General features: G+C 37.1%; 3 protein-coding genes across 7 annotated transcripts; 2 read left to right on the top strand and 1 right to left on the bottom strand.

The window, feature by feature from the left end:
* The first annotated feature begins 6,569 nt into the window (after positions 1–6,569).
* Positions 6,570–16,394, top strand: LOC105036743 (CASP-like protein 5A1). Its single transcript, XM_073246881.1, has 3 exons — positions 6,570–7,311; positions 15,484–15,616; positions 15,982–16,394. Exons 1-3 carry the CDS (start codon positions 7,100–7,102, stop codon positions 16,171–16,173), a joined length of 537 nt encoding a protein of 178 aa, XP_073102982.1. The 5' UTR covers positions 6,570–7,099; the 3' UTR covers positions 16,174–16,394.
* Positions 16,395–21,418: 5,024 nt separating this feature from the next.
* LOC105053486 (uncharacterized) lies at positions 21,419–26,996 on the bottom strand. 3 transcript variants are annotated; one of them, XM_073246969.1, is made up of 4 exons: positions 26,647–26,996; positions 24,242–24,353; positions 22,014–22,064; positions 21,419–21,928 (listed from the first exon to the last, which is right to left on the bottom strand). In XM_073246969.1, exons 1-4 carry the CDS (start codon positions 26,772–26,774, stop codon positions 21,824–21,826), a joined length of 396 nt encoding a protein of 131 aa, XP_073103070.1. In that variant the 5' UTR covers positions 26,775–26,996; the 3' UTR covers positions 21,419–21,823. The 3 variants fall into 3 exon arrangements, with proteins under 3 accessions (XP_073103070.1, XP_073103071.1, XP_010932982.1); XM_073246970.1 differs by lacking the exon at positions 22,014–22,064 and having other exon boundaries at positions 26,647–26,986; XM_010934680.4 differs by lacking the exon at positions 21,419–21,928 and having other exon boundaries at positions 22,013–23,979; positions 26,647–26,994.
* An 888-nt stretch (positions 26,997–27,884) lies between these two features.
* Positions 27,885–35,749, top strand: LOC105053485 (mRNA-decapping enzyme subunit 2). 3 transcript variants are annotated; one of them, XM_010934679.4, is made up of 8 exons: positions 27,885–28,278; positions 28,547–28,698; positions 30,261–30,388; positions 31,632–31,730; positions 33,901–34,053; positions 34,245–34,348; positions 34,466–34,533; positions 35,380–35,749. In XM_010934679.4, the coding sequence occupies exons 1-8, from the start codon at positions 28,199–28,201 to the stop codon at positions 35,559–35,561; spliced, it is 966 nt and encodes a 321-aa protein (XP_010932981.1). In that variant the 5' UTR covers positions 27,885–28,198; the 3' UTR covers positions 35,562–35,749. The 3 variants fall into 3 exon arrangements, with proteins under 3 accessions (XP_010932981.1, XP_019708588.1, XP_019708587.1); XM_019853029.3 differs by lacking the exon at positions 33,901–34,053 and having other exon boundaries at positions 27,919–28,278; XM_019853028.3 differs by lacking the exon at positions 30,261–30,388 and having other exon boundaries at positions 27,919–28,278; positions 28,547–28,742.
* The last annotated feature ends 36,340 nt before the right edge of the window (positions 35,750–72,089 follow it).

The raw sequence follows: 72,089 nt of genomic DNA, 5'->3' as shown, positions 1-72,089 counted from the left end.
TGAGGGCTCGACGTCTGAAGGAACGTCGACCGCAGGGGCCGCCTGGGCAGGCACGGTTGAGCTCGTCTCCTCCATTCTAGCCTTCTTTGCTGATCCGGAGGTCGCGGCACCTTTTCTTTTGTGGGCCTTGAGGCCCCTGACGAGCATCCGTACTGCTTCGGCGTCCATTCCTAAAAAAGAAAAAAAAAGAGGGAGAAAAAGAAGATCAGTGATGGGGTGAAAAAGGAAGAAGCGACACGCAAAAAAAAAAAAAGAAAAAGAAAGAAAGAAGAAAGAGAAAGAAAAAGAGAAAGAAGAAAAAAAGAAACAGAAGAGAGAAGAAGAAGAAGAGCAGGAGAAAAGAAGAGCAAAGAAAAGGTGGGATACTCGCAGGATCCTGGGGACTTAAGCCGATGTTGAACAAAAACTGCTCCTTCAGAAGGTTGGGAAGAGAAGGAGCCGAATAACCAAGAAGCTTTCGGACGGTCTGAAGGTCGTCCTCCCCCAGGCTAGGAGCCCGATGGACAGAGTCCCTCAGAGAGCCCCAAGGGGGCAATCCCAGCCTCAAAGTCGGGCAGTGTATGAAGAGGTACTTCTCCTTCCAGTTGTGGATTGAAGAGGGAGCACCTTTCAGCAACCCCTTCTTGCCAAACTGGAGGGAGAAATATCACCAGTCCTTCACCGAGGGGTGGCGCTTGAAGGTGTAAAAATACCTAAACAAAGAAAGAGATGGCTGGACTTCGACTACGTGGCAAAGGGAGAGGAACCCTATCAAAAACCTAAAGAAATTCGGTGCAACCGAAGCTAAAGAAATATCTAAGAAACGGAAAAGGGCGACGACGAAGGACGGAAGCGGAAGTCAGAGTCCGGCACGGAAAGCCTCCTGATACAGGCAGAAACGATCGGGTGGGGGGTGCTAGCCCGGTCGGAGGGACCAGAAAGCTCCAGATTATACTCTGGAGGAACTCCATACTGAACCATTATCAGTAGAAGTTCGTTTGGAGTTAGAGAGCAGAGAATGGCACCTGGTGCAAAAATTGGACGAGGACCAGCCCCAGATGTGGGTTCGTCTACAGTGTGGGGATTTTAGGGGGCTGAGGCGGACGAACTCCCGAAACCACTAGAGGCGAAGGTGCCGGAAGACATTTCAAATAAGGACCCTAAAAATTCTGGAGAAATCAAACGGAACAAGAGGTAAAAGGTTTGCGGAGAACCAAACCAAAGGAATGCGACAGAAGAAAAATGGAGGAAAAAAGGGCACCCAAATGGCAAGAAAGGGAACGAAAGTTTCGAGACTAACCTAAGTCGCTCCGAAGGATGCAGAAGGTGCGAAGACAGGGATGACTCGAAGGACGCTTAGGGCCAAGGTAGACGCCAAGGAGGGTTAGAGCTCTCGAAGAGAAGACAGACACCGACAGAACTTTCAGGCGGAATGAGGCTTCTAAAGGCAGAAAGGCGGGTTTAAATAGACCCTGGGATCCGGCGCTATAATGATCGCGGATTTCCCCAGGCCGACCCACGCTCGCCACGTGTCTCACTCGCCACGGCAGGCGGCTAAAAGTTGTTGACAGCTGACAGAACCATTACTGTGCCGTACCTGGGCCAGCGTACCAATGAAAATTTCGAAAGGTCCCTTCGGATCGTCCCGATTTGAAAAGACTCCAGCACGCACGCATTTAATGCCAGAATATCTGAAGGCGATTGTGCACAGGATTCAAAGGGACAGCTTCGGCTGCGAAAACTTCCCTGTACTTCCTTCATCCGAAACTCGAACTCGAAAGTAGGGGGACTGGTGTTGGGTATAAAATACCTCCCAGCCGAAGTTCGTGACAGGAGTGACCCTCCGGGGATCCTATCGACTTCCGACCTTCGACGACATCTCTCCGAGCCTCTCTGGCGGCCGAGCCTCCGCAACGCTCCCAAGTTTTGCCGACGGATAAGCCCCCGCCAGCGTTGACCGGATTCTTCGCGACGTCCGGACTCCTACGAGAGCCAGACTTCGTCCTCAACTCCAGCTGCAGGAAGACTCCGCCTGGACTCCTACGGGAGCCGGACTCCACCCACGACTTCATTTGCAGGCAGACTTCGCCCGGACTCCTACGGAAGCCGGACTCCGCCCACGACTTCACTTGTAGGCAGACTTCGTCCGGACTCCTACGGGAGCCGGACTTTGCCCCCGACTTCAATTCCAGGTAGATTCTGTCCGGACTCCTATGAGAGCCGAACTTCACCCCCAGCTTCAATTGCAGGTAGACTTCGTCCGGACTCCTACGGGAGCCGGATCTCGTCCCCGACTCCGGCTGTAGGGAGACTTTGCCCGGACTCCTACGGGAGCCGGACTTCGCCCCGACTTCAATTACAGGTAGACTTCGTTCGGACTCCTACGGGAGCCGGATCTCATCCCCGACTCCGACTGCAGGAAGACTTCGTCCGGACTCCTACGGGAGCCGGACTCCGAGCTCCTACCGCAAGTGACCCACTCCGAGTTTTCGCTGCAAACGATCTACTTCAAATTTCTACCACGAGCGGCCCGTACCGGATTCCCACCGTAAGCCTTCACCTAAGCTTCCATTATGGACGAATTCCGTTCGGATGTCCGTTGTAGACAGGCCTTGGCCGAGACTCCTCAACAAATGATCCCCATCCGGGCTTCTATGGAGATCGGACTCCGACCGAACTTCGACCGACAGGCCTGGACCCCCTAGCAGGCCACAGTAACGGCCACGACTCTGCTTCACTTCCTGCAACAGATTCTGTGCGGCTCCATCACTCCCTGGTAGGCCGCAGTAACGGCCACGACTCTGCTCCACTTCCTGCGACGGATTCCGTGCGGCTCCATCACTCCCTAGCAGACCATAATAATGGCCACGATCCTGCTCCACTTCCTGCGACGGATACCGCACGGTTCCTCCACCCTCTGGCAAGTCGTGACAACGGACGTCGCTCCACTCCCCGCAACAGACTCCACGTGGCATGTCCCGGTGATGCCCACGATTCCACTCCACTACTCTGTGCCACAAACTCCTCCTGACCCTGGACAGCCCACTGCCAGACGGTTATAAATATCGCTATCAGTCTGTTGCCCCCTCTGTCTATAAAAGGGGACCCCAGATATGTTATTCTCTAAGCTCTAATTTCTATCCCAAAACTCTGTTAAAATTTTCGTTCGAGCACTCCATTCTTGTTGAGGCAGAGAACTGACTTGAGCGTCGGAGGATCTTGCCGGAGCAACCCCAACTCTGGTTTAGACTTCTTTTGCAGGTCCCGACGGCGACCGTGACTCTCTCGACTCCAGCTTCTTCGATGCAGGCGGATTTTTGCACCAACAGCTAGTTTTCAGCTTATTTTTGATATATTTAATGCCTATTAAATACTCTCCGACGGCTCTAAACTGATACTAAGATATTCTCATGAGTAAATGGTAATTATAAATGCTTTCTTGAAGTGAAAAATCATAAGTTTGCAAGCATTCAAAGCTCACATCCGAGAAAAGTTCAAAAAGTCCTAAAAGAGAGGAAAAGAAGCATTCAATTACCTCACCAACCACTCTCCAGCTGCAATCAAGTGTGTAATTCATTGAGGGTGTTCAACAAAAATTTCTTCTCCTTAAGTATTATATTTCTATTATATTTATTTTATTCATTTAAGAAGATTTTGTGCTGAAATTTTTGTATCATATTTTTCTCATATTGTATTTGAATTTTTGAGTTTTGAAGAATTTTAAAACTCAGATAGATTGATCCGAACCTGAAATCAGAGTGTTGAGAGTTAGTTTATATCCGAAAAATAAGTGTTCTTGCTTGGATAGTAAGGATCGGAGTTGTCCGACGTATTGTAACTTTGAAATCCTTTTAGTAGATTGAATTCCCAAGTAGAGACTTGGTGAATGGATGTAGGTGTAAGATTGGCACCGAACCACTATAAATTCTTTGTGTTTGTTGTACTTGCATCTTTTTACTTGTTCTTTGTGCTTTATACTTGCATACTTATCATTTGTGTTTGAATTTATTTTCATTGCAAATCAACTTACTCCACTCAATACTTTGACACATTACTTAAGTGCATTAATTTTAAAAATTTTTAAAAGATCTAATTCATCTCCCCTCTTGGGCTCCATATCTGGGCAACAAAGTCTCTTATAAATCTCCTTGATAGTTATTATGGGGTGCCATTTTGATTTAATCAATTTGGATGTGTCTATTAATTAGAGGATCTTTGATTTTCATATGAGGTGTCTCTTGGGTGCAAAAGAAGATGTCTAATTGGATACAAGAGCTCCAATAGTTAGCACCTAATGGGCTTCCTAATGTAAGTTGGATAACTTAAGTTAATAGGAATCCTAATGCAAGTAGGACTTATATTATGAGATTGAATAAGATTCAATTCTTATGCCTATTTAAAGGGACCTCCCCTAAGATCCCTAGAGTATTAAAACCAGCAGCTCCTCACACCTAAAGGCTCTCCCCATGCCCTCTCTTTCTCTCCCTTTCTCTTCTCTTGGGTGTTCTATACACTCCTTCCTTGGGACACGCATCTTAAGGAGTTTCATGCCCAAAAGAGTTTGGGTGCCTCTTTCTTGCTGGTTTCTAACATCTGGTAGCAACACATAGTAAGAAAAAACTCTAGAGAAGAGGAGAAGAAGAAGATCAAAGAGAAAGATCAAGTGTTGATCGCGATCCAGACTTCATTCAGATTCAGCAGGCTGAATTTTGAAGAATCAAAATTCAGATTATAGAAGGTTGTTCTAGACTAATCTCGAGTAGATACTCATAGAGGTCGGATACTTGTGTGGCTAACAGAGAACTTCGTCTCTTTCAGATTCAGTTTTGAAGAAAGAGATTATGAAACAGATATGTGATTTGATCACTATCTGAATTTCAGTATATATCAATTTCAGCATATGAAATAGATCTATGTAGTTTTATATTTTTATGCATGCAAAATTTTAATTAAAAATATTTTAATCTTATTCTCCACTGCGGTGTTTAGAAAATAAAAGTTTTAAAATACATATGTATGCACGAAGCCCCAAATTCTAACACTTAGAGGAGAAAGAAGATGATGAAGAGAAATAGGTGAGGAGAAAGAGGGGCTATCCCTAAGGAAAGGTGGAGGTGGAGGAGGAGAGGATGGGAAAGGAGAGATGGGTGGCTTAGAGGAGGAGGAGAAGTGAGAGAGGAGGAAGGGAATGAGTGGAAAGGAGAGTTCACTAACAAAGTGGGTGGAGGTAGAGAGAACCACCATGGAGGGAGAGAGCTCATAGATAGGCTTGAAGGATGAGGAGGAGGAGGAGATGGAGGAAGAGGAGGCAGAGGAGAAGTAAATGAGGAGAAAGAGGAGAGAGGAGGGGCCATGGGTGAGTTTAGAAGAGGAGAATGAGAAAAAAAATGGATAAGGAGGAAGAGGAGAAGGGGAAGAGATCGGATAAGGAAAGGATGGAGATGGTTGGAGCCATTGTAGAAATGGACATGGACGAATTTGGAGGAGGAGGAGAAGTAGGAGAGGTGAAGGGGGAGGGGGGAAGGGCTCGAAGGAGGAGAAGGAGGATGATAAGGAAAAAAAGGGGATGAGAAGGATGGGAAAGGAAGGAGGAGAGACGTTGATATCGAAAGTGAAGATGGAGAGTAATCGGAGAGGAAGGAGGAGGAAGATATGGATAATGATAGTTCGGTTATTTTATAAAATAACAATATCATGGAGATAGACGGTAGGATCATATTGAAACATCTCTAAAATTTAAAAGATTAGTTTGATATATTTTAAAAATAAGAAGATATAAGTATAATTGGACTAAAATTAAATAAAGAACTAGAGATAAATCTTTAGCTCTACTTTCTACTTAAAAATATCTCTCTACATGAGTTTTATATAAAAGTACTTGCCCATTCAAACTTAAGTTAAAAGCAACTACTCGTTTTGGCTGAAATTATCCTTATACTCTTATATCCTTTAAAATATTATAGCATTACATTATCATAGTGCAGTATTTCTTTACAATAAGGTAGTATTACATTATATTAGTATAGTATTCCTTTATAATAATGCGATGTTATTTTATTATATAATATTAATATAGCATTCCTTTATAATAAGATAGTATTACATTATATTAGTGTAGTATTTCTTTATAATAATATAGTATTACTTTATTTTATTATATTAGTATAGTATTCCTTTACAATAAGGTATTATTATATTATCATAGTGTAGTATTTTTTTATTATAATATTATTTTACAATAACGTAGTATTATTTTATCATAGTATAGTATAATTTTATAATAATATAGTATTATTTTATAATACTGTAGTTTTACTTTTGTTATAGTATAATATTATTTTATAATAATAGTATTACTTTATAATAATGTAATATTATTTTATAATTATAAAAATAATTAGATTATTTCATCTTATTTGAATAGTTTATTTTAAATTATATTTAAAATGAAAAGAGGATGTTATTTTTAAATTTAAATATAATTAAATATTTTTTTATTAATTTTTTCAAAGCTGAATAGATGTTTGTATAATTTTTTTAAATAAAAGGAAAGAAAAAAAAAAAAAAAATCGAAGAAGAAAGATAGGAGGAAGACAGCGCTGCTCGAGTGCGCGGTGCTGGCACGCTATCATAATTCATGCGCGCCCGAAGCACGCCCGAATAAATGCGCTCTCACCTTTTTAGGTTTTTTCTTCGTCCTTCCTCTCGCTCTCCTTTCCACTTTCCTTGCTCGCTCTCCCCGTCAAATTGATCTGAGCCCTCTTTGAATTCATTCACTATTCTTTCTTCCCCTCCATCGTTTTCATCGGAGCTAGGGCTTCGGCGGTCTCTTCCCTTGTTTTCTTCTCTCACGGTTCCTGAATCCAGCAAGTCAAACAAGAAAAAGCGAAAGAGGGAAAAAAAGAATAATAATAACAACCATAATAATAATTGGGGCTTGGAGCCGGCTGTTTTGAATCGCCCTCCGGTTCGGGCCTTTTCCACCACCGAATCGATCTCCATTCGTCCACGCATCAGACTTCCTCTCCGATCGGGGCAGGAGGTGGCGGGTATTTGTTGGCCGTGACAGGTCGTCATCATCTATGATCTGGAGGTTGGCCTAATAGTAGTAGTAGGAGAGATGTTCGTGAGTCGGCCGGCGGTGCATCCGGTGGAGGCTCCCCCTCTCACGGATGTCGCCGAGAATCCACCGAGGGTGATGATGAAGGACATCCAGGGCATGCCCGGGACGCCCGGAGGCCTCGCCCTGCGCCTCTGCCAATTCTTATTCGCGGCCGCCGCTCTGTCCGTCATGGCCTCCACCAGCGATTTCACCTCCGTCACCTCCTTCTGGTAAAAATAATTTCGTAAACATTACATCGGAACCATTTTTCCACTGTTCATTTTGCTATTTAATCTGCAAAAGTAGATGCTTTTTTTGTTTTTTTATTTTTTTTTTAAATTTCTCTGTGTTTGTGCGCGCATGTGCTGGGAATCGTTTCTTAACATGCCCTCCACAAGGCCACCATGATATGTCATCTTGCATGCATGTTCTTGCTGACCGAACATCATTTCCTCTGTTTCTCTTAATAGCTTATAATTACCAGGGCTGCAGTGGCTTTTATGAGCCTCGATAGTCCATACATGAGAGGGGGAAGAAGGGGGTAGGGGGGTGGTGTGGGGGCGAGATAGATAGAGAGAGAGAGAGTCTCCTAACCAATATAAGATCAACCAATTGTATGGCGCCATTGTTAGTTGTTGGTGCAGTTTTGCCCAGTTTTCATCTATTTTTTTATATTACAGTCATATACCCTAGAGGTTGTGGAGCCAGTTGCCAAATCCTTTTTGACCTACCAATTCTATATATGCTTTCAGGATTTCAGCAACTGCTTCTAAAATAATTTAATCTGGGGTCAGTTATGATATCTTTTCGAACTTTCAAGTCCAAAATGAGAATAAAGGGTTTGTAAATCCTGATATCTTCATCATTAAGAAGCAAGATTATGATATCAGTAACAAATACGAAGCAAATGGGGGTTCGTACAGAGCTATGTTCTGCAAATGCTGCACTACTGGGACTTTAACAGCGATGCATACAGAACATTTAGTGTGTTAAATTGCCTTTTTCATGTGCAGAGAGTGGTGCATCAGAAGGCAGAATTTTAAGACCAAAGAGCAATGTGACTTTTGTTTGTTAATGTAGTTTGAGGGCAACCAAATTAGATGTAGAAAAATCATAAACAAGGACATCTGCATCCAGTCATTTGGATAGCCAGAGTATAAAAGGCAAGGCTTTAGAACTGACAAATTTCACATTCAATTCATTAAGGATCATGGGTAAAAAGAAAAATCAATTGATTTGGTAAAGTAGCTTATTCAGTGAGGTTTTGAAAGAAGGAAATGAGAAATGGCTAAATTTTATTGGCATCATGGTGCCCTTTAGTAAAATCAGAGGAAGTTTGAGATCGTGCCGGCTATCATCTATCATGTCATTGAACTTACAAGCCACACCATTAAGTTACATAAGAGAGGATACTGTGAAATAGATAGAGAACACAGGTACAATAGTTGAAGAGCTTTATGCTAAGATGGTCAATCACTATGGTCCTTGTCACCTAGGAAATTACAGAGAGATTTATACAAAATATAAAGTATCTAAAATGTAAAAACAATCTTTCATTTAATAGAAGAATCCATATGATAAAATTATGATAAAATGTAATGAATCATAAGTGAATGTTGAGGAACTGTATACTTAAGCAGCATATTTTGATTCTGGAAGACATACACAGAGGAACAATGATGTGTGTTATAAGTGGTTGTTCTAAGATTAGTGAGTTTCCAGTTAGAGGGTGTTAAGGAAGGGGATACTGAAGTTGCGTGTGGAGTATTAGTGGCATTCGTAAAGAAATTGTGACATGGTATTGCCATGTTTAAGCCAAAAGCTTGTATATCTTTAGAAATGCCTTAATCGAGCTGATTGATTACACTTGAGAAGTGCCATGGTTTATGTTATTAATATGTAATACAATGTTAATTAATGGATGGCAGGCCTTGGTGCAAGGGTAAGCTTGCTCCATTACAACTTGGGTGTCATGGGATTGAAATGCAGAAATGGTCTCTTTGCATGCCAGGATAAAGCTGCATACATCTACCTTCTCTAAATGGTAGGAGCCTTGTGCACTTGGATGCTCTTTTTACAATGTTAATTGGTGGAACTTTATTTGGATTATAATTAAGAGTTGCAAAGAGGATAGTCGATGATTACTCAAATTTGAGTTGCTGCTCTTGGAATTTAAAAGAAGGTAGTGATACACCTCAGATTCGACCTGCATGTTAACACCAGCTCATTAGCCTGAGCTAGATCGATCCTCGGTAGCGATAGGTGGTTTTATGAAAAATGCTGGAGCTTTGAGGGATGGGCTATGAGACATTCAAGAGGAGGAAACAAGCATAAGAACATGAAGACATGGTGAAGTTTGTTGTTTTTCTATTTCTAAATGAGTCAGTACTTTGAATGCTTACACTGTGGGTGTGATATGCAAATTTGGAGTATCAATTAGGTGGATGGCTTAGGAAAATTCATCTTATAGACGATGGGAACTTCATCTTGCCTGATGCCTCTAATTGCTGTGTTCGATCATATTCTATATCTCTTGAACAAAGTTCAGGGCCTTATTTGTACACTTTGGTTCTTTTCATGTCTATGTTCATGCAACTCACATCGAATTGGATATTCTTTGCACCAGAGACATGTAAGAGAGTATATGTCTCTGCTTCTCTAGGCTTTAACATTTGAAAAGAATGTTATTTTTCTCTTTGAAGAACCTGCACTGTGTTTTGACTTAAATCTCCTACTCCGACAAGTTTGCATTTTTAGGCTGTGTTTGGATGATGGTTAAAGGGTGGATAACATAAAGTTATCTTATTAACTAACCAAACAACATCCAGAAAGTGGTGGATAAACTTATTTGTTAAAGGCCCAAAAAGGTGCTTAACTTAGGTAAGTTTGTTTCGAGGAGGCGGGCAAAATCTTTAGCCTTAAAAGGTTCTCTCCCCCTCTCTGCTTCACTTTTTCCATGACTTTATCCCGCTAATCATGGGAGCACCAACCAAATAAAGTAATTCATTGGTTAACTGGCTTGGGGGTGAATACCAGTGGTTATTATATTAAAGAGTTGGTCACTTATTCATATGGTTTGTTATACCAGACTACCGGTCGGTACTGGTGTGTACTAACAATCCTGTATTATATCGGTATCAAATCGTTATGCGGTATGGGAGACGTACTGAGTGTCGGTACATTGAATTGGCTCCTATATTGAGTGTACCGATGCAATAATAAATGGTACTGGTACGGGTCCGGTGTTGAGATGGCAAACCTGAGTTATTTGGCATTCAAACACAGACTTAGTCATCTCGGACTATCATGATTGCAGAATTTAAAGCAACACAGGTCATCTTACGCCACAATGACAGTGAAACTTAAAGTAGTAGTATTACCGTGTTGGAGTAGCATTGAGAAAACTTGCGATTGTCCTTCACCCCCCTCCCAAATGAAAATGAATTGCAGCCATGACATGGGTGAGCGTGCAATCAGATTGCAGCTATTACACTAGCGTTAATGATGACGGCATAATGCTAAACTAAGTATGTGTGGCTTATGGCTCGAAACTTTATGCAATTGACTCAAAATAGAGATCCAAGATGTTAAAGCAACTTGAGGGAGAAAACTCTTTCAAAACTTGATTTTATCTTCTTAGTATTCAATAGCAGAAGGCATCTCACATCAAATGGCAAGCATATCATCAGGTAACAGTAGATGCAGCAGCAAAAGCTGCAGTTTTGTCCTTCGATGGTGGCAACCGATGGCTGTACCTTAACACAAGTTTTCACCTTCTTTTCTTTCAAGTCCAAACACCACTATTTTGATTGACTTTCACATTCTCATTCTGAAAATCAGAGCATAAATTCAGATATCCTTGCATAATTATGCAAATTCACAATTAAATTAAGGCATACATCTTTAATGTTTTATGTTGAAGGATAAAATAAATTATTATTGGAAAGACATATTTAAGTAACATAATAAGCATCATACAAAGAAACTTACAGTTTTTTCCCAAGATGATGTACATAAGATAACCTGCAAGAGACTAAATGGCTAGGAGAAAAAGCAAAAGAAGTTGGTAAGAAGGGTTGTAAACTTGGGTATACCTCGAAAGGTAGGATTAAAAATGGGGTAGGAATTATTATAGATCAGAGTTTAAAAGATAAGGCTGTGAATATAAGAAAGGGAGAAGATAATCTTGATAAATTATTGTTAGGAGGGGAATCTGATGACATCTTTACTGCTTATGCTCTTCAAGTGGAATTGGATAATGCTACAAACGTTTTTGGGAGGACATAGATGGACTAATTCAAGGTATACCTATTGGAGAAATTTTTTTTTATTGGAGGAGATTTGAATAGGCATGTGGGGATATATAATGTAGGTTTTGAAAGGGTGGGTGGAGAATATAGTTTCGAAGATAGAAACGAGGAAGAAAATGTTATTTTAGAGTTCATGATGGCATATGATCTAGTAGTATTTGATAACTTTTAAAAGTAGGTATAATATTAGTCAGATATATTTCTTCCTTACTAAAGATTGTACTGTTATATTGGATGAGAGACTAATCAGCCAACATAGATTGGTCGGTAGATATGCATATTAAAAAATAGAAGTGAAGGATCAAAGAAAGTATAACCCGAGGACTAGGTGGTTGAATTTGAGAGGAGAAAAACAAATGGGTTTAGGGAATGAATATTGAAGGAAGAAAAATAAGGTCTAGATAGGCAAATCAGCTAGTCGAAGATCCGCGCAACGAAAATAATTTTTCTTCTAAATTTGATCAGATTGAAAAAAAAATTTATATATAAATAATGAAATAATATTCATTCAAATTCTTAGGATCACTTCATATTTTCAACTACCTATATAAATAGGCTTTAATTATAAGAATATAATAATACTATACATTAATAACATAATTTAATGTGAAGAGGTGTTAGGCTTTAATTGTAAGAATGTAACAATACCATACATTAATAACATAATTTAATATGAAGAGGTATTCTTTCCAGATGGCACAACAAAACTTATTTGAGAAGCTGAGTTGGCAACACTCCAATATTCCTTCACATAGTATTGTTATATATATATATATATATATATATATATATATATATATATATGTATGTATGTATGTATGATACTATATGAGAAGATTATTGACAATATTAAGAAAATGGCTATAGAGATATTAGAAAAATCAAAGAAAAAGGAGCTATCCGTAAGAAAACTTGGTGGTGGAATGAGAAAGTTCAATCAATAGTTATGGCTAAAAGAGAGTGCTTTAACGGACTATCTAAATATAGGAATAAAGAAGCGTATGAAACTCGGCTAAGAAGGAAGTTAAGAAGAAAATATGAGGGGCTAGATTCAAAGCGTATAAAGAGTTATATTGCAAGTTAGAAATTAGGGATGGAAAAAAATATCTATAAGATTGTAAGACTTAGAGAAAAGAAAACTAGAGACTTAGGCTAGATACATCGTATGAAATTAAAAATTGGTTAAGGAGGATGAGATCAAAGAAAGATGGAGAAGTTATTTTGATAAACTATTTGATGCAAATCATTTAAATGGTTTGGGGTACCTTACTAGTTCCATTGAAGATTTATGTTTAATATATATGTAGAATTAGAGCATTTGAGGTAAAGAAGGTTACGAAAAGGATGAATAGGAAAAATAGTTGGACTTAATGGAATTTCTATTAAGGTTCGGAAGTGTTTAGGTGACTTGAGGGGAACCGGATGACTAATTTATTTAATAAGATTGTAAAAAGACCTAGAAAATGCTTGATGAATGGAGGAAGAGCACTATGGTATCAATTTATAAAAATAAAGATGATATTCAAAATTGTTCTAACCATGTTGATATTAAGCTCATGAGCCATATAATGAAACTTTGACAGAGGATGATTGAGTATGGATGGAGATGTGATAAAAAAATATCAAAGAACATATTTGGTTTTATGCCAGGAAGGTCGATTATGAAAGTTATTTTTCTCCTTCAGAGGTTAATGGATAAATATGGAGAAAAGAAACAAAATCTTTATATGGTCCTTATTAGTTTAGAAAAAATATATAATAGAGTCTTTGGAGAAATCCTATGGTGAGTGTTAAAAAGGAAAGGAATTTTGTCAGTTATATTAATGTGATTAAGAACATTTATAATGGAGTAGTTACTAATGTGAGGACTATGGTGATGATACTAGTGAGTTTTGAATCACAGTAGGTTTACACCAATGATCTGCTTTAAGCTCTTACTTTTTTATGCTAGTTGTGAATGAGCTTATTGGATATATTTAGAACGAAATTCCTTGATGCATGTTATGTATGGATGATATAGTTTTGGTGGATGAAACCAAGGTTAAAAGCAGGGTTCGTTGAATCGATCGGTTTGGAGCGTGTCGGACTGTATCAGCAGCTAACTGGTGCGGTTCGGATGTTTGATTTGGAACACTGGTGAGAATGGAGCAAGTGAGAAGGAGAGGAAGAGAGAGAGAGAGGAAGGTCGGAGGTGGCCCGGTGAGGCTGGCAGAGGGTCGCTGAGGCCTCCGGAGTTTTGTGGTCCTCTATGAGATGCGAGAAGAGAGAGATAAAGAGAGGGGGGAAGGAAAAAAAGGAGGGGAAGACGGTGGGCTTCGCCGCAGGGCCACTCGGCAGTCCTCTGGCAGTCTTTCTACTGCCTTTCCCTCTTTCGTCCCTTCCTCTCTCTCTATATATATCTTTCTCTGCTTTTATTTTCTCTTACGGAGGACTGCGGAGCCCAAGAGGCTTCAGTGGCCCTCTAACGGCTTTTGCGGCCCTTCGATGGACATCGCTAGCCTCCCTTTCTCTCCCTCCCTCCCCCCTATTTTTCTCTCTCTTTTTCTCTCCGGTTTATCCCTCGTTTCTGTATTGGTTTGGGTCCGATATGGTTTGGTATAGGGGTATACCAACTCGCACTATTGGCTAGCCGGCACAGGGTCTAGTTTCGAGCCAGCAATCATTGGTTAAAAGTTAATCGTAAGTTGGAATTATGAGGGAGTGAGTTAAAATTTAAGGGTTTCAGGTTAAATAGGACTAAGACTACAAGGAATGTCATTTTAGTAAAATTAGAAACAAAGATGAAGATGTAGTAAAAAATTGAGGATCATGAAGTTTTTAAAAGTGATCATTTTTGGTATTTAAAATTGATTATTTATAAGAAAGAGAGGATTGAAGATGATGTTATGCATAGGATTAAAGTAGATTGGATAAAATGGAGAAGTATAATTGGGATTTAATGTGAACGTAGGCTACCTACCAAGTTGAAGGAAAAACTTTATATGATAACCATACTACCAGCTTTGCTTTATGGTTTTGAATATTGGGCAGTTGGAAAACAACATATGTACAAGATGAGTATGGATGAAATGAGAATGCTGAGATGGATGTATGACAATACAAAAAAAAAAAAAAAAAAAAAAAAGAATAAGAAATGAAATCATTTGTGAAAGATAGATGTAGCACCAATTGAGGATAAATTGAGAGAATAATGACTTAGATAGTTCGAATATGCAAAAGGAGTGATTTGATATATGTAGAAGGAAAGAGAGGTAGAAGTCGATTAAAAATCACATGGGATGAAGTAGTAAGGACTCGGTATATCTACATCTTTTAGAAAGCGTGATTCTAAATAGAGCATAAAGGAGGAAAAGGATTCATGTAGCTGATTCCAAGTAGTTTGGGATTAATGCTTAGTTGAGTTGTGTTGAGTATAATATGTAGAAGACAGGAATATCTATTCCATGCACCAAATCAACATGCATGCAATCACTTGTGTGATGTCACGAGATACAAAGCCCTGCAGAATTATAAGAAGTCAAAACTTCCTAGATTGTTGGAACTTTGCCATTTTCCTCTCTATTGTTGTTTCCGATAACCTGAGAAGACCTTTGTACCAAGTTGACTTCTTTTATACGTTTTGAAGTTCATAGCATCTACACTATTCATTGCTTCAGAATTTCCAGCTTTATGTTTTCTTCTTCCTCTTGTATTTACTAGAAAACATATTTTCCACCTAATTGAATTCATTCAACGACCTTTATAAGTTTAAACCCCCGATATTGTCCACGGATTTTAGACTGCAACAGCAGCCTGGCACAAAGGAACGAATTGCTTTCTTATGCCCTTCATGACCGTGCATTGCAAAATTTGGAAATTTGGCAGTTGCTAAGGAAGTGATTAGACTTGCATGTTCTATATTTCTAGGAGTTATGCTGTTTTCACGATTTTTCTTATAAAAAAAGCTTTTGTCCTATTGCTCTTTTACATGATGCTACCTTCAAGATAGATAGTGTGGATTAAGAGATGCTTAATGTTTTACTCTCTTGTGCAAGATTCTTAGCTACTTCATTTTAGCAATGAAACATGACTGATTTTGGGCCCTGACTGCAGCTATTTGGTAGGAGCAGTCATTTTACAGAGTTTGTGGAGCCTTTTACTAGCCTTCGTGGATATCTATGCCCTTCTAGTAAAACGCTGCTTGCGGAATTCCCGAGCTGTCTGTTTGTTTACCATTGGAGATGGGGTAAGAGCAGTAGTCAGATAAATAGAGGACATTCAACACATTTCAAGAATCTGTGCTGGAAGTTTATTTAAAATGCTTTGAGAGTTTTGAATTATATATTCAACTGACGATAGTTTCAATGGTCTTCCCCTATGTGTAGATGGACATGAAATCTCTGTGAGCACAAATGATGATGCCCTAAAAATTATTCTTAAGAAAAACAAACATTTATTTGGGAAAAATATTATTCCATTAGTATGTGCGCATGCATGTAATAGAGTAGTGAGTCTAGATCAGTGCAGGCCCAAATGAAATTTGCTGGTGTCTTGACATTCCAGAATGATTTTGGTCGCTGCATGTGATGATATCATTTTTTTCCACCGCAGATTATGTACGCACTCACATTTGCAGCAGCTTGTGCATCCGCAGGCGTCACAGTTCTGATCAGCAATGATCTGAACATCTGTTCAGAAAATCACTGCACAAGCTTTCAGACTGCTACAGCCATGGCCTTCATCAGCTGGTTTGCGCTCGCCCCATCATTTCTCCTAAACTTCTGGTCATTGGCGTCCAGGTGAAAAAGCAAGAAAATCCACTTCTCAACTATATGTGTGCTGGGGTGATGTTGGAATTTTTTTCTTTTCTAATTATTGTCTACAGTAAAATATCCATCGCTGTCGTATGTATATCATGATGACTAGCGTTTGAGAATTGTGCATGTTTACATTATTGGAATTGGAAAGTGAAACCTTGCGATTGTTCCATGATAATGGAATGCTGACATGCTGTCTATGTGAAATATTGGCTGTACCAAAACTTTCGGATGGATGATGTTCTATTGCTATTGTGGTAGCGGAAACCCGAGTCCATTACGATAAGACCCTAGGTATCACCATCAGTACCCACGAGGCTCTGTATTACGCCCGACGGCAAGGAATTTATCAGGATATAAAACTTGACATTAATTCGTTTGTGATTTGTGCTTTTTTCTTTTTTTGGGTAGAGGTGATTTGTGCCTATTTGTTTTGTAATACTTTCTTTAGTTTTGTGCGAGTGTGGATCCGAATGTTTTTCTTGTTTCCATTGCTTGAAAAGGTCAATCTCAGAACCATTGAGTTAGAGATGAGCTAATTTTGGTCGGCATCAATTTAGTCAAAGCTGCCATAGGAGGGTGCAGGTAATAGTAAAATCAACCCTAAATTGGACATGAATATATCATAAAAAAAGTTGATGTGTATATAAAAAAGTTATTTTTCGTAGCTTTATTTCATCTGATTCTCACATTATCTATTTTGTCCCATCTTAAGGCTTTACCCATCCTTCCCTGCTTCGAGACAAGTATGAGTCAATTACAGCTAATAGCCAATTCGATTCATATATGATCTGTTGTCATCATTAATAATATATTTTTGGAAGGAAAAAAAAATTTGGAGCATGTTTAACAAAAGTTGTTGTTAGATATTTATCCGCCGTAGGCCAGCAAGACATTGGAAGAGATGGAGAGAAGTAGGGCCAATTTAGTTGTCCAGGGAGCTAGCCTATGAACCATGGTAGTGGTGGTGTAGGCGATAGTTACAGAGAGAGAGCTAAAGAAATGATTAGAGGAGTAGAGGTCAAGTCTTTTTAAGCTTGTTTTTTAGTGGATAAATATTAAAAAAAATTTGATCAATTTTTCTATAGATTTATCCGTATTCAAATGCTTCTTAGGTTGATAAGTTACTATTCATAGATAGTATTTACTCTAAAATATTCTGAATCTATAGTAATGATACAATAATATAATATAATATAAGATTGTGCTACGATACTCTTTAAATATATTTAAATGAAGATCAGGGAGCATTCTGATCGTTGGTTATTCGAGGTTAATTAAGGGATTGTCATCCCAATAGGTTACCAACCGATAACCCTAAGGATTTTTTTTTTTTTTTTTGTGTGACTTCCCTCATCGTTCCTCGATCCCCTCGATTCTTATTTCCCTTCGTGGCCCCCCTCTCCTCCCCCCCCCCAGTGTTTTCGTGCCAGTAGCCTCCCTATGCTGGTAGTGTCACCGGACCCTCCTCTCCCCCACCGCATCTGGGCGTCTTTGACCCCTAGACCCTCACCTATTCCCTTCCTATGCCACGGCCTCTCTACGAGGGCAGCGTCGGCCGCCTCCTCCTCTTGCCGGCTGCCCCCTCCTCTCTCGGGCAGGAGTTGCCTTTCCTTTCGAGGCCTCCTCCCTTCGCCGCCCGCCTCCTCTCACCTGCATTGTCCACATACTGATGGTGTCCCATGCTGGCAGCATCACCGTCCCCTCCTCTCGTCTAGCGTGTTCAGCCATCTTCCACCCCAGGATCGTTGCCCGCTGTGTTTTCGTACCTGTGACGTTCCCACGTCGCAGCCTCCCTACGACGGCACCGTCGCCCCCTGTTCCTCTCACCTGGAGCATTCAGTCATGAATCTCTCTGCTCTGACTGGCGTTGCAGCGTTCAGTCATGACAATCTTTTTTTTTACCAGATGAATTGGCATCATGGATAAATTAATATTTGTTGCTTTAGTTGGTGTTGTATGGTTCATTTTGTTTGTGGTTTATTATGCTCATGGTTCATTTTGAAAGTATTGTTTGTAAAAATATTATTTTTTTTCTTTTATTGCTTGCAAACAGAACTTTTTGTTGAGTAACAGTATTGTGTGCACCCAATCCTCCATTAGTATTGCAATATAAAGTGAAGCTATATCTTAGACCGACATGCATCATCTTATCCTCCACTCATTTTGAGTATAGGGCGAGTTGCAACGACTCAAAAGCGTTCCTCCTTGAGACGCCAAAGAATAGATCAATCTCATGACCTCTACCTCTCCTCCATGGGATAATGATGTCGGCAATCCTCCAACCTTTCCTCCTTGAATTGCTCCTCTCCTCGACTATACCCCAATCTCTCCCTCTTCTAACCCACACCCATTTTTTCTCACTCGATGACAATCCAGCAAGTGATCTCTAGATTAGCGATCCTGCCAAGATTTGAGAAGGGTGACAATAGGATTTGAGAAGATTTAGAGCCAATGCTAGAAGGTGGAAGCAGGTTCGATAGGGACTTTCTCAACTTGCCCTCAACTTCAAATATTTAGGACTCATTTGGTTCGTGAGAAAAAAATTTTTTACATGAAAAATTTTTCTTTCTAGGAAGTAACTTTCCAAAAAATTATTTTCAGAAAAATTACTTTCTGAGAATAAGATTCTGATATGTTTGATTGACCGTGAAAAAATATTTTATTGTAGAGTAGCTTATGTTTGGTTGAACATCCATTTTTTTGGAAAAACTGTGTAAAAACATATTATATCCTAGTAGATATAAAACCACACATTTTTGCACCTAAACTTTATATAAATATAAATATTATATTTATATTAATATAAATATAATATTAATATATTATAATATAACATAAGACCATAATAATTTATTATGTTAATATAATACTAATATGTATTAATATAATATTAATATAATATTAATATTTAATATAATAAATTTATTAATATAGATATAAATATAATATTATATTAATATAAATATCAATATATCAATATAAATATTATATTAAATTAATAAAAATATTATATTAGTGTAAATATTAAAATAATATTATAATATAATAAATATTATAATATTAATATTGATATTAATATTATATTCATATAAATATTAGGATAATACTAATATAATATTATATCACTGTTCAATATTTCATCATAACCATCTATTGATATTTTGAAAAATCTTGGCCATTGATCTCAAAAGAATATTTTGGGAAAAAAAAAAGTACCATTACTTCTATCCTATAGAAAGTGCCAAAACCTACCTCTCCTATGGATTTTCACTTCTCATGAAATGTGGGAAGTGACTTTCTATGGAAAGAATTTTTTTCACTCTCTCTTCTCTTAAAATTCCAACCAAATAAGAGGACACCCCTCTCTACTTCTCAGGAACTATCTCTTCCTCCCTCCACTTTTTGTCAACCAAATGAGTTCTTAGGGTTTGGGATGCCCTAAAGGTTCCGTAAAAATGACAAAAAGAACTATAGAAACTTTTTAGGGTTGTTTGGGTGGATGCAACTCCACTTTCCATATAGTTGTGGATGTGATGAGCCAATCAGCCCCTTTTGCAGCAACACTTCCCAGTTTCACTTCTTTTGACTTCAGCTCCATCTTCTAGAAGTGGACCTTCCCTCTAGCTGTCCGACACAAAGGGTTGGATTATATTTAGCTCATTCCCTTTGTCCAGCTACTACCATTCCTGGAACCTGCATGGGGTAATTTATTCGGGTCCAGCTGCATCCCCAACTAGGATAGGACTTGATTTTGTTCCCCAGGTTTGTTCGCCACAAGCTCAAAACAGAGACTTGATACTTTCATTTATTTTCCTTTGGGTACTCATCTAAGGACATGAACACGATATGAGGATTTGAAAAATGGACCTTCAAACTCCAAAGTTGACGGGCACACCGAATGGTTGGTGCAAGCAGACTTTTGAAAAGATCATTGTTTTATTTGGAGCCGAGGGTTCAGTTGGTTGGCCATCAGCACTCTAACTCCGGGACAGGGAGACTTTCATTGCAGAGGCTGTGCATTAGGGGACGGTGATTTATCTATGCTATATGGCGTTGTCATTTGGGTAACGAGGAATAGAAGGATTTTTGACAACATCCATGATAGCGCAGTTGGGATTGTGATGAGAGCCATGATTGATGTCACTGGCTTCGGGAGGGCCAAGAGTTCAGAGGGTCTTTCATTGCTGGGGAACGAGGATTTCACTATTGCAGTCTCGTTGTCTTAGATGGTTCACTTCATGGGAACCCTCAGCATCCAGCTTTCTTAAGATCAATTTTGGTGGTAACGTGAAAGGCAAAGGGCAATATGGAGGAGCTGGTTTTGTTATTCATGATGCAAGATCACTCCTTATCATAGCTGGTGGTATCTTACTCTTTGATAGGATGATGCCTCAAATTGAGTTGAGAGCTATATGAGAGGGTTCGGTGTATGCCATTTTTACCTTGCAAGTTGATAAAATGATCTTGGAAGGCGACTCTAGGACAGTGATTTTTTAGTTGTCCCTTAAGTTTGAGCTTCTTGAAGCCTATCTTTCCCTGCTAGTTGATGCTTAGGAACTCATTGTGTGGTGCTCTTGTTGTTTGATTAAGAATACCTATCAGGAGGATAACAACATAATTGATTGGATGGCATTTTATGTGGTTAAACATTCTGGCAATATAGTTTAGATAGTTGCAGCAGAGATTCCCCACCGCCTCCATGATTTGATTATGTCTTTTTAAGGAAATGGAAGACTAATATCGGCGGAAGTGATCGAAGGAGATGCAGACGTCTTTCTTCGAAATCAAGGTGATTAAGATTCTTCTTAGATTTCAGCAACTAACCAGAATGGAAAAAAAAATCCTTAATAATTCTTTCGATGTCTTCTACATTTGTTGGTAGAAGGATGCTAGGAACCCATCTGGTCCAAGAACTTTGTTCGGGATAGATTTTCTAACCAAATAATTTCCTCATCAAAAATATCTCTGATCAGCTCCCCTCATCACATACCACCGACATATCTATGCTAGCGCTCCTTAATGTAGCTGGCCACAACACACACACACACACACACACGAGAGAGAGAGAGAGAGAGAGAGAGTGTGTGTGTGTGTGTGTGTCTTTATCTACCAAGGACTTGTGGCAGAAACATAATTTGCAAACCATAACTTTAAATTACAACTAGATTCTTTACTCTCCATAAATCGAAAAAAAAAGGTTAATGGATCTTGCATGGTACAATCAGATGACCGATCCTCTAACCTGCTACATAAAGCCTCCCATATCTGTTGCATGTCAGATCCTTTCAAAATTACAGAATTTTCACATACACCATAATCTCTCCTCTGCAGTGTACTTTTATGTAGCAAACATTTACAATCAGCACAGAAAAAGCCAAAAAAGATCTGAGAACAATCATAATGCTTGCATGTTCAAATTTAGAAGCAGAAACACTTTCTGTTATCAAGTTCTAGCACCGTATGGCAGTCATGTTAAGACTGACAATTCACCAAGGAAATTTCAATAGCTGCTAATGTTCTATAATATCAGATGAGGCATGCTTGAAAGACTGGGAAGTATCACATTGATCTTATGAGGTATGCTTGAGAGACCGGAGTACGATATCTTTAATGGCTAGGAGTACACATACTGCTTATTGTTGGTGCTGGATTGAGGATTGATTGCAGTTGCAATGTTGTTCCTTTGCTCCAATTTGTTGTTTCAAGGACTCCACTTGCTTCTGCAGGCTCATGTTTTCCTGATCAAGATATATCCCAAGTAAGAAAACAGACAGAGGGAAAAAGGTGCAAGCAACAGAGCTCTTGTGATAATCAAGTTGATACTTTTTGCAGCATCGCAAACCGCTTAGTGGCGCTTGTTAATGAGGCCTTAACCTGCCAGCAAGATGCTCATTGGCCTCAGCATGTAAAATGAACAGCAATATTTATTATATTAACATGCTATGGGAAATGAGCATTTAATGAATTAGCAAATAGCTTTCTGCATGTTCCGCAGGATGTTTGAGAAAATAAAGAGAGTACTATAAGGTCTTGTTATGGTAACTGTTGCATGCATCCAAACCATACATCTCTCATCTCACTTCTAGCATTTGATTTATGTGCATTCAAACATTCTTTACATTTTGTTTTGGTAGTCTGCTGAAATTGTGATTCATGAGATATTGAATCTCCACATTCACCATTTAATTCTTCGTCCCGAGATATCTGAGAACTGCTCATATGTAAAAGCAAACATAAAATCTGAATTTGGGACCACAAAATCTCAAGACTCACATCAGACAAATCACCGAAGAATGTATAGTCATGTTAGCAGAAGAGTCATTAATACCACAATTCACATGCTCCATAATGCTCATATCATATCAGACATCGTCTTACTGCACCTATATAAAGCATGAACTGGATGAAGCTCTTGGTAGTATCATTAAGTCAATATTTTGTTGAAGAAATCTATAATATTGTGGGTCACTGCTAAATTATGGATCGGTACTCTTTGTAAAAATATTAAAAGGCAAGAGCATACAGAGCTGAGGGGAAGAATTGCATTCATAGAACATGTTAATCATGAGATTAAACTAGTTTAGTGAGAAGGAAGAATCCATGCAAAATTCAGGTGAACCAGAAGAGTTTCAAAGCAAATAATTAGGTACTTATCGAACATGATTTGGTACACATGCATTTGCTCATCTAAATTCCTAAGAGTCTAGGTAGGAAATATGAACCATCACCAAATAAGCTCCAGAATGTCTTTCCAAACCAACTTCTGTCTTGATCTTACCTCATCCCACTAAAACACCCACAAATTAATGCTCTATGCACAGAGAGACATTAACTAGTGATTGAGAAAGAACCATCTCTCTCTCTCTCTCTCTCTCTCTCTCTCTCTCTCTCTCTCTCTTCTAGTCAAAGAATAATCTTATGTAGAGAAGGTACATTAAGCTGGTGGGTTCATAAATCCAATAAACTCTTGTTTACACCATATCCTCACCAATAAAGGAGCTAAGGATTAACATACACACGGCCACACCATGGTGCCGGAATAAAGCAATGACTAAAGGCTCTTGAACCAAGTAACCAGACAGGATAAATTAATAGCTTCGACAATTAAACTTTGATATCCTCGAGTTGCACTATGGGAACAGAATGAATAAACTAAGGGATGACTCGATACAATAATAAGACGTCTAGCAGGCCATTCAGAAGAGACAATAACTAGGATAGGCTGGATAATTATAGAAGCATAGACTGATCAATGATGACTTAGTGTGCCAAGCTTGAGGCCAATTGAGTATGATCACCTGTGAAGATTAAGCCATCAGCCTAATGAGAGAGTAATCATGGGTGGATAATAGCATGTGAAAGTAGTGAGTAACTGGTTCCAAGTACTGGAATCATCAGAAGATGCCAGCAATAGAAGTAGATGGTTGCCTGACTGTTTAGAGGATTGCATAAATATTGGAATATAGCTTTGCAGAAGAGATCGTTGGCCAATCAAATATTTACTGTTATTTTTATTTATTTTTGCCTTTATCTTTATTTATTTTAGCCTTTATCTTTATTTATTTTACTTTATCTTAGTTTATCCCTAGTTTGTAGCTGACAGTTTAGATTCCTAGCAGCGGCTACCTTTTTTTTTGAGAAGGCAGCATGTTGATAGTGGAAGTCCTTGAAGCTCAAGGAGATAGGACCCACAACATCCTTATCTCTTTCTGGTTTCAGATAGTGGTGGCACACTCATGCGGTTGCATGACCCAGCTAGAGATGCTTGCACCCTTCCTCTCATCTCGTTCTGATAGAAAAGATGGCAACAACTCTCCAAGTTAGATATTCTTTAATAATTTATCAATTATGAAACATCAATGTTTCCAAGGTTATTTACATATGAGCAACTGTGTTTCTCATCTTGGATATCATCAGTAGATTAGAATAACCTGTTTATTCTCCCATCCAATGCTATAATGTCAAAGATACTTGTCATCAACTAGCTAACATAAATGATAATTCCAGTACGTTCTTAGAGACCCGACATATAAAAAGCTGACGAATGATACCTTCAAGAGTTCATCCTGAACCAGCCTACTCTTCTCAACCTCCCTGTCATATTTCATTCTCCATTCAGCAGATTCATCCATAGCTTCCAGATTGGCACGTTCAAATTGTTTCCTGTAGAAACAAGGAGAAATATACATATGTGATAAAGCTGTAATGTATAAAAAATGATTGTGAACTCTAAGGGTTGGTTCTTTGGTGGATAAATATTAAGAAAAAGTTGGTCAACTTTTTCATTGACCAACTTACTCAAATTCTCATGCACCTTTAGATGGATAAATTATTTTTCCATGGATAGCATTTACTTATAAAATGAAAAAAATGTCTTACCCACGTAGGAGGTGGGTAAGTTATTTTCCCATTAACCAGAAAAATAATCTTTCTATTTCATTCCTAAAATACCTCTAACCCTATAATAATAATATAGGATACTATCTTATATATAATATATTCATAAAATATAGATAATAAATTATATTATATATAATAAAATAAACATAGATTATAATATGGTATATGATATCAATATATATTAAAATAATATATTATTACATTACATTATATTTATAATAATAATATATGATCCTAATATTATATTATAATAATAAAATAAGATATTATATTATAATAATATATTATTATAATAATATATGATATTAAAATAATAAAATATTATTATCTAATGATAATGTTATGTTATATATTACATAATATTATATATTATAGCATACAAAATATAATATATTATACTATATTATTATATATAATAATATTTATATAATAAAGGCTATTATGAGAATTATGGATAGTTCTTAGCAACTTATCTAGAAAACTGGTAATGCAAAAGAATATGAATAACATATTTCTAAGCTATTTTCTAATGCATAAAAGAATATGGATAAATTTTTTCTTGTCTAAATGTTGCTTGGAAAATACTTATCAAAAAAAAAAAAAAAATCTCTGGGTAAGTTTTTTACCCTTAAAAGAATGGACCCTAAAAGCAATATCCTTACTAAATAAAAGAATTAATTAACATTACCTATTTTAAAGAATACAGATAGCGATCAAATCTAACTTCAACCATGACCAAGTAAGAAGAAGTTTCCGACTGAGTTTTAAGAAAAGAAAGAAAAAAATTCTTATCAGCAGATTGCAACAAATTGCAGAAACAAGAATTCATTGTACCAGTCAAACATATACGAAAGAGATGTGCCTATATGCTAAGATGTAGATACTTTGTGAAGGCCTTGAGACAAATCTATCCCCATGAGAAAATGCAGTATCACTTGAGCAAACTTGAACAGGGGATTCTGGCTTAATAGCACTGGTAAATGCCTTTAGAGTCACTTTGCTGGCTCTATGTTGTCTCAAATTTAATAAAAAGAATAGCAAAAAATCAGGGCAATTTTCTGGTTTAGACATCAACGTTTCATAGGCAATTTACAAGTATTATTAGCAGTAATCAGCATCTGATATTCACTCTTTAGCTTGGAGGTTCGCATTTTTATCAGTGAAGCAATACGCAAGAGCCAAACGGGAGCTATATCATCAATTTGATCAGCCAGATTCTAGTGCCATCTAGAGATTAGATTATATTCCATCGAGAATTGCCTCCAGAGATCTTATTACTAATGTCTTTGCATTTATCCTGCACAACAAGAGCATGACAAATGCACAACAAGAGCATGATTGAAGTGGTTAATAACAAAAGCCAGAATGCCTTTATTGCACAGGCCTCCTATGTTTTTCAATGACTTGTTCCAATATGGGCAGCGGAAAGCAAGCAAAGTAGATAAATAAGTGCTACACTATTCCTATAATAGACCGCGCTAATCATTTCCAATTTACATAACAGCGAAACTAATAGAAATTTTAATAAAGATCAGAGGAGGCGGGGGGTGGGGATGAATCTCGGTAGTAGTCCTATGAAGGAGTTCATCATAGCGAGAAACAGTGGGTCCAAGAATTACCAAAAAAAAAAAAAAAAAATCCGATGTCTAACACATTTGACTCCCAGAAGGATTAAATAGTCCTCGAAAAGAATAAGATTGTCAAAGATTTGGCCAAAGGAGGAGAAGACCGATCGAGGTGTTTCGAGTCACAAGCGGAGGAGCAATGGGTAGATCCTGATCGCAAGAAATGGATAGCAGACGGCACTATCATCTTACCAACCCGAGATCCCTCCTGATCGCCTGGATTCAATAAAATCGAAACGTGCCCCAACAAAAAAAATAAAAATAAAAATAAAAATAAAAATCCAAGTTTCGTTCATGCTAGGATGACGTACATCGATCCACAAAACATCACCAGCGATAGGAAGAGGGATTTGCCAACAGAACAGCATTACAAAGAGGAGGGGACAGAGAGAGACGGAGAGAAGAGGACAAGAAGAAGAAAACCAACGGACCTCAGGACTTCCCGGTCATCGGTGGAGAAGGACTCGTTGTCGATGGCCCAGAGGCGGAAATAGATGGCGACTCCAAGGAAGAGAGCCACGACAAACCCGAGGAGGAGGGTTCTCCTCCGCGCGCCCATCTCGAGCCCAACGATGGAGAAATCCGATCCACCAGAGCCACCACCAACGAGGACCAGAAACCCCCCACCCGAGCTGGGCTGGCGCGGCTTCGCTTCAGAGAGTTACAATATTAAACACCCAACCGCCTCCTTCTTCCTCCCCTGTGAGGCCGGCTCCGGATGAAGTCTCGCCGGCCGACTTTCCTAGTTAACCCCTTTATTTGATAAATATACACGCTGCTGCCGCGCAAATGGGGCCACGGAAAGGCAAGGCGTGCATCGTGTAAAAGTTGCGTGTTTTTATCAGCCAGCCGCATGATCTTAACTAGGGATGGGATCTGCAGGGTTCGGAACGGATTTTTAACTATTCAAATTTAAATCCAAATATTATTAAAATTAATTTTTTTTATTTAAATTTTTTTAATTAAATATTAAATAATTTAAATTGAATCGGTTCAAATCTACTTGCACCATATTAAGCATTTTTTTTTCTATCAAAAGACAATACATTCCACAAATCATAGCTAACTTAAACAAATAAAATTAAACAACACTTAATTTTATATTTAATAAAAATAAAAATTAAATTATTTTAAATAAATAAAATTCTACAACATTTAATTTAATAATATTTAATTTTATATTTAATTTAAATAAAATTTAAATATAATATAAATTTAATGGATCAAGAGAATTAATAAAAATATTTAGTTCTAACATCTCTGAAATAAATAAAAATATAAATATAATTAAAAAAAAATATATTTAAGTTTCAAATTATAAAAAAAACTTAAATAATAATTAAATCTGTTATTAATAGTTGATATTTGAAATTTAAATTTAAATTTAAAATACATCATAAATAATAATCATATATGTATGAATATTTTTTAATTTTTATTTAATTAAAATATTTTGTATAAATAAATTAAATTTTAATAATTAATATATGATAATTAATTAATTATATATATATATTAAAATAATTTGAATCGAGTTCAAATTATTTAATTGCAATCTAAATTTAAAATTAAGTGTTCGAGTTCTATCCCAAATTGATTAAAATTTAATTAATATGTCGACTATTCGACCCAATCGGACGGACAGGACGGATCAGGTATCCGTGGGTTTTGTTGCCATCCCTCCTCAATCGGGCTCCGTGGACGCACGTTACACAGGTAGCAGAATCGTCTCGAAGAAGACAGCTGAAGTTTGCGGGAGGTCCTCCCTCCCATTTAGGGGACCGGGATTCCGCCAAGAACAAGCGGAAGGAGAGAGCGCAGGAAGATCCCGCTTTTAAGCCCCGAATCGATCTTGGGGGTCCTACAAGAACAGGAACGGAAACCCGGTCTAGGGTTTCATCTCATCGTCTTGCTCTCCTCCCCCACCTTTCTCTGTTCGCGCTTCAATTGGTCTTGTCCTTTCTCCTGGAGCAGCAGCAATCGATGGCCGGGCTGAATCGGTCATCGAGCAATCCCATGAGGAATCTTCTCCCCCCGCAGGAGCTCCTCGACGATCTTTGCAGGTGCCGTGCCCATCCCCCGTCCGTCTACCATTTATTAGGAACGATGAATAGCCTTCTCTGTGCCAATTATGATTTTGGTATTTGATGATGTGCCTCAAGAACCGATCCTGATCTTTCTTCACGTTCTGTAGCGTGATGAAGAAATACCCTCATTTTTTTTCTCTCTCTCTTTTTTTCCTTCCTTTGTCGGGGTCATGAGATGTTATTCTAATATGACCGGTAATGACTGCCGATTCTTTCTTGATTAAAAAACTGACATCTTTTGCAGTCGGTTTGTACTGAACGTTCCAAAAGAAGATCTGGAGTCATTCGAGAGGATCTTGTTTCTCCTGGAGCAAGCACATTGGTTCTATGAGGACAATGCAGTCGAACAGAATCCATCACTCAAGTCTCTCTCTTTCAAAGAATTCACATCCCTGAGTATCCTGTTCAACCGCTTTAGGGAGGTTTATCAGTCATTCTTGGTACTCTGTCTATCAATTTATTTCCTTTTCAATATAATGAATGTTATTGCACCATGGCACTGGGAGAAGTAGACCTTAAAATTGTAGGAAAGGAAATTGTACTGGATTATTTAACAGGAATTGATGGCATTTAAAAAAAAAAGAATCAGAAAATCAATTAAATGTATCTTGGGTTATGGTGCTTATAGTTGTTGCACTTTTAAATGAACTGAGGAGAGTAAGGGTTGTAACTAATTTTTGTAGCAGTATCGATGGAAGCAATTTGGCCATAAATCATTTTACTCTTGTTGCCATAAATCATTTTACTCTTGTGGCCATAAAGCAATTCGTACAAGTGGCCATAAGTCATTTTACTCTTATAAAAATGTAAAGATGTTGCCATAACTGTCAGTAAGTTATATGGTTACATCTTTGTGCTATTGTCCATGCCCTCACATTCTAAGAATGTTGTCATGCGAGGAAAAGAGCTACATATGTGATCATCTATGTCAAGACACATTAGTTGAAGCAGTACTTTTGAACGTCTAGTGTGTCAATATTTTGTTCTTCTTCTCCAAAGATTTATTTCTCAAGTCACTGTAATTATGTCTTGATTTGCTCACTTGGGGAAATTTGCATGTATTATATTGTTTTTTTATTTTTATTATAATAAATCTGATTGTGCTTATGAAGTTTCCATTGCACTGGTTTGTTCAGCTATCCAGTTAGTTTGGTCACAGTTGTTACCGCACTTTAAAGCCCATGCACTACAAGTATGTGCACATGTATATAATAAAAATCAGTATGCCTAGCCCCATTCTGTTGAGTTTGGATTTTGGAAGTTGACTGTTTTTGGCATTGGCAGTAGCACACTGCTCGTCACTGTTTAAGCTTGAATGGTACATTACTTATTTCAGACATTCTCTATATTTGTTAATTCTTTCTCATATCATTACTGTATAACTCCTAATATAATCCAAAGATGCTAATTAGTTATTTTTGAGTTGATTTTAGTTTACAACTGCTTCATATATATATATATATATATATATATAGAGCTAGGCTAGAATTAGATCAATCGGATTTGGATTCAGATCCAGTCAGATCAAATCTCTATAATAGGGGTCCTACATCGATGATCCAAGCCGTTGGATGGGATCTATTACCTCAAAACTACTTGCACACAAAAAAATCATACGATTTGGAGATCCCTGATCTATACACCAAGTAGTCAAAAATTGGATAGCCTACATATAATTGAATTAGATGTATTTTTTGATCATTTGATGTATAGGTTAGGGGCCTCCAAATCATATGATTTTTAGTGTACAAGCACTTTTGGGATGGTAGATTACATTCAACGGCTTGGATCATTGATGTAGGATTTTCATTGTCCAATTTTGATCTGATCAGATTTGAGTCCAAATCTGGTTGACCTTACCTAAGTCTGCCCCTATATATATATATATATATATATATATAGACACACACGTATACATATACATATACCATGATATCATTTTCCTTAATGGCTTATAGTGTTTAATAGTTGTGCTGCTCTGAGACCATATATAGCACATATTGATGACATATACAAGGACTTCACATCTTACAAGTTTCGAGTTCCAGTGACGGGGGCCATCATTTTGGATGAGACTTATGAAAGGGTAAGTTTATGTAGATAAGAGGAGTTTGAAGTAGCTTGCCTTTTCAGTTCTTGGTTGTGTTTCATTAATCTAATCATACATTTACCATAATTACTAAAATATTTCTTGTATTGGTTGCTGCACATATATCGACAGCATCGGCCATGCACATATTTTGTGTGTGATTTGAAATGCCTAGAATTCATCTTGAAATATTGTAATTGTGCTCCCACACAATCACATACAATTTAAAAAAAGGGGAACTTAACAGCTGGTCCTTTCTTTGACTGGACTTTAGCATTTAATTTTTTCAGTCTTGCATGCTTGTATGAGATTTGCACACACTTAAACTTGTATTGCATACGCTTATACTAGTTCTTGTACACAGTTATATTGTTCTTGCCTACAGTTATACTATCCCTGCACACACTTATATCTGTGTGTATACAGTTACTTGTAACTGTGCACATTTTGGGAGATAAGTGTGTATAGCCGCTGCGGACCCGGCATTAAGGAAACTTTGACAGTTGTGCGGGTGTTAAACTCTCAGTCAACAGGGATTAAAAGTTACAGCCTGGCCAATGGAGGGATGGGCTGCTAGATATACCTTTAAAATAATAATAGTTTCCTTTTATTTTTTTATCATTTAGTCATGCAGAAGCTTTAGAGCAGTACTTTCCTCAGAGTGCTGATGAATGTGAAATATAAATTTATACAGAACTGTTCTTTTGTTGAATTGCCTACATAGTTTATTCTTTCTTTCATTTTGCCTTTGGACATTCTGTCATACCTTTCCAACTTTTTGGGTTATTGGTTTGTAAAAAACCTAGCATTAGAGTAATCAGAGTGCTTGAAGCAAATTTTATAAATGACTCTACTTACAAAATCAGTGGCAGGTCATATTTTCTTATCCATCATCGATAAGCTAATTATTTCTTTAGACAATGGGTATCATGTTGCTAAAAGCTGATTCATATTCTTCTACCTTTCTGTATTTTTTTAACGTGATCAGTTTACTTATTCCTATTATGCTGGTTCTGTTACTTTTGACGACCAACTGGTTTCTTTCTTCCTAGTAGTTGATGCCTGAAATAATACAGCATTGAAGGATGCTTCTAGGTTCTCATTTTGAAATAAAGTTGTACAAACACATTGACATAGAAGTAGGCATAAGATTCATTGGCAAAGAAAAATCCACATTATCTTATCTCTGTTGAAGATGGATATCAACTAGCCAAACGTATCAATGTGATCGTTTTTGCAGTGTTTACTTGTAAAAGGCTGGAAGGCAGGAGCAAGCTGGAGTTTTCCTCGTGGCAAAAAGAGCAAAGATGAAGAAGACCACACATGTGCTGTTCGAGAAGTAAATATGCCTATCGGTTTCATCTCTTTAATATTAACCAATATATACCCGAAAAAAATCCTAAATGCTTATGTGGAGATGATTGCTTACTGCCTGTGCAGGAACTGAATTTATTGTTATTGTGCTTTCAGAGGGAACCCCTAATTGGATTATAATTCTAGACATACTATTTCTACTATTTCTCTTGGTTCTGATATGCAAGGCTTCCCTTATCACATGATTAGTTTATAATAATGTCACTGAGTACACAAGCAACTAAAGTTGCTTGAATCTGTTTCAATAGTTTGTTCTTCTGCTTCTTCCAACTGCCAGATGCAACTTGGATCCTTGGGGACCTCCCATATCCAGATGTCTATTCCCATATTATGTTTTTAATAAAAAAAATCTGTCTACTACTAAACAGATAATAATGACTGACTAGATACAGCAAGTAGGTTGCCATCTTCAATAGAGAGAGGCTGGCTCTGGTCTTTGTTGGTACGGTTTTGACTTGTTTCCTATTATCTAGTAATAACAGGTTGTGCACTCTGATGGTTTGGACTCATCTTGTTGCTAGTATTTTTGTGAACTGCTTTAGTGAACAGCATCTACCTTCTTATTGTTTTATGTATTTGTATCTGTGCCGCTTCCTTGAGAATGTTAAGGTATTGTTACTCTAATTCTGAGGATCCAAGTAGAGGATAAGACTTTTAGTATTTTGGTGAATCCCTACCTTATTCAGATAAGTTTTGGTATTGTTTTTGTTGTTGAAGACGTTTAAGGAGTACTTATGTTCTTATTTTGGTTGATGTTGTTGTTCTTTTGAATTTATTTATCTGATTCGACTTATAATAGTCGATCTATTTACCAGCGCAGAGGCTGTTCTTTAGCTGCTTATGCTATTTTTGCTTTGCTGTTCATTTAGAGTTCACTTACTAGCTTTGTTTCTTCTTTAATTGCTTTTATTTTTTTTTGTTCTTATTTACTTTTTGTCCAGTGCTGCAGATGGGTCGGGTTGACCTGTGACCAGACTGGTCCTGACCTGCTTAGATTTTATCCATTCTGTATTTGAAGACCCATGGTTGGACTGGGTTCAAATTGGACCTAATCTAGATTCCCAGTCGGATTTGGCTTTTGTATTTTCAACTCAACCCAATCCAACTTGGCCTGTATATCATCTGGGTCTTGGTTGGATCAACGAGAAATGGGTCCAACCTGGCCCAAACCCTATAAGGCTTGATCAAATAACCTAGATCGTGAAAACCTCCTTCATTTTAAATATCTTTTCCAATTAACTGATTGAACTTTCATTTAAACTAATTCCTCTTTTCTCGACTGAACAACTACATCTCCTCTCATCTATTTTTACTTAATTATACTTAAACATTCATATTTCATTATTTGATTTGATGGATTCTTATGTTTATATATATTTATATGTATGAACTTAAGAATTAGTTTGAACAAAATTTAAAGTTTTTTAATGAAAATTCATCTATCTGTCTATCTATCTACGTGTATGTATGTATGTATATGTATGCATCCATGCATGTATGTATGTGAACTTAAGAATGATTTATTACTTGGACAAAAATTTAAAGTTTTTAAATGAAAATTCTTCTTTGCTTTGGCTCTTTTTAGTTTTATTTTAATTGTTTAATGATTTTATATTTAGTTATCTGTTATTATATTTTAGATGCATGCATGCATGCATGTATGTATATATGTGAACTTAAGAATGATTAATTATGTGGACAAAAATTTAAAGTTTTTAAATGAAAATTCATCTTTGTTTTGGCTATTTTTAGTTTTATTTTAATTGTTTAGTGATTTTATATTTAGTTATCAATTATTATATTTTAGCTATATCTAGATGCTTGACTCGAATGGCAAGTCTGACCCTAACTGGTCTTGATCCAAACCCTAGTATTTTGGGCTGGGTCCTAGTCATGGTTGACCCATCCAAAGCTGAATGACCTGCTGGGTATAAAATCCCTTCCATGGACATGGCTTAACCCGATCTGATCAGCTAATGGATTGGGTCTAGTTCCAAAATCATGACTCAGATATGAAATTAGGTTGGGTTGGGATCAAGCATGCCATGGTTTGACTCGACCCATTTGCAGTCCTACTTTTGTTGCTCCTGTCGGACACTCTTTCTTACCTGCTATTATTTATATGACCGATGCAGGTCTTGGAGGAAACAGGTTTTGATGTTTCTAATCTTTTGAAAATGGATGATTATATTGAGGTTGTAATTGGACAGCAAAGGGTTCGACTTTACATCATAACGGGGGTGAAGGAGGATACTGTATTTGCACCTCTAACTAAAAAGGAGATTAGTGTATGTAATTTTGTCATCTTTTGGTACATCTCTTGATCAAAAGTACTTCTATCAGTGTTTTTGTAGATCACAGTTGGTTGAATATTTCTGCATGGCAGTATAATTCTCTCTCTCTCTCTCCCCCCCTTTTGTGGGAGTTTAATTATGCATGCCTAATGTAGAAAGAAAACTCTATTCATTGCTGTCTGCAGGAAATCTCGTGGCACCGTCTGGATGAACTTCAACCGGCTGGTGATGATGCAATATCACGAGGAGTGAATGGCTTGAAGCTTTACATGGTTGCTCCTTTCTTAATGTCAGTATCTGATATGTGAAATATATGCTGCTGTATTTATTTATTCTCTTATCAGTTGTTTGCAGCGTCTTTAGCCTAAATCTTTTTTGTCTCCTGAATGCTCCTGAATGCTTACAGAGCTCTTAAAGCCTGGATTGCATCACATCCTCCTCCCACATGTCAGAAATCAGATGCATCTGCCAGAGGTTTGGTTGCCTCTTCTGCCCCCTTTCAAAGCTCTAGTATTGGAACCAAGAAAATTGATACATCTGTGCATGCTTTTCTTCAACTAGGAAACACAAGATACTTTAACATACGTGCTGTTTGTACTGTATCTTTATCGGATATTGCTACTCCTTGGATAGTTCTCAGATACATGTTCAATACTTGTGTTAAAGTATCTTATGTTTTAAAATTAAAAAAAAAAACACTCTGAATACATCTTAGATACATTTTAGATACTTGTTTCCTTACTCTATTGATGTCTGATGATGTGCCTGTAGAAGTTAATCCTACCATAATATACAGACTATATTATTTTTGATAGCTTTTATATTTTATCATTGTTATTTTATATACATACGTACATATATATTTATGTATACACATTTACATACATACATTTACATATATGCGTTGACATATGCATGTAGCTAGACTTGGCTATACTATAACGGATCTCCACTTAGATCCAATCAGGTCTAAGATTGCAAGATGGAGATCTCATATTGATGATTCGAGCCATCGGATATGATCTACAACATTTAAATTTCTCACATACCCAAAAATCATGTTTATTTGTGCATGCATGTATGTATAATAAGTACATATAAATATATATGTATTTGTGTATATGTGTATGCATGTACATATGTATATTCTTTGGTGTGTTCTAACTGTATCGAATCCTACTTCTTTACTATTTGCTATATCTCCACTATCATTTCTGTATCCCACATCCATATCCATGCTTCCTAGTTCTTCAAGGTACCAAGGAGTCATTTAATTTTATACATTACTCTTTTGATGAATATTGCTTTATTCATGGCTAGGCACATGCGTATGGAAAGCAAAGAACAATTCAGGAGGTCCAATGACTACCGAGAATCCATTGATCAGAGTGGGATCTGAATCTCATAATGCTGACACTGCCCCTGGTAAAAGCTTCAGAAATTTCAGGTTCGATACTGATAGCATCATACAGTCTATAAAAGCAGCTTTCTCCACCAATTAAGATGTATATGACTGTGTTAAGCTAGGTCGGATTTGTATGGTGTAGTCGTTTTTGTATTACTGCAAGGGGCATTCTGAGTTTGAGTAGACATAGTTGTGTTATTCAAGCACAGCCATGTCCTGCATGAATTTGAAGGAGTGGAACCGCTCAGCCTTTCAAAACAATATAAGGTTCTGGTTTGCGGTACAGACTTCCTTGATATCACTCACTCAGTATCTTGATTGTTGGTTCAAATGGGAATATGGGACTTTGAAGATACCCAGATCCTGGCACGAAACAGCACTCTTGGTTCTGCATTTGCGGGCAGCAGTTTGGACCTTCTCATTAAGGTGATGGACTCTGTCTTTTTATGAACCCAGCTGAAACCGTGCATACAGGTTGTTGCAGTTTTCCAGATAATACGTGTACAGGGGTGAAAGTGGATAAAAGATTATCCATCCAGATCCATCTTTATATCTGAATCGATTTGGATAGAACTTTAAGTATTTGATTAATATCTGTATTCATATTCATATCAAAGAAAGATAGATATGGATATAGGTAGACAGCTATTCAATTCATATTTAAATATTTAATTTTATTTATAATTTTATTTAATTTTATATAATATTTATTAATTTTTTTAAAAAAATATAATCATATTAATATGTTATTGGTTTGATTTATCATTTACTTAATAATATTTTTGATCCAGTGATCATAAAGTTTAATTATTAGATTTGTATTCGTATTTATATCTGTATGTTCAATATTTGATTTATATGTATGTCTTTTTAAAATAACTATGGATATGAATTTTTTTCATCCGATCGATATTCATATCAATATTTATATTTATCAAAAAAAATAAATAGAGATATGGATATATTAGTATTCCAATTCGGTTCCAACCTTAGTCATATTAGGTGGCTGTGCCTAGCACTTATTACCAATCAGTGTCTGGTTAAAATAGCAAGTGGATAGACAGCAACAGCTATTGTATACCTGCTGTGGATGAAGGTGACTTCGAAACCTTTATCATGATGCTCTATCAGCTGATTTGTGAGGCGTGTCCAAACTGGAAGCTTTGAGCTTAAGTAAAACCGCGCATGATTGCAAATATAGGACTTTGCTTCCATCGAGCGCTCTCTCTGTCTTTCTCAGACTCGTATTGTTTGGACACGTACATTGATGTAGTTTAGGACTTTGGTTACCATGGAAATTCCACAGTCCATCACCTGTAGGAGTTTTTCAATAGCACAAAAGCTGCCCCACTTTCCTTGCACGACTAGTATGTACCCCGCTGCGGGCCTTAATGCATAAAAGATAGAGCAAAAGAATTTTTTTTTTTTAATATTATTAAAAACACGATCATAAAAATTTTATAAAAAAAATGAGAAATATGATGATAAAATATCTTGAACATATTTTTTGCTTGGTGGCATCAATGGTGACTCCTTGTATAGAGAATAAAAATAATTTATATTTTTTTAAAAAATAAAATTTTAAATAATAAAAAAATATTACCGTTCTGTGTCTAATGTCCTGCGTAAAAAAATAATTTTTTAAAAATTTTCATGTTGAACTTGTTTTGGAGGAGTTGCAAAAGTAGGCTCATTCGGCATATGAGATGTAGAAGATCCAACTATAGAACTTCCAACTAAATTGATTGGTTTAGATTCATTCTCTTGAAAAACATTTGTCATCTTGAAAGTATGATTGTCATCATCAAAGTTTGCTATCCATACATAACTTGAAAGATATAGGTGACACCAAGAATCTTTCTAATCACAATCGGAAGAGTAAATCTATCGGATCTTGCATCCGCCGCAAAATTAAGTGTTGGAATATCTATCAATTATTGTGCCAGTTTACCAAATACCATAAAATTTGCTGTTTCGATAGCATCTTCAACAATGGTATTTAATTTGTACTTAATAAATTTAGATAAGTCAATATTATTTTTTATATTAAAAATTTATATCCATTTAAAGTGAAAAATGATAAATAGGAAGATATATTAACAATACCATGATATTGGAAGCTGATCATTCTTATTATATTGATTGCACCAGAATTCATCACCATAAAATTTGATAGTAGTTCTGTAATTATAACATACCTTGTATTACCACCCATAATAAGTGTCGATATTTTTAAGATTAGTCTTACATATAAATTTCGAATCCTAAAAAAAAATTATCTTAAATTTTTGAAAAAGTAATCTATCAATCACTTTAAATCATACCTAAAAATTTTGCGGATCTAATTTCAATAAATCTTCAATTATTTTTCCATTTGCAATAGTTTCGAACTAAGGATTGACAATGACATCTTGTTTCTTGTCTGCAAATTCGATCAAAGGAATCGGTGCTTGTATCCTATAGGCACACTTACGATTGCACAAATTATCATGTCTGGTTGCTATATATCTTAAAATACAATAGTAGTTTGTTCGTATTTTGACCTGTTTCAATACTCCATTATTTTTTGTGTTTGCATATTCATGTAAAATCTTGATGCCGAGCATGTGGATAGACATATTTTTTCTATAAATATAAGCAAAATCAATTTTTTTTACAATAATGATATTATTTTCATAATAATAAATTTTATTAAGAAATAGATATTACCTTTATACGTCCTTACTATCGTGCCAACGAAGATAATGACAACAGATCCCTCTCTCTTTTGCGTGAATAATATCTTTATTAATTTTCTCAGCATATTTGGCCCATAAAGTGACTGATAAATTTTGCATACTGGAGGATATAAAAATGATCATGGAATGCTATTTTTATATGTTTGAATAATCTAAGGATGTGCTAATATTTATAAACGATGATATATATATATGATAACAGAAAAGAAATTTGGATCAATATACGTAATTTTAAATTCGCTATCTTCAGGTTTCTTTTATAGACCATTTTGTGTCTCACATAGGTCGGCTCGATAAATCCAACAACGATGATGTGACCAATAACATTTGCAAAATAAAAATAAGAATATATTCTTTATCTTAAAAAAAAAAATTTGTGCATACCTGTTAGATAAAGATCATTAAAACTTCTCTCTACTAATTTATCAAAATTGATAAAATTAAATTTCTGAATTGGTATAGAGCTGTCGTCATCATTGACTCATTGTATGCTTGTCCATTTGTTTATATAGATGATATATTGATGCATGATAACTCGAAATTTTTTTTGTTCGATGCAACATTAAATTTCTTGAAAGTATATATACTCCCCTCAATAATCGAATTCTTGAATTGTTCGGCATTTTCCTTATGAATCGATGCTTGTATAGTATTTTTTTGTATTTTCATCTCTTGAAAAGGTAAGTATAGAATTTTTATCTGTAGAAAAAATATCCAAAAATTATAATGGCAACTTCATAACCTTTTCATCAATTAAGATGCAGTCGATGCTTAGCAGTTGATTATCAGCATTAGGATTTATCGAATCTCATATTCTTGCGATTCTAACTTTAATCCTCCAGTTTTGCCTCTGTCATGATAGATTCGATAGCAGACTATATTCCATTTTTTTATTCTGCAAAAAAATACAATATAACAAATGCATTTACATATATCAATATTAAAATAATAATAATATCTAAAAAAATATTGTTTAAAAGCAAAATATATCTGAAGGCAAATTCAAAAAGATTTCTTTATAAACTATATTCTTCGTATAATTTTCAAATCTGGTACGCTTATTTTTTATCAAAATTTTAAGTCCATTATGTAATGTAACATATGAAAGTACAATATAGAGTTGACCATGACTAAATACTAGATTAGATAAGTATAATCCAACTTTATTCAATATTTGACCTTGACTTTTATTAATTATCATGACATAATATAATCTTATTAAAAATTATCTTCTTTTGAAAATAAATAGCTATTTTAACTCTTTAACTTGTATTATAATGTGAGGAATATATACTTTCATGCCGATGTGACTGCCTGTAATAACTTCTATCTCAATAACTTTTTTTGTTAGATTAGTTGTTATTAATCTTGTACCATTACAGAGGCCTATACTTTGGTTGATATTTCGCAACAACATTATTGGAGCATCCTTTTTCAGTTTTAACTGATGATGCAGAACACCATTAAATTTTAAAAAATTTAAAAATTCAACTGAATAAAGAACATCTTCTGCTGCAGCATCTGCCAATATTTTATATATTGTATCAGAGCTTAAGTATATCTTCTCTTCACTCGGAACTAGAAAAAGTAAATAAGCATTTATTTCATCAACCATCTTATTTGTAGGTGTAACAATAACTCTTTCTTTTAGATACGCTGCATCACAAAATTTTTTTTCGAAATTAGAATAAATTTCTAAACTGATATTTTGGATGTGATCTTTATATGTTTTTATAAGTAAATTATCTGAAATTTTGATCCATATTGATTCTTTCTCATCTTGTTCCAGCTTGATGGTAGGTACTTTTCCATCTCTAACTTTCAAAATTTATTTACTGAAATTAACCAATGCTTTTTTGGGATCTTCATCTATACTGTCATTCAACAACCTCATATTCACTGTCAAAACAAAAATTTTACAACTATTCCATAAATATGATCGACTTATCGATGCATCAACTATTTCTGCTCTATTTCTGCCGACAATAACTGGTAAAATCTATCTGAAATCCCCTCCAAGAAGGACAATTTTTTCATCGAATGATTTATTTTGTTCATTTGAATCATTGTTCTGAAGAATATCAATTAATGATCTATCAAATACTTTGAAATAATTTCTATGATTCATTGGAGCTTCATCTGAAATTATCAAACTTGTAGATTCAATCAATTTAGCAAGCTGAGTACCTTTTTTGATTTTACATATAGAATATTCATCAATTTCAATCGATATTTTAAATCTTGAATGTGCAGTTTGCCCACTAGATAACAAAAATGATGCTATTCCAGAGGAAGCTATGGTTAGCATAATTTTTCTCTCTGATCTAATTTATAAAATGATTGTTTGTTAAAGAAAAGTTTTGCCTGTACTTTTATGACCATATATAAAAAAAATTTCATCTTTATTTTCATTGATAGCATCCAATACAAATTCATAGATTTCTTTTTATTTTTGATTCAATTTCTCAAATAATGATGAATGTTCTTTTTGCAATTCATATATGTCATAATCCAATTCTTCTCTTAGCAACTGATTGCTCAGTTCTTCAATGATAACTCTATCTAGCATCGAAAGATTATAATCTGAAAGAAAATAGATATTTTTTTTGAATATTTTTTCTAATTCAAACAAAATATAGTTTTTCAACTGTGATTTTGGAATTTGAAGATTTGAAAGCTCCAACATATTTCTTAACTTAGAAACGATATCATCAAAAAAAATTTTCCAGTGCATTTCTGTTGCTCCTAGATTGATTTTGATGACTACAAAACAGTTGGAAGGGATACAAATAATTTTTATGTGAAAAAGACCTTATGCTCTACAGGGGCAAAATCGTAATTTCATCAAAACTCTGATTTGATAACATCATCGTGTAGAACAAATGATATGTAATCTATTGGTGAAAGTTTCATGGTTTTTGGACTTATATTTTTGGAGTTATGAAGGTTTGAAGTTCATGAGTCGACTCATGAGTCAACTCATGAAACTATGAGCTGATTGGCACGCAAAGATTAGCTATGGCACGCTGGTTTTCTGGCTTGGCACGACCTGTGAGTCGACTCATGAGTCGACCCACAAGGCATGAGTCGACTCATGAGTCGACCTCTGCTGTTTTGGGCCAAGAAAATCCAGAAACCCAATCTCTGGACTTTGCAACAGAGGTCGACTCATGAGTCGACCCCTGAGGCATGAGTCGACTCATGAGTCGACTCATATGTCGGGATTTGCCTGTAACGGCTAGTTTTTGGCCAGATTTGGTTGCTTTTTAATGCTGCTTTTTGTGCTCTAACGGCTCTTTTTCTGCCTAGTTTGTTTTCCCTTGTCTCTTAAGGCTATAAAGGTTTCAAAAGGTGGAAAACAAAAAGAAGAGAGATCCAAATATCCAAGAGGCATTCCAGTGATTTGAAAAGAGAAAATCAAGAGCATTTAAGAGAGAGTTCTCCCAAGCCAACTTCTCAACCTCATTCAAGAGCTCATTTACAGCCTTCAAGAAGCCTTCAATCAAGCTCACCAACTCCTCAAGCATTTACTTCATCTCTCATCCACTTTGAGGAAATCCAAGAAGGGCTTCTTCTTTTGAGTAAAGCGTATTTATTGTTATATTCGCTCACTTAAGGAGCTATTCTTATACTTATTTGTGCTCTAAACTGATTTTATCTTGTGAGCAATTGTTTTTGTTTTGGAGGGTTTCCAAAACAAGGAAAGGTTGATCCGAACCTGAAATCGGAGTGTATTGGGTCGGCTTGTACCCGAGAAACAAGTGGACTAGCTTGGGATAGCTAGTGTCGGAGTTTCCGACGGTTGTATTCGGGTTGAATACAAAGTATAGTGGATTGGAATTCCCAAGTAGGAGCTTGGAGAGTGGATGTAGGTGCAAGGTTGGCACCGAACCACTATAAATCATTGTGTTTGTGGCATGCCTTATTGTTTCTCTTTAATTCTCCATTATATCCTTGCATTCTTGTTTTAAGTAATTAATCTCAAACCAAAGTCTCTCTCTTCATTCATCAAGTTTTTGATATATAATTTTTACAAGTAATTAGTTAAGCCTAAAATTTTTAAAACCCAATTCACCCCCCCTCTTGGGTTGCATAGCTGGGCAACAAGTGGTATCAGAGCCCGGTGCTCTAGCCCTTCTTTGATCTAACAATCAAAGAGCCAAAGATCTATGGCAACCCACGTCGGCACTTCTCTAGCCGAGGGGCAATCTACCAACCGACCTCCACTTTTCAATGGGTCTAACTACACCTATTGGAAAGCTCGGATGAAGATTTTCATACAAGCACTAGACTATGATATGTGGAGTATCATAGTGAACGGTCCACACACACCCACCAAGATAATAGATGGTGAGGAGTCAACCAAACCCGAAAGAGAATGGGATGAGGTTGATAAGAAATTGGCACAGTTAAATGCTAAAGCTATGAATGTTCTTTACTGTTCACTTGATGCAAATGAATTTAATCGCATTTCTACCTGTGCATCTGCTAAGGAAATATGGGATAGGTTAGAAGTAACCCATGAGGGAACAAATCAAGTAAAGGAGTCTAAAATAAACATGCTTGTACATAAATATGAGTTATTTAAAATGGAGCACGATGAGTCCATAACTGCTATGTTTACTCGCTTTACTGATATAATTAATGGTTTGAAGAGTCTTGGCAAATCTTATACTAACAGTGAACTTGTAAGGAAGATTCTCAGGTCATTGCCAAGAACCTGGGAAGCCAAGGTGACTGCTATCCAAGAAGCAAAGGACTTGAACACTCTACCTCTAGAAGAGCTTCTTGGATCCTTGATGACTCACGAGCTTAGCATGAAGCAACATCAAGAGGATGAAGTCAACAAGAAGAGAACCATTGCCCTCAAATCCACAGCCTCTCCTGATGAAGAAACTGACGATACAGAAGATGAAGAACAGGATGAAGAAATGGCACTCATCACCCGAAGATTCAAGAAGTTTCTAAGAAAGAGGAAACAGGGGATGAGAAAGAGACCTTTCACAAAAGGGGAACAAAGCAAAGAGAAAGAAAAAGATCAACCCCTTATATGCTATGAGTGCAAGAAGCCGGGGCATTTCAAATCCGAATGTCCACAATTGAAGAAAGGTCCCAAAAAGTTCAAAAAGAAGGCAATGATGGCCACATGGAGTGCGAGCGACGACTCAAGCTCCGATGAGGAGACCTCAACAGAACAAGCCAACCTGTGCCTTATGGCACACGATAATGAGGTAATTTCTGAAAACCCTAGTGATTTTACTTTTGAAGAATTGCATGAAGCCTTCAATGATTTAATTGATGAATTGAAGAAACTAGGAATGAAAAACAAAGAACTAAAACTGAAAAATCAGTCTTTAGTAAAACAAGCAGAAAATCTTTCAGTTGAAAAATCTACTTTGCTTCAAGAGAACCAAAGCCTAAAGAATGATATTAATAAGCTGAAACCTATAGTAGATAAATTCACCTTAAGTTCAAACAAACTAAATATGATTCTTGAAAATCAAAAGGCCGTATATGATAAGGTCGGACTTGGCTATAACCCCTTAAAGAAACAAAAATTTCTGAAAAATATTTATGTAAATTATTCAAGTAACAAGCCTACCAATACTACTTGTTTTAAATGTGGTAGAACAGGGCATAAATCTTACACTTGTGCAAACATAACTGTAAAGAAAATATGGGTTCCAAAAGGAACCATCTTGACTAACCAAAAAGGACCCAAGAAAGCTTGGGTACCTAAAACAAAAACTTGATATTTGTTTGCAGGTGTGTCTAGCATCCCATGGAGAAAACAGGAAATGGTATCTGGACAGTGGATGCTCGAGACACATGACTGGTGATGAATCACAATTCATCACGCTTGATGCTAAGGATGGAGGGATGGTCACCTTTGGAGATAATGGCAAAGGAAAGATCATCGGGATAGGTAACATTGGTATCACTCCCTCCAAATATATTGAAAATGTTTTGTTAGTTAAATGTTTAAAGCATAACTTACTTAGCATTAGTCAATTTTGTGATAAAGGGTATAAAGTAGTTTTTGAATCATCTGTTTGTATTGTGACTAGTCCTGTTAATGATGGCATCAAATTTATAGGACATAGACATGGCAATGTTTATATGGTAGATCTAAATGATTTAGCCAAATTAGACATGCAATGCCTAGTATCCTTAAATGCTAAAGTTAATGAGACTAGTTGGCTTTGGCATCGTAGACTTGCTCACATTAGCATGCATTCTCTTTCAAAATTAATTAAGAAAGAATTAGTTGATGGCTTGCCTAAATTGAATTTTGAAAAAGATAGGATTTGTGATGCATGTCAATTAGGTAAGCAAACTAGAGTTTCATTTAAATCCAAAAACATTGTTTCAACTTCTAGACCATTAGAGCTTTTGCATATGGATTTATTTGGACCAACTAGAACCACAAGTCTAGGAGGAAAACGATATGGTTTTGTAATAATAGATGATTATTCACGTTTTACTTGGGTTTTCTTTTTGGCACACAAAGATGAAACTTTTCATATTTTCACTAAATTTCATCGAAAAGTCACTAATGAAAAAGGATTTTCAATTCAAAATATTAGAAGTGACCATGGAACTGAATTTGAAAATCAAGACTTTGAAAAATTTTGTGATGAGAATGGAATCGGCCATAACTTCTCTGCTCCTAGAACACCCCAACAAAATGGGGTAGTTGAAAGGAAAAACAGAACCTTAGAAGAAATGGCCCGTACCATGCTTTGTGAAAGCAACCTTCCAAGATATTTTTGGACGGAAGCTATTAACACAGCATGTTACATTCTAAATCGTGCTTTAATTAGACATTTTTTTAAGAAAACCCCCTATGAACTTTGGAAAGGAAGAAAACCAAATATTGCATATTTTTATGTTTTTGGTTGTCGATGTTTTGTATTAAATAATGGTAAGGAAAGACTTGGTAAATTTGATGCAAAATCAGATGAAGCAATCTTTCTGGGTTACTCCTCTACTAGTAAAGCTTTTAGAGTTTTTAATAAAAGAACTTTAGTAGTTGAGGAGTCCATTCATGTTGTCTTTGATGAATCTAACGATCTTCCTTCAAGGAAGAATGAGGGTGTTGATGATGCAGATCCATTAATAGAAGGTATGAAGGAGATCACTCTGAAAGATTCAGCCACTCCAGAGGACAAGGAACAAGAAGACAAACAAGATGAGATAGGTGAGGAAATTCAAGAACAACCTCAAGGTACAAATGACCTACCCAAAGAATGGAGGTATGTTCACAACCACCCTAAGGAGTTAATTATTGGTGATCCTATGCATGGTGTAAAAACTCGCTCTTCACTTAGAGATGTGTTTAATCATTGTGCTTTTGTATCTCATTTTGAACCTAAAACTATTGAAGAAGCTGAAAAAGATCATAATTGGATTAATGCAATGCAAGAGGAACTTAATCAATTTGAAAGAAATAATGTTTGGACTTTGGTTTCAAGACCTAAAAACTATTCAATAATTGGCACAAAATGGGTCTTTAGAAACAAATTAGATGAGCATGGTAATGTAATTAGAAATAAAGCAAGATTGGTTGCTAAAGGATATAATCAAGAAGAAGGAATTGATTTTGATGAAACCTTTGCACCAGTAGCTAGATTAGAAGCCATTAGACTTCTACTTGCATATGCTTGCTTTATGAAATTCAAATTGTTTCAAATGGATGTTAAAAGTGCATTTTTAAATGGATTTATTGCTGAAGAAGTTTATGTAGAACAACCCTCTGGATTTGAAAATCATGCCTTTCCTAATCATGTCTTTAAATTAAATAAGGCATTATATGGATTAAAACAAGCACCTAGAGCATGGTATGATAGACTAAGCAAATTTTTACTAAGTAATGGTTTTTCAAGAGGTAATGTAGATACAACCCTCTTTATCAAAAGAAATCAAAATGATATGTTAGTTATACAAATTTATGTTGATGACATAATTTTTGGGTCTACTAATGAATCCCTTTGTCAAGACTTTGCTAAGCTTATGCAGGGAGAGTTCGAGATGAGCATGATGGGAGAACTCACCTTCTTCCTCGGACTCCAGATCAAACAATCAAAAGAGGGAATCTCCATCACCCAAAGCAAGTACACCAAGGAACTACTCAAAAGATTTGGAATGGAGAACTCCAAACCCATTGGCACACCAATGAGTCCCTCATGTAAGCTTGACAAGGATGATGAAGGTAAATGTGTAGACTTAAAATACTATAGAGGCATGATTGGATCATTATTATATTTAACTGCAAGTAGGCCTGATATCATGTTTAGTGTTTGTTTATGTGCTAGATATCAATCTAATCCTAAAGAATCTCATTTGAATGCTGTTAAAAGAATCCTTAGATACTTAAATGGTACTCAAACTTTAGGGTTATGGTACTCTAAGGACTCACAAATAGATTTATTAGGATATTCTGATGCTGACTTTGCTGGATGTAAACTAGATAGAAAAAGCACAAGTGGAACTTGTCAATTTCTTGGAGTTAACCTAATCTCATGGTTTAGCAAGAAACAAAATTCGGTAGCACTGTCTACGGCTGAGGCCGAATACATTGCAGCCGGAAGTTGTTGTGCTCAAATCTTGTGGATTAAGCAACAACTCGAAGACTTTGGAATTAAACTTAATGAAACACCAATAAGATGTGACAACACAAGTGCCATAAATCTATCTAAAAATCCTATTCAACACTCAAGATCCAAACATATTGAAATAAGACATCACTTCATAAGAGAACATGTTCAAAACAAAAATATAATTCTTGAATATGTTTGCACCGAAAATCAATTAGCTGATATCTTTACAAAGGCCCTTAGTGAGGATAGATTCTGTGAAATTAGGAGAAATCTAGGAATTCTTGATCCATTTGCCTGAATTATTTTTCAAATTCCAATGATTTATGGTCAAAATCTCCTAAGAGCTCAATTTCCAACACCTTTCTTGGTCCCAAAATCTCAAGTTTTTCATTCTAAAAACTCATCTTAGAGCTAAACTCCTCCCCAAAATTCAAATTTTTCTGGAATTTATTCACATTTTTCCTGATTTTCTGAACTTCATGAGTCGACCCCCATGAGTCGACTCAATGGCAAACTTGTAATTCCCAGCAACTTCCAACGGGCTGAAGGGTTTATATGTTGAATTACTGTTCGTGAGCCGACCCTCACGCTCGTCTTCCTCCTTCCGAAATCCATTCTCCCTTCTCCCATTTGCTCCATTTCCTAGGCTTGAGCTAGTGGAACTCCTCCCGCCTCCTCTCCACCGCAAATAGCCACTCCGGGAAAGGTTCTTTTGTGACCTCTTCCCTTGTTCTTCACGGTTGGAGCGTGCCCTAGCACTCCACCGTCCCTCTCAAATCCACTCATTCTCTCCTCCAAAACCTCAAATCACTCTCTTATAATCCTTCCTCCACTCCTTCACTGGCTCCTCAAGTCTCCTCGCCTGCTATTGAAGAGGGTATGGCACCAAAAATGAAACTTCCCCAAAGGAGAAAGTCTGTCCGGGAACTTGAAGAAAGTGTCAGAAGGAAAAGACAAGCGGCACAGTCCACCTCTGCTCCCGTTCCAGATTCAGTTCAAGGTCCTTCACAGTCTTCTCAAACTCCCAGTAAGAACCCTCTCTCAGATAGAAAAGTAGAAACCGGGAAAAATATTGACTTCCGGTTCTTTGAAAGTGAGGGATTTTCTTTAGCAAGTAAGATCAAAACTCAGGGATGGAGCTTTTACTGTTTACTCAAAGAAGTCACCTTTGTTGACCTTGTTAGGGAGTTTTATCAGAATCTTATTTATGGAAATGGGTCTGTAACTTCAACTGTGAAAGGAATTGATATCTGTCTGGATCCTGTCATTTTAGGGGAGATTTTACACTTACCTAGTGAAGGTTATGCATACATGGAACTCCCCGTGAAAGAAGAAGGTATAAGTGTTATATTTGGAGGAATCTACCAAGGGAATTTGAATAAACTAGAGGCTAAGATTTTACCTATAGAAATGAGAATCTTACATCAAATGGTCACAAAACTTTTCTTCCCTAGGAGTGGTAGGCACGATCTTCTGTCAGGCAGGGACATATGCATTATGTTTCACATTATCACAGAAACCCCCCTAAACCTCCCAGCACTTATGATAGAGGCCATGAGAGAGACTCTGAACAGATCTAAGGCACATTTGCCTTATGGTATGGCCCTGACTAGAGTTTTCAGGAGGTTTGGAGTTAGTTGTGAGGGGGAGGCTCCCACCAAACTGTCTCATGTTGATACCTTCAACCTTCACACCTTGCATCGAATGGGGTTCACAAAAAGTGGTGGTGGTTGGATCAGGGGAGCTGAGGAGAGAGCAGAAGAAAGAGCAGAAGAGAGAACAGAAGAAAGAGCAGAAGAGAGAGCAGAAGAAAGAGTTGAGGATACAGCTGAAGTCAGAGCTGAAGAAGAAGAAGGTCCATCATCTCCTGTTCATGGCTTCAGGGCAGCTTCACCAGATATACAGTTCTTTCCGGATCCAGAGGCTGGCCCTTCTGAGTTTACCAGGATACCCACACCTGTGCATCAGCCAGAGAGCAGAGCACCTCCGCCAGAGTTCACACTGTCCGATTATCAGATTGAGCGGATTGCACAGCGTATGGTCTCTTTGATGTCGAGTCAGATGAGCAGTACTTCATTTGTACCAGGGGCTACTTTTACTGATCAGACTTTGACTCCCCACATCTCCACAGTATATCAGATGATGGCAGATCAGTCCATGAGGATTCAGCAGCTTGAGGACACTGTTCTGAGATTGACTGGCAGAGTTCTCGAGTTACAGGGGCAGGTCTTCGATTTGGCACACCCTCAGCCTCAGGAGTCTACGATTGAGGTCACTGATCTCACTGCAGAGGTCGGCAGACTCAGAGGAGCTCTTGAGGGCGGTTATGAGTTACTGAGGAAGGAGATCAGAGGATCAAGTGAGCAAGCTACTACTCAGTTCACTGCACTTCTCCAGGCTGTCTCCAGGGCACTGACTGTACTTGACTCCATCAGACTTACCCTTTCAGTTCAGTCCCTAGCTTCTCAGCGTTCTCAGCCACCCAGTTCCTCCCGTTCGCCTGCTCGTGCCAGTTCTTCCTCTCGTGCCAGAGGCAGACGGGGTCGAGGACGCATCTCAGATCCAGATTCATCTGCTCCTTATCACATTTCTGATGATTCCGATCATTGACTTATCATTGATCATTTCTAGATCCTAGGTCTTAGTGTTTAGTCCTCTCTAGGATCTGTATTTTTGGGGCCATGTATTGACATGAGCTAGTTGACTTTGTATGTTACTTTTTATGTTACAATCTATGTACTGAAACAATTATGGCTTTACCTTTGGAATGATGATTATCTTACTTTGGTCATATATTCTCTTTTGTGAAATATTGTCTTCTCTTTATGGTATTATCATTTTATGATTGCTGTTAATAGTTGCTTCATTAAGGGGGAGCAAACCCTACAAGAGAAAAAATTAAAGAATGCTTCAGAAAAAGGACTTAACCTTGTTTGATGATGTCAAAAAGGGGGAGAAATTAAACACAAAGAAATCCATCAAAAGCAAACACTACAACTTATGAGAAATTAATACATTGACAATTTTAAGTACAAATGCTAAATATACTGCAAATAAGTACCTTTTAAAATTACTTATACTCTAATTTGCTGTAAACCATTGAATATGCTTTGATAGGCTTTGAAATTTCAAGCCTACTCTGATATATTGAATACATTGCTCTAATACTTTGACAATTTTACTACTCCGATACATTACTCAATTTTACTCTGATACATTGAAAAACTGTTTTTATTACTCTGATACTTTGTAAAATTGTTTTTCCTACACTGATACATTGCAGGATTTTCATTTCTCTTGCTCTGATACATCTTAAACTTAAATGATCTATTACTCTTTCCAAATCAACTATTCAATATGCTTTGGCACACATGACTAGTTTTGAGAATTGAGAAAATTTTTCAAAATACAGTTTGCTCTGATAATAAAATCAAAATTTCTGCTCTAACACCAAAACAATAATCCAATGAGCATATCTTCCAATCTTTAAGCAAATGGGCAAACTACTTATGCATATAACCATTTGTTTCTCATGCCAAAAGAATCATACTCTTTTTAAGCATATGCTTTTGAAATTTATGATTCATATAAATGCTTTTGTTCAAATATTTTGTCATCATCAAAAAGGGGGAGATTGTTGCTCCTAGATTGATTTTGATGACTACAAAACAGTTGGAAGGGATACAAATAATTTTTATGTGAAAAAGACCTTATGCTCTACAGGGGCAAAATTGTAATTTCATCAAAACTCTGATTTGATAACATCATCGTGTAGAACAAATGATATGTAATCTATTGGTGAAAGTTTCATGGTTTTTGGACTTATATTTTTGGAGTTATGAAGGTTTGAAGTTCATGAGTCGACTCATGAGTCAACTCATGAAACTATGAGCTGATTGGCACGCAAAGATTAGCCATGGCACGCTGGTTTTCTGGCTTGGCACGACCTGTGAGTCGACTCATGAGTCGACCCACAAGGCATGAGTCGACTCATGAGTCGACCTCTGCTGTTTTGGGCCAAGAAAATCCAGAAACCCAATCTCTGAACTTTGCAACAGAGGTCGACTCATGAGTCGACCCCTGAGGCATGAGTCGACTCATGAGTCGACTCATATGTCGGGATTTGCCTGTAACGGCTAGTTTTTGGCCAGATTTGGTTGCTTTTTAATGCTGCTTTTTGTGCTCTAACGGCTCTTTTTCTGCCTAGTTTGTTTTTCCTTGTCTCTTAAGGCTATAAAGGTTTTAAAAGGTGGAAAACAAAAAGAAGAGAGATCCAAATATCCAAGAGGCATTCAAGTGATTTGAAAAGAGAAAATCAAGAGCATTCAAGAGGGCATTCAAGTGCATTCAAGAGAGAGTTCTCCCAAGCCAACTTCTCAACCTCATTCAAGAGCTCATTTACAGCCTTCAAGAAGCCTTCAATCAAGCTCACCAACTCCTCAAGCATTTACTTCATCTCTCATCCACTTTGAGGAAATCCAAGAAGGGCTTCTTCTTTTGAGTAAAGCGTATTTATTGTTATATTCGCTCACTTAAGGAGCTATTCTTGTACTTATTTGTGCTCTAAACTGATTTTATCTTGTGAGCAATTGTTTTTGTTTTGGAGGATTTCCAAAACAAGGAAAGGTTGATCCGAACCTGAAATCGGAGTGTATTGGGTCGGCTTGTACCCGAGAAACAAGTGGACTAGCTTGGGATAGCTAGTGTCGGAGTTTCCGACGGTTGTATTCGGGTTGAATACAAAGTATAGTGGATTGGAATTCCCAAGTAGGAGCTTGGGGAGTGGATGTAGGTGCAAGGTTGGCACCGAACCACTATAAATCATTGTGTTTGTGGCATGCCTTATTGTTTCTCTTTAATTCTCCATTATATCCTTGCATTCTTGTTTTAAGTAATTAATCTCAAACCAAAGTCTCTCTCTTCATTCATCAAGTTTTTGATATATAATTTTTACAAGTAATTAGTTAAGCCTAAAATTTTTAAAACCCAATTCACCCCCCCTCTTGGGTTGCATAGCTGGGCAACAATTTCCAATAAATTCTTTGGCTCAGCTATTTCATAATAAACAATCAAGATAACAAATAGCTGTCTTAATTTGGATGATGTTACCCAGTAAGAAGCTTCATCCAATGCTTTGTGCCATTCCTTATCATCTCCCAATGGATCACGTGCATTACATGCAGACTGAAAAGCTGGATGGACAATAGAATTTACAGTTTTAATTTCATCATAATTTCTGGATTCTTTTACCACATTCAGAAGTATTCTTAAATAATATAATTCACCTAAACTTAGATGGATATAAACTATTCTATCAATTCGATTTTTCAATTTTCTTCTTGTCTAGATTTTGTCTCTCGAATTCCAAACCCATTTTGTAGAAAATTCAGTATAAGTTAAATATCGAGCATCATCATATGCTTCATTAGTTTTCATCCATTCTGTAAATATTGCTTGATGTGCATTTTCTCTTTCAAGAATAGACATCAAACTTTGATTGTCATGATAAGTTATTCTATTTATATACGAAAGATGCACAACCAATTGTTCAACAGTTGGTTCCCTAAAGTGAATATCAAATAAGAATAATCTCCATATAGCTTCATATGCTGATAGATATCTACAGTCCGGATACGTCTTAATCTCATCAATCTATTCATATTACTGCTCTCCACTATCATTGTTAATGATTACATTTTCTATCACAACAGCTCTTATTCTATCCACTCTTTTATCGATATATTTGAATAGATATTTGATCAATTTTAATTTATTACACCATTCAACATTTATATGTGCTTGATAATGGATGATCAAATCCAAATTATATGGAATGACAAATCTGTTATCAAGTTTTATTTCATTTTTGATAGCATATTGCCCGTCATTCCTTCTTCTATAAATAGCAAATCTATTTTCATCAATTATTGTTTGATCTTGAAATTTTTTGAGAAATTTTTTCGAACAATATCCCTTATTCATACATGGTGATCCAGGATTATCTGCACCACATAGATCATGCATCATAAATTTTACGACATGATCATATGCTATAGGATCAACCAATCTGTCAGGTAATTCTACACTAATGATAGAATTGATATCTTTTGTTATTGGATATTTATATTCCGGTTTGAGCCAAAGCAGAATATGGATATGCGGCAAATCTCTTTTTTGAAACTCTATTATATATAAAACTATAAAATGCATTAGAAAATGCATGAGCTAAAATATTATCCAAAATTATATAAATTACTATATAGATAAACAATTCACGCTAAAAAATAGTATTTACTCGCAACTGTTTTTCCAAAATGGTGCCTTTTTATTATATTTGACATTAATTCTTCAAGTTTTATTTTGAAAACTCGGCTAACAATATCAGATCTATTTTCAGGCCTTTATTTAGAAATTTGGTATAAAGTATCTTGAATCTCGGGCCATTGGGCATTGCAGGTGAATGTAATGAATAAATCGGGATGTCCACGCCATCTACAAATTGCAATTGCATCTTGATAGTTTTGAATCATATACCTCAGACTATCAGTAAAATTTGATAACAATATAATTCTTTTTTTTGATTGCATTTCCATCAACGTCACCACAAACTACTACATCTCTAATTTCTTGATAAATTTCTGATCGTAAGTTTTTCTGATTTCTTCTGATATAATCCAATCTCTCTTCTTCAATATATAAGAAGGCATCAACTATATATTGTTGGAATAGTCTTTCTCCTTTTATCAATATGTTTTCTTCGTTAACTCTTTGTTGTATCCTATATGCATAAAATTCTCTCATGGTAACATGCTATCTGATGGTGGAATAGTTATTTCAAGAGCTCCTATATTTAATATCAACCCTGAAGCCATCTTCATTATATGAAAATAAAATTGGATATTGCATAGCCATGAAATTGGGATGTAAATCACTTATACATTTTAAGCCTTCTATTTTATGCTCTATCACGCTGATGATTAAACTGGCCTAAATCACCAACAATTAAAGCAGCTATTTCAGAATATGAAGGAGGACAATATTGTAGGCTATCTCCATGATGTTTTCCAATAATTTCAATTGCATAGGCACAAACTCCGATTGCTCAAAACGATCTCTTGTCATTCTAAAAGTTTTGACAATTTTATTTTCATCATCAAACATTTTTATCAGTCCTTCAACAATATCTTGATCTATATCAATTTCATCATCGTTTGAATTTAATGCCTTCATCTTATTATCCACTTTATTTGTGGTATCGTACATATACAACTGTGCAAATTTAGATTTTTGCTCATCAATCGGAAGGAGTGAACCCATTTTATGATGATTTTGACCATTGATACAAAATATATATGGTCCTGATCTTTTGTTAACTGCACTATCAATCTTGGCCCTTATTGATGTAAATGCAAACATTGAGTTGTATGCTCTTATATTTTTTCAAAATTTTGAAGCCTTTCTTCCTCCATTATGATCTAACAGAGCATCCAAGAAGGTTGGGGTTTCTTTTAGGAGAGGCAAAGAAATTTTTCTTTCACAGTAATATAAAGCAAAAACATGTCTAGATGTATTTTTTGATTTCCGCATACGTTCTTTATACCAAAATAATGGTCCACAAAATTGGCACTCATGCTCAAATGATCCCAGATATAATAGCTTTATAAAGTTGTCTACAAAAAAAAGCAAAAGAAAGTTTTTATTTACTAATTTTATATTAAATTTTTTTTGATATAATAGTTGTTGGGGATGTCTGGTCAGGACACTACTACTACAGGATCTTTTCGATACCACTTGCACTGCACCCGATCAGTAAGAAAAAAAAAGAAGAAAAAAAAATATAAGATAAGAAAAAAAAATCAAGTACGTGGATTAGTCCAAGACTTACCTTCATGGGGCATGCAAAGCTTCACTATGAAAAAGAACAAGTACAAGAGGAGATGCTCACTTTTTCAACCCTTATACACAATCTCTCTTAACTAAAAGCTATCCTTACAAACCTCTCACCAGAACCCAAGGATCCTCTAGAACTTCTTAAAGCTCTTTGTCAACTGTCACGATCTTTGTTTCGCACCATAGGGCCTCTTCTGTCGCTCTTTACATGTTCTCTACTCTATTTGCCCACAGGTGCTCTCAAGGACCCTAAAACCCAAATAAATCAAAAAAAGAATTCCTAACAGCACTCAAAAAGCCTCTGAACTGTCAGATCATGATCGAACAACCTCAGCCATCAAATTGCACAATCCTGCACCTTGGTCCATGCAATAGTGCCATGAATCGTGAGAAGGCTCCAAAATGCTGTCGGTCCATGGTGGACCATGAGATGCGGGCGAAAAATACCCCACTGGTCCACCACGACACCCTATGGACCACCAATCCACGCACCACACATGGACCATGTGAGAACTCCGTGCATGCCGTGCTTGTGTGCACCCATCTGGGCCTGGGCTATGCATCGCCGTGTGCGCTCGCTCCACTGCGGCCTCCATTGCTCCGTGGATTGTGTCACATTCTTTTACGCATATCTCCTATATTTGGACTTCATTTGAGTTATTCTTCGACTTATTGGATTCCGTTCGTCATCTTGGATCTCACTATGGGCTTATTATGGATCGAATCTCGAGATCTCAAATTTCAATAATCTCCATCTTGACTCGATATTCGACCTCCATAATAACTTTGAGAGCTTATTTCTTGTCTCTATGCTCTGGAGCAAATGCCTGCTGCTCATGGATGGGCAAATATGAGAGTCGAACTAGACCGCTCAATCCCATCTCCATCATATGCTGTGTCCTTTTTGACCTGAAATCTGCTCAGGGTAGTCTCTTGCGATAATAAAAACTTCACCTTATGACGTCGTCTCTCATCATCCCAAGTCTCCCATCTCGTACCCGATCCATCTACTCCTGGAGATTTACCTCACACTGGGCTCCCTACCAAGAGATAGCGTTCTCCATATTACTTCCTCTTCATCACGATCCTATTGCCATGCGTGATCTTCAGGATTCCTCCATCAGCTCTCCACTTATAGCCGATCGAATCCAGTCTGCTGAGAAAAATTAGATTTCTCTTGAAGTTGGATATGTATTAAACCTCACCTAACTTTCTTATTGCTCCATCCCAATGCTCTTGATCGCACAGCTTGATCCATCCGATAAGTAAACAGTGCCCTTACTATTCTTCAGGGACTCAAATAGTTTCTCTCTATAAAAAATATGATGGAAACAAGCAGAGTCTAAATTTCATTGCTGAAAAAGAGTAGATACCTCATCTAAGATCATAAGTGCATCAACGATCTCAGTGTCGCTACTAGCCGCCGTCATAGTAGCTATCATCCGATCCTTGAGTTGAGAGCAATCTCTGACACGATGCCTTAATTCATCACATCGATAGCATCTGATCTTACTGTAGTCCCTCATCCTAGAATTGGACCCCATGTCGCAATCTTCTGTGGCTTCGTCTTCCATCGCCATGTCCTCCAGTCACTGTCAGGGTTGAGTCACCACTTGAACTTGAAGCTCTATTTTTTTGTCTGAGAATCTTATTCTGAGAAAGTACAGAAGTCATCTCTTCCATCTTGATGGTGCTCTTTCCTACTAAAAGGGCAGTCACCAAGGACTCGAAAGAAGAAGGAAAGAATGAAATGATAGTAAGACCAATGCCTTGACCTTCTCTTTAACTTTCTCACCAATGCTGAGAAGATCAGTGAGGATCTTTTGAATGTTGCTTTAGATACTTTTGCATTCTCTGTCCCTCGATCATCCATAGTTGGTAGAACTACCTTCAGAGGAAGAGAGTGTTGGTGAGGGACTTCGTCATATATAACTCTTCGAGCTTCAATCACATTATCATCGGAGAAGTCTCATCAAGTATATGGATCACCACATCATCCGTTAGGTACAAGTAGATCGTATTCATCATCTGTATCTGAAATTGCTTTCAAATCATCACCTCCATAGTAGTCGGCTTCTCTTCACATAAGAGAGCGTCGATTAACCCCTGCTGGATGAGCATGACCTTCACCCTCGACTACCAAAAGAAGAAATTACTCTTTCCATCAAACCTGCTGATCTCCACCTTGATTGAACTTGTCTTCTCCATCTTTTTCGATCTTGATCAACATCATCATGATCTGAGCAACCTCGTAAGTCGGTACCATCTGAGCTCTGATACTAGTTGTTGAGGATGCCTGGTCAGGAGACCACCACTATACGATCTTCTCGATACCACTCGCATTGCACTCAATTAGCAAGAGAAAGAAAGAAAAAAAATAAATACAAGATAAGAGAAAAAAATTAAATACATGGATTAGTCCAAGACTTATCTTTATGGAGAATGCAAAGCTTCACTATGAAAAAGAATAAGTACAAAAGAAAATCCTCACTCTTTCAACCCTTATACAAAATCTATCTCAACTAAAAGCTACCCTTACAATGCTCTCACCAGAACCCAAGGACCCTCTAGAACTTCTTAGAGCTCTCTGCTAACTGCCACGACCTCTGTTTCGCATCATAGGGCCTCTGCTACCACTCTCTGCGTGTTCTTTGTTCTGTTCGCCCATAGGTGCTCTCAAGGGTCCTAAAACCCAAACAGATTGGAGAAAGGATTCCTAACAGCACCCAAAAAGTCTTTGAACCATCAGATCATGACTGGAAGCAACCTCAGCCATCAGATAGTGCAATCCCACACTCCGATCCAAGTAATAGTATCATGGACCATAAGAAACGGCTTCAAAATGTTGCTAGTCGATGGTGGACCACAAGAAGCAGGTGGAAAATGCCCCGCTGGTCCACCGCGGTGTCCTATGGACCGTCGATCCATGCATCATGCATGGACCATGTGAGAACTCCGTGCGAGCCATGCCTACACATGCCCGCCTAGGCCTGGGCTCGGGCCCCACCCTCATGCATGCCCACCTAGACCTGGGCTGTGCATTGCCGTGTGCGCTTGCTCCACCACGGCCTCTACCGGCTTTCGCCAGCCCGCCACCGGCCTCCATCGCTCTATGGATCGTGCCACTTTCTTTTACGTATATCTTCTCTGTCCGAACTTTGTTTGGACTATTTTTGGACTCGTTGGACTTTGTTCATCATCTTGGATCTTGCTGTGGGCTTATTGAGGACTGAATCTTGAGACAACAAATCCCAACAATAGTATAACAAAAAGTACTTACTTTGTCTTCTAAATGAAGATGCATTTGTATTTTTCTTATTAGATATTAATCCATTATCAGCTGAAACCCAAGAAAAAAAATTTAATGGAAATCTTATATTATAAATGTAAGCGATAAATTATGTAATGATAAAAAGAGAGGAATTGCATCTTTAACCATAACTGATTCTGAATCATTTTCAGAATCAAAATCATTCACATTAGTTTCCATTTCTTCATCTTGAATAACATCTGCCTGAGAAAAATTATGGATAGCAATGTCCATATTTGTACTTTGCAAATCATTGAACAATCCATCTTCGTTAGAATTTTCAATACTTTTGTATCCCACAGTTTCTAGATTTCCCTCACAGTTTGCCATAGAATGACAGTGTATATGAAGAAATTGTTTATTTACAGTTTTTGTGCCTAAACGATCACTATTTCTCGATAGATTTCGACCACCTTATCGATTTCTAATGCTCATTCTCCTCTTCCTATTTTGCCTATACTTGTCCTCTTGATTTATACTATTTTTTTTGAAAAAAAGCCATAATTGAAAGAAACATATACAACCATGATTAAATTTAATTTAAAAAAAGGTATATATCATAGAAGTTCTATAACTAACCAATATTAATATGCTATAAATAATAATGTTAAAAATAAAATATATGATAAATACTTTATCTGATGAATGCACTATCAAATTTAAGATGAAGTTTTTTAATTGCCTACAAAATTTGATATTAATCCAATTAGCAAAATCTATTAATAACCATTTTTTTCGAATAAGTTATATTAAATATCTTTTAATGAATATTTATCTCAAATTTGAGATATTGACCATATAAATTATTGATATTAAAAATTACAGAACTAAAACACCATAATAGCCTAAAAATAATATGGACAATCTAAATGCATCGACGATGTATTCCATATTTTTATTTTAAAAAATAAAGGTAGATCATAATATTTTCTTGCACAAAAAATGGTACAGCACAATCCCAGCACCAAAAAAAGAAATCATTCTTTAGGCAACAAAATAACACAAAATAGCCTAAAGCACCGTTGCCCTTCCCGAAGCATCCAACAACCAATGCAAAAAAAAATATATATATATATAAACTAAATCCATCTACACTTCATTCTCCCAATTAGATGATTTTGCATCCGGACAAAACATCTTTTGATAATTTTTGACTTTCTTCTTCAGCTTAGCATAGTCATCCAACATCCATTTATACCTATCAATTGATAATTTGTGCTCCCACTATAATTGCCTGTGCTCATATTGAAGATCTTCATATCCATTATTAATCCTTTCGTACGTATATTTGTAATGCTCCTTATCATCAAAATTAAAGTCTCCAACATCAAAATTAAAGTCTCCAACTTCAAAATTGAACATTTCCTTTAATCGATCAATTGCAAATCTAGTAGCCAATTCTTTTGTCTTATCCTGATCATTGAACGTGTAACCTTAAGTTTTCAGGTATTTAGGCGATCCATTTCCCTGTTCTAGTACAATCTCTACATGTGACACCAAAAAACCATAATCTCGAATGTTCATGCCATAAATTGGCTTAGGGAGTCCTAATTTATCGGTTATTTCTTCCAACATATTGTTCTATAAAATTTTGATTAATTTCATTTCTGTAACCAAAATAAATTATAAGATCAAATAATTTTTTGCAAAAAAAGAGAGAAAAAGCTAAGCATACTGAAAGTATGGATTCAAGAGATAAGTAGGGAATTCTTTTCTTTTCGTAAATCAAATTTGTCTCTCAAATAATACCAATTCTATATCATGAAAAAGCATGTAATTTTTTTGAAATAAATAATAAGAAAAAAATTAAATAAATTCACCATCTCAAAAATCTTGATGTTTTTAACAAAAAAATATAAACAATGCTACTCCCTTTTTTTTGGGTACGATAAAGTAAATTTTATGTGTTTTCCATAATATTTACATCAAAAGGGGAAAAACAAAATGATGGATCCTACATAGAATTCTCCCCTGCATATGACTCAGCATCTAGATAAAGTATTTCTTTTATATCTACCAACTTCTTCCTGCAATGCATCATAATTATTTTTTAAATCTCTATATTTATCAACCATCAAATCATAGCTCTGCTTCAAAATTCTATGCCTAGTATCAACATTATCATAAGCCATATTAATTCCTCAAAACTGATATTTATAATATTCTTTGTCCTTGTAGTTATGATCATTAATTTCAAATCGAAAGATATCCTTCAAAAGTTTTATTGCTTTTTTCGCCACTTCTTCGAATTTAATCTGTAGCCTCCCTATCTACCCCCATAGCACGGTACTTCAAATGGATCATCTTCCTATTCCTCTCTCAGTTCAAGAACAATTTGAATATAAGCTTTAAGAAAGTCAAAATGGTGCAGCTCAAAACCATATTGCGATGGCATAAGACCTAACTTAGTGATAATTTATTGAAGTATGATTTTTGGAGAAATTGTGATTAAATTTATTTCTGCAATTACAATAAACTATTGATTAGCATTATGATAGAATAGTGCACCTAATTTAATCCAAAAAATAAACAGGTTATAAACACAAAAAAAGAACATACAAATAATCAAATTCAACCATTACATGTATATATGTGTGTGTGCATGTGTGTATGCACATATCTATGTATGCATGAATGCATGTATGTATATATATATATATATATATATATATATATATATATATATATATATATATATATAATGTACCAATCAAGAAAAAATTTAATTTATCATTTACTGTCCTAATTCTTTTTTAGATCCATCAAGAATATGCAAATCTTCCAAAGTATGATGCGTAACTATCCAACACAAAAACCCAAAAAGAAAAGAGAAAAGAATCCCCAAAAAAATATGGCAGCTCAACTCCACCATGTTAATCATTTTTTTAAATTCTATAGACTATTATATATGTATATTATAGACATACAATACAAAAAATAAAAAAAAAAAAGAAAAAAAAACTAAAACACCATAGTTCACTCATAGAAAATTTATGAGGATGCCCGCATAGAAACAAATCCAATGCCATTCCCGCATGTTTTTTTTATGAAGACGAGCACACCATTTTTTTGCTTTTTAGCTCCATGGGTTTGAAGCGCATAGAATTATTATGCACCTCCCTATTTAAATTCTCCTAACCCTAACTCTCTATCCACTAACCCACCGCCGCCTCTCTCCCTCACCCCTCTCTTCTCCATCTCTCTTTCGATCCAGCACTGCCCCTTCCCCATCTCCCTCTCTTCTCCGGCTCTCTTCCGATCACAATAGCTTTTTCTCCTTGGCTATCCCCTCTTCTCTGCAGCCATCTCCGCCACTGGAATCCTCCCTCTTCTCCAATTTTCTCCCTCTTCCTTTTTAATTTTTTCACTTTTCCTTTGCTTTCATTGATTTTTTTTCTAGATTTTCCTCTGATTTTTTCTCTATTTTTTTTGGTTCCCAGGAGTCTCAATTGGGTGGGAGGCTCTGGACTCTTCGCCCTGCTCTCCTGGATGCCACCTCTCGCTGGTCCAGTTGGTCTCCATCATCGCCGTCACTGGCATCGGCCCTCTCTTTCGATCTCGCTCAGGTAGCAAGTCCTCCTTTCTCCTTCCCCTCAAGCCAGATTGATAGCTCGATTCCTCTTCTCTATCATTCCCTGCCTCCTCCGGTACATAAGCACTGACGGTCCATCTCCAGGCAAAAACAGATATTTTCTATCCCCCTCTTTTTTGGTCGGACCCCTCATCAACAATTAATCTTTTTTTTTTCTTGATTTCTTCTTCCATCACCACTCCTTTTACACATTCTCCTTATTTCTATCTGCTCTTCCTTTTTTTCTCCATTCCTCTTCTCCATTGCGAGCCTCTCTGCTCTCTAAACACTAATCCTATGAAGGAACCAGATCTAGGGTTTCAGGGTTAGATCTTGAAACTTTTTCAAGATCATACAGCGGAAGACTAAAATAAATCAAAATTTATTTTCTAAGATCAAAAAATCCCTAGATCTAAGATCCTATTACATGATTATTACATAGCATTAAATCATGTATTAAAATATATATAAATATAGTATGAACTACATGTTGATCATATCAACATGTTTCTATACTAGCTACATCTAATGTATGTATTAAATAATAGATCAGATCTATTACCTTGCAAGTTAGACGCTCTAACCTCGCTGATCCGGGCTTAAGGATGATGTTGCAAGCCGCACACGCGTCCGGCCTCTAGGAGTCGTCCACACGAGCCCACGAATCTCGATCAGAAGTCCTGCTTCAGGAAATCAGCACAGTATGCTAGTACTGCACTGATCCTTCTTTGATGGTTGATCAGGTGCCTCCTTCTTCTTGATTTGGACTCTTCCAAAGATGGAAAGTAGAAGGAGGAGTTTTAGATCTGAGACGCTCTCAGGAAACTCAAGATGGAAGGAGGAAAGATATGAAAATAAAAACCCTAGAAGAAGACCCTCTTCTTCTTCACGTTTTTCTCTCTAGACACCCAAACTTGCGTCATTTATATCTCCACGACCCAAAGGTATTTCTCTCTGATTTTTGGATGACAGAAAGGTCTCTCAAATATCTATCTCCCCCTTAAATTTCACGAAGAAATTCGTCTTATATAGAGAGATATGATAGAGTCCTTGTCTAGGTCAAACACCTAGTCAAGGCTTATCCAAACATGGCAAGTAAAGGGACGCCCAACTCTTGAGCACCTCCTTCATATTTTCGTGGATGGATCAACAGAAAAGGGTGCACAATGTAAACCCTAAAAGCCACGAAAATTCCAAAAAAAATTTGGATAAATTCGGTGCAAAATTGAAAGAGTTTTGGATTTCTAAAACTCTATCTCATAGAATTCGAAATCCAAACTTATTCCTTTTAGATTTGATCCAAATCACCTTCCATGTAAGAAAGAAGAGAGGAGACCTTTTGTGAACGTGGGAGAGATCTGGGAGAGGGCTTTTGTCGCACAAAATAAGTGGAGATTGGCGTTGAATAAGAGAGAGGGCGTGGAGAAGGTTTATGTGGTGCAAGGTGGAATCCTAGTCCTACTAGGATTCTGTCTCATAACTTGTTTTAATTTGGTTTTCCAAACCAAATCAAATCAAAATTAGATCAACCCAATTAAAATAGGTCTTAACCCAATTAAGAATCTAATTTAATCAGATTTAAATTAGATTTAAATCTGATTTAATTTTCTAATCAAATTAGAAATTAGATTGACCCAAGTCCTAGTTGAACTAGGAATAGTCTTTCCTTGCACTTGGCTTATCCAATAAACCAATTGGACTTGATCCAATCAAGCCCAAATCAAATCTAATTAAATCATATTTAATTAGACTTAATCTCAGCCCATTGGCTTAATCAAATTAAGCCAATTAGCAATCAAATTGCTAATCGATCCTCCTGCAACACTTGCACTGGGTTAAATGTCAATCGTATTGATTATTTAACCCTATAATGATTCTTAATCGTTGATCAACCATCCGATCGGATCATGAACTCTAATGTGTGTGACCTCATAGGTCCCAACCTAAGCCGGTAGCATAGAAATAAATTCCTATACCAATCGAAGTGACCATCTAGCAATGGTACCCGACGTCCGGATAGGTCGAATGTGTAGAACAACATCCTTAGAACCCATGCGGATATAGTTTTCATATAATTCATCCCCTTGACCAAAATGATCATAGGATACCCCAGAGCTCAACTGTCAACTCTGATCAGGTTGTCCACATTGTATTTCAAAATATCAAATCCATCTGATGGATTACCCTGGCCAAGGTTTTGCTAAATTGAAATACAGCGACTCATTCTTCTCCAACTCTTGGAGTGGTCAATCCCATCTCGATCACACTCTGACTTTGCAAGTACTTGACTGTGCCCAGAAGCCTTCCGTCCCTGAATTAGAAATTCAGTTAGTCCAGTACCAAAGCACAGTGAGTTGCTTGCAAGTCACTGAGGTGATCTCAAGTCTAAGGGACACTTATACCTATATCCCATCAGAGACATTCTCGACAGCAGAATGCTCTGGAGTTGGTCACGTTCAATGATGATGTACCCTTACATCTCACCTGTATGCCATACCAGTGTCTCCACACTCCTTGGTTAAGAGGACAACCAACCCATATGGCCTACAGCGACCTATGCTCGATAGAAGCTGTCGTCCTTATTAACAGCCTATCATTTGATCGTGAACAGTTTTAAGGACTAATCGATAAATCCTCTCTTTATCGAACTTAAATAGTCCTAAGGACTTCATCATAACAACGGAGTTCATTAGAAGATGAAAGCTTATGATGAAAATGCCAAATATATTTTATTTATTAACAAATCAATTACAATACTTGGTTGCTCAACCGTCAACAGCTTGACGATTGGCTTTTTGGGACACATTTCCCAACAACTCCCACTTGTCCTAAAGCCACTCGGCACAGTATCTAATACCCATCTTCGACTTATGGTTGTCGAACTCCTTTATTGCCAGGGCTCTAGTGAAGGGGTCGGCTAGGTTCTCCTTTCAGTCGATCTTCTGAAGGTCGACGTCACCTCGATCCACGATCTCTCAGACCAGATGGAAGCGGTGCAAGATGTGCTTCATCCGCTGATGTGCTTTGGGTTCCTTCACCTGAGCTATGGTACCAGTGCTGTCGCAGTAGAGAAGGACTGGACCATCGAAGGAGGATGCTACTCCAAGCTCATTGATGAATTTCCTCAGCCACACAGCTTCCTTCGCGGCATCCGATGCTGCGATGTACTCCGCTTCACAAACAGAGTCCGCCACAGTATGCTGCTTGGAACTCTTCCAGCAGATTGCTCCACCATTCAGAGTAAAGATATAACCCGACACACTCCTGCTATCATCATGGTCAGATTGAAAGCTGGAGTCTGTGAACCCCACAAGTTTCAGATCTGACTCACCATAAACCAACCATTGGTCCTTAGTATTTCTCAAATACTTAAGGATGGCTTTAACCACTTTTCAGTGGTTTTCTCCAGGATCAGATTGGTATCTACTCACTACTCCTAGTGAGTATGCCACATCTGGTCTTGTACATATCATGGCGTACATGATAGATCCCACGGCTGAGGCATATGGGACTCTACTCATACACTCTCTCTCTTCAGGAGTTGTCGGACAATCCTTCTTAGAGAGAGAAATTCCTTGGCCTATCGGTAGATAGCCCTTCTTGAAATTCTCCATGCTGAACCTCTTCAGCACAGTATCTATGTACATGGACTGGGATAACCCAAGCATCCTTTTAGATCTATCCCTATAGATCTTCATCCCTAGGATGTAAGATGCTTCACCCAAGTCCTTCATGGAGAACTGTGATGACAACCAAACTTTTATTCCCTGTAGTGCGGGGATGTCATTCCCGATTAAGAGAATGTCATCCACGTACAAGACAAGGAATACCACAACTGGACCATTTGCCCATTTATAGATGCAGGGATCTTCTCCATTCTTAATGAAGCCATACGTTTTGATCACCTTATCAAAACGCATGTTCCAACTCCGAGAAGCTTGCTTCAATCCATAAATGGATCTCTGAAGCTTGCACACCTTGGACTCATCTGTGGATGTAAACCCTTCAGGTTGTATCATATACACCTCTTCAGTCAGCTCTCCATTCAGGAAAGCTGTCTTTACATCCATCTGCCAGATCTCATAATCCAGATGGGCAGCTATTGCAAGCATTATCCGAATAGATTTGAGCATTGCCATAGAAGAAAATATCTCGTCATAGTCAATACCATAACGTTGACGATACCCTTTGGCAACCAGACGGGCTTTATAGGTCTCCACCTTTCCGTCTGCGCCCCTCTTCCTTTTGAAGACCCATTTACACCCAATGGGTTTAACCCCTTCAGGTGGGTCAACCAATGTCCATACATCGTTGACCTTCATGGACTCCATTTCGGATTTCATGGCTTCAAGCCATTTCTCGGAATCAGGTCTCTGCATAGCATCCATATAGGTGATCGGATCCTCATTATTCTCATCAAGTTCGATGGGATCACCGTCCCGGACCAAGAAACCGTAGTATCTGTCCGGCTGATGCGGTACTCTACCGGATCGCCTTAATGGTGCAGGTATATTGGGCTCCGGATCTGATCTAATCATATCCGACTCAGGTTCAGCTATTGGTGTCGGTCCTTCTACCTGTTGAACTTCATCAAGTTCAACCTTAGAGGCAACGATTCCTTCACCAAGGAACTCCTTTTCTAAAAAGATTGCCTTAAGGCTGACGAACACCTTTTGTTCATCAGCATGGTAGAAAAAATATCTTTTTGTCTCTTTGGGATACCCTATGAATGAGCATTTGTCAGACCTAGGTCCAAGTTTGTCTGTGACTAATCGTTTGACATAGGCCGGGCACCTCCAGACCCTAAGGTGTGAAAGTGCTGGCTTACGTCCCGTCCATATCTCATATGGAGTCTTAATTACAGACTTACTTGGAATCCTATTTAACAGATAACAGGCCGATTCGAGTGCATATCCCCAGAAGGATATCAGCAAGCTAGCAAAAACCCATCATGGATCGGACCATGTCTAACAAAGTCTGATTCCTCCTTTCAAACACACCATTATGCTGTGGTGTTCCTGGAGGAGTCCATTGGGAGAGAATCCCATTCTCTCCTAGATATGTGAGAAATTCACTAGAAAGGTATTCTCCTCCTCGATCAGATCGAAGAGTTTTAATACTCTTCCCAGTTTGTTTTTCTACTTTACTTCAGAATCGTTTGAACATTTCAAATGAATCCGACTTATGTTTTATCAGATAGACATATCCATATAGGTATAGGTCATCCGTGAAAGCTATGAAGTAGAAATATCCACCTCTAGCACTGGTGCTCATGGGCCCACATACATCAGTATGTACTAGGCCCAAGAGCTCAGTAGCTCTCTCACCTTTTCCAGTAAAAGGTGACTTGGTCATTTTACCAAGAAGACAGAACTCACAGGTTGTAAGTGATTCACAATCACTGACTTTGAGGATTCCCTCTTGAGTCAACCTGTTTATTCTGTTCTTATTTATATGACCTAGCCTCCAATGCTATAAGTAGATATTTGACACATTATCTAATCTAGGGTGCTTGCCAGTAGAATAGACTCTTATCAGGCTTGATCTTTTTGGTCTGGCTCTGCACAGATGTCCCAGCCTGAACTTGCACCTTCTTGACTTTCTTCTTCTTGTTCTTCTTTCCTTTCTCAAAGGGTCGAGAACCAGAAGATGAACCTCCCACTGAGTTCACTGAGTTCACCGACTCCTTGAGGAGTTGGTGATCCTTCTCAAAGTTCTGAAGCAACCCCATTAACCCATGGTAGTTTACTTCAGGCTTTGTCATTCTATAATGAGTGAGGAATGGGAGACAAGACTTGGGCAGCGAGTTCAGTATTGCATCTTTCCCAAACTGCTCATGCAAGGGAAAGCCGAGCTTGCTCAATCGTTCCATCAGCTCGATCATGTACAATACATGATCAGTGATAGAGACTCCATCCCATATTTTGGCGTTGAAGATGGCACAACTAGTCTTGTGCCTCTCTACGTCATCGGGTGTGCCAAAGGTATCCTCCAACACTTGAAGCATGTCCTTTGGCTGAGCCGTCTCGAATCTGCGACTGAACTCGTCGCTCATGATAGCAGCTAGCATGATACAGCACATCGTGGTCCGGTCACTGAGCCACTTCTGGTAAGTGTCTCTGACTGTTCCACATGCATTGACAGCTGGCTCCTCAGGTGCAGGATCTAATATCACATATAGGATCCGTTCATGCTCCAGGACTATCTTCAACTTTCGATACCAGCTATCGAAGTTGGATCCCACCAACTTATCATTGTCCAACAATGATCGGAGTGATAGGGAAGTGGCCATATTTGCACAAAGGAGAACCATAACCTAATTAGTAATTGATTCATTAAACCTAAAGATTTGGACTTTAATCAAAAGGTTTCTCCCACTATTTTATTCGAATTGGTAGCCTCTACCTCCAATTCGAGGAATTATCCTAATTCCTTAGCGGGTACTAGAATCCACTTAGACTGCACACAAGCCCAACTTTGGTTGGCCAACCCATGTACATCTAAGGGTAGGTTCATAACCAATTGTTTCTCTAAACAATTTCTAGTAATTTTAATTTTGCCCCAGAAACCTAATCAGTAGGCTTTGGCCTCCACTGTAAGGATCCAGTTAGGTCCAACCATTAACATGATCATTCTTGGTATATCTAACCAACGAATGATTAAGCCCAACTTTGGTTGGCTCACCTAACCACCATTAGAGAGATACTTCCAAGTCGTCATATGATGAGTGATAATTTCATTAGTCAACAAGCACCAGGCCTTTGGGTCTGCAATGATTATTGAGTTCATGGACTCATTATCAAACACCTTAATGGGAGGCTATGACTCAGTTATCTCCATAACTTTATCATTTTAAGGACCTAATAATTTTAGAGGATTTAAATAATATAGAGGATGAGGTCAGATGAACCAGCTTATCATGATCCTTCCACTGGCTTCACCAAGTCAGCTTAAGGGAGACCAGGGCTGGTCTAGGAGCATCTAAATCAGTCACACTGATTTACCTAGCTGACATGGGTCAGCTCGAATAGTCAAGTGATCCGATCAAAACATAATTTCACCAAGAGGCCAGGTAAGTTCGATCAGTGGGAGGGTCTGCCAAAGCTTGCCTTAGACACCATCATGAATGGCCAGGTAAGCGGGCTCCCAATTAAAAACCACCGGTCTGGTTTACCTTAGACACCAACTGGTTTAATTAGTTTCGATTAGATCAACCTAACAGTTCGTGCTAGACCGCTTAGCCAAGAATCAAGTCCATTTGGTTCTCGTTAAAGACATGGACTTGACCAACTACAACTATTGTAATTGATCTAGAGAATCCTTGACCTAATCTAAGACAACAATTGATTAGATTTAGTTAATTCTCTAATTAAGTCCATCTTTAATCTAACCATAGGTCTAACCCAATTAATGGACCTAATTTCCACTAACCCATTAACCCAATGTGTTATGATTTGTGTCTTAGGTTCTTCAATTCACAATCCTAGAACCTAATCAAACAACTTCTTAATTCTTAATTAAATTTTGGGCTGAGGGTTGGGTTCGGCTTTTAAAAAAAAATCATTTTCATATTTGTAAAATAATTTTACAATATGATTCTACCAATCATATTGCATGTTTGATTCATAATCAAGATGCAAGTGAAATAAACATGAAACTACTTTAGATCTAATCTGAACAGGTTCACGTAATTGAAACAATTTCAACTTTAAATAATTTCTTTGCATAAAAATTATTAACAAAGAGATTTTATTTCAGATTTAAACATCTTTTAAATCTAATAAATCATAAATTTAATCTAGATCATATCTAACAAATTTATGATTAAAGATAGATCTACACAAACTAGGACAACCTTTGCACTGTAAGGGGTAAACCTTACAGCAGGACAACCTTGCAGTTTGTGATTGATCTAAAATTTTAATTTCAGATTTAATAATCAGATTATAAATTAGATCTAATCTAAAAAATAATCTAAGCATGTATAAATAATCATGTAATAAAGAACCTTGCTCTGATACCAATTGAAGGAACCAGATCTAGGGTTTCAGGGTTAGATCTTGAAACTTTTTTAAGATCATACAGCGGAAGACTAAAATAAATCAAAATTTATTTTCTAAGATCAAAAAATCCCTAGATCTAAGATCCTATTACATGATTATTACATAGCATTAAATCATGTATTAAAATATATATAAATATAGCATGAACTACATGTTGATCATATCAACATGTTTCTATACTAGCTACATCTAATGTATGTATTAAATAATAGATCAGATCTATTACCTTGCAAGTTAGACGCTCTAACCTCGCTGATCCGGGTTTAAGGATGATGTTGCAAGCCACACACGCGTCCGGCCTCTAGGAGTCGTCCACACGAGCCCACGAATCTCGATCAGAAGTCCTGCTTCAGGAAATCAGCACAGTATGCTAGTACTGCGCTGATCCTTCTTTGATGGTTGATCAGGTGCCTCCTTCTTCTTGATTTGGACTCTTCCGAAGATGGAAAGTAGAAGGAGGAGTTTTAGATCTGAGACGCTCTCAGGAAACTCAAGATGGAAGGAGGAAAGATATGAAAATAAAAACCCTAGAAGAAGACCCTCTTCTTCTTCACGTTTTTCTCTCTAGACACCCAAACTTGCGTCATTTATATCTCCACGACCCAAAGGTATTTCTCTCTGATTTTTGGATGACAGAAAGGTCTCTCAAATATCTATCTCCCCTTAAATTTCACGAAGAAATTCGTCTTATATAGAGAGATATGATAGAGTCCTTGTCTAGGTCAAACACCTAGTCAAGGCTTATCCAAACATGGCAAGTAAAGGGACGCCCAACTCTTGAGCACCTCCTTCATATTTTCGTGGATGGATCAACAAAAAAGGGTGCACAATGTAAACCCTAAAAGCCACGAAAATTCCAAAAAAAATTTGGATAAATTCGGTGCAAAATTGAAAGAGTTTTGGATTTCTAAAACTCTATCTCATAGAATTCGAAATCCAAACTTATTCCTTTTAGATTTGATCCAAATCACCTTCCATGTAAGAAAGAAGAGAGGAGACCTTTTGTGAACGTGGGAGAGATCTGGGAGAGGGCTTTTATCGCACAAAATAAGTGGAGATTGGCGTTGAATAAGAGAGAGGGCGTGGAGAAGGTTTATGTGGTGCAAGGTGGAATCCTAGTCCTACTAGGATTCTGTCTCATAACTTGTTTTAATTTGGTTTTCCAAACCAAATCAAATCAAAATTAGATCAACCCAATTAAAATAGGTCTTAACCCAATTAAGAATCTAATTTAATCAGATTTAAATTAGATTTAAATCTGATTTAATTTTCTAATCAAATTAGAAATTAGATTGACCCAAGTCCTAGTTGAACTAGGAATAGTCTTTCCTTGCACTTGGCTTATCCAATAAACCAATTGGACTTGATCCAATCAAGCCCAAATCAAATCTAATTAAATCATATTTAATTAGACTTAATCTCAGCCCATTGGCTTAATCAAATTAAGCCAATTAGCAATCAAATTGCTAATCGATCCTCCTGCAACACTTGCACTGGGTTAAATGTCAATCGTATTGATTATTTAACCCTATAATGATTCTTAATCGTTGATCAACCATCCGATCGGATCATGAACTCTAATGTGTGTGACCTCATAGGTCCCAACCTAAGTCGGTAGCATAGAAATAAATTCCTATACCAATCGAAGTGACCATCTAGCAATGGTACCCGACGTCCGGATAGGTCGAATGTGTAGAACAACATCCTTAGAACCCATGCGGATATAGTTTTCATATAATTCATCCCCTTGACCAAAATGATCATAGGATACCCCAGAGCTCAACTGTCAACTCTGATCAGGTTGTCCACATTGTATTTCAAAATATCAAATCCATCTGATGGATTACCCTGGCCAAGGTTTTGCTAAATTGAAATACAGCGACTCATTCTTCTCCAACTCTTGGAGTGGTCAATCCCATCTCGATCACACTCTGACTTTGCAAGTACTTGACTGTGCCCAGAAGCCTTCCGTCTCTGAATTAGAAATTCAGTTAGTCCAGTACCAAAGCACAGTGAGTTGCTTGCAAGTCACTGAGGTGATCTCAAGTCTAAGGGACACTTATACCTATATCCCATCAGAGACATTCTCGACAGCAGAATGCTCTGGAGTTGGTCACGTTCAATGACGATGTACCCTTACATCTCACCTGTATGCCATACCAGTGTCTCCACACTCCTTGGTTAAGAGGACAACCAACCCATATGGCCTACAGCGACCTATGCTCGATAGAAGCTGTCGTCCTTATTAACAGCCTATCATTTGATCGTGAACAGTTTTAAGGACTAATCGATAAATCCTCTCTTTATCGAACTTAAATAGTCCTAAGGACTTCATCACAACAACGGAGTTCATTAGAAGATGAAAGCTTATGATGAAAATGCCAAATATATTTTATTTATTAACAAATCAATTACAATACTTGGTTGCTCAACCGTCAACAGCTTGACGATTG

Source organism: Elaeis guineensis, chromosome 12 (genome assembly GCF_000442705.2).
Source record: "Elaeis guineensis isolate ETL-2024a chromosome 12, EG11, whole genome shotgun sequence".
Lineage (NCBI taxonomy): Eukaryota > Viridiplantae > Streptophyta > Magnoliopsida > Arecales > Arecaceae > Elaeis > Elaeis guineensis.
This window is presented reverse-complemented; position numbering and strand designations above follow the sequence as displayed.

Bases quoted from the DNA above. Each gene is read 5' to 3' on its own strand.
- LOC105036743 (XM_073246881.1), top strand. From the start codon at position 7,100: ATGTTCGTGAGTCGGCCGGCGGTGCATCCGGTGGAGGCTCCCCCTCTC. The intron at 7,312-15,483 runs GTAAAAATAATT...CCCTGACTGCAG, and splicing joins ACCTCCGTCACCTCCTTCTG to CTATTTGGTAGGAGCAGTCA. The intron at 15,617-15,981 runs GTAAGAGCAGTA...TTTCCACCGCAG, and splicing joins TGTTTACCATTGGAGATGGG to ATTATGTACGCACTCACATT.
- LOC105053486 (XM_073246969.1), bottom strand. From the start codon at position 26,774: ATGGGCGCGCGGAGGAGAACCCTCCTCCTCGGGTTTGTCGTGGCTCTC. The intron at 22,065-24,241 runs GTATCATTCGTC...TCTTGCTGGCAG, and splicing joins TTCAGGATGAACTCTTGAAG to GTTAAGGCCTCATTAACAAG. The intron at 21,929-22,013 runs GTATCAACTTGA...TATCTTGATCAG, and splicing joins GGTTTGCGATGCTGCAAAAA to GAAAACATGAGCCTGCAGAA.
- LOC105053485 (XM_010934679.4), top strand. From the start codon at position 28,199: ATGGCCGGGCTGAATCGGTCATCGAGCAATCCCATGAGGAATCTTCTC. The intron at 28,699-30,260 runs GTATCCTGTTCA...AATGGCTTATAG, and splicing joins CAAAGAATTCACATCCCTGA to TGTTTAATAGTTGTGCTGCT. The intron at 34,349-34,465 runs GTCAGTATCTGA...GAATGCTTACAG, and splicing joins ATGGTTGCTCCTTTCTTAAT to AGCTCTTAAAGCCTGGATTG.